This window comes from Durio zibethinus, chromosome 22 (assembly GCF_047325235.1).
Source record: "Durio zibethinus cultivar Kanyao isolate XHJ-2024 chromosome 22, ASM4732523v1, whole genome shotgun sequence".
In the NCBI taxonomy this organism is placed as follows: domain Eukaryota; kingdom Viridiplantae; phylum Streptophyta; class Magnoliopsida; order Malvales; family Malvaceae; genus Durio; species Durio zibethinus.
In genome coordinates this window covers 5704281-5773931 of record NC_143183.1, presented here as the reverse complement: position 1 = coordinate 5773931, position 69651 = coordinate 5704281, and the positions used below count along the sequence as shown (strand labels likewise).

The 69651-nt window shown below is 30.5% G+C and overlaps 7 protein-coding genes, 1 long non-coding RNA gene, 1 other non-coding gene and 1 pseudogene across 33 annotated transcripts in view; 7 read left to right on the top strand and 3 right to left on the bottom strand.

Moving 5' to 3' along the window:
• LOC111307861 (vacuolar protein sorting 38) overlaps positions 1-3737 on the bottom strand; it is a 7498-nt gene extending 3761 nt beyond the window's left edge. Inside the window, exons 1-3 of the mRNA XM_022906161.2 lie at positions 1712-3737; positions 410-616; positions 1-52 (exon numbers count right to left, since the gene is read on the bottom strand). The exon at positions 1-52 is cut by the window's left edge and continues 129 nt beyond it. Of these exons, the coding sequence (XP_022761896.2) occupies positions 1-52; positions 410-616; positions 1712-1915 (463 nt within the window). The 5' untranslated portion in view covers positions 1916-3737. The remainder of the gene's footprint in view (positions 53-409; positions 617-1711) is intronic.
• Positions 3738-9692: 5955 nt separating this feature from the next.
• On the top strand, positions 9693-18141 carry LOC111307857 (uncharacterized). Of its 16 annotated transcripts, none has more exons than XR_016332100.1 (7): positions 9730-10179; positions 10889-11036; positions 12014-13111; positions 13441-13519; positions 14689-14763; positions 16815-16910; positions 17384-17441. XR_016332100.1 is itself a non-coding variant. In XM_089751878.1 (5 exons), the coding sequence occupies exons 1-4, from the start codon at positions 10012-10014 to the stop codon at positions 16883-16885; spliced, it is 1485 nt and encodes a 494-aa protein (XP_089608004.1). In that variant the 5' UTR covers positions 9729-10011; the 3' UTR covers positions 16886-16910; positions 17308-17431. The 16 variants fall into 16 exon arrangements, 7 of the variants coding, with proteins under 7 accessions (XP_089608007.1, XP_089608009.1, XP_089608004.1 ...); XR_016332104.1 differs by having other exon boundaries at positions 12014-13093; positions 17384-17440; XR_016332097.1 differs by lacking the exons at positions 13441-13519; positions 14689-14763 and adding an exon at positions 18087-18141 and having other exon boundaries at positions 9729-10179; positions 17384-17460.
• A 4157-nt stretch (positions 18142-22298) lies between these two features.
• On the top strand, positions 22299-26090 carry LOC111307856 (pentatricopeptide repeat-containing protein At1g04840-like). Of its 5 annotated transcripts, none has more exons than XM_089751877.1 (4): positions 22299-23653; positions 23734-24570; positions 25283-25566; positions 25803-26090. In XM_089751877.1, exons 1-2 carry the CDS (start codon positions 22300-22302, stop codon positions 24564-24566), a joined length of 2187 nt encoding a protein of 728 aa, XP_089608003.1. In that variant the 5' UTR covers position 22299; the 3' UTR covers positions 24567-24570; positions 25283-25566; positions 25803-26090. The 5 variants fall into 5 exon arrangements, with proteins under 5 accessions (XP_089608003.1, XP_089608000.1, XP_089607999.1 ...); XM_089751874.1 differs by having other exon boundaries at positions 22300-23653; positions 25237-25566; XM_089751873.1 differs by having other exon boundaries at positions 22300-23653; positions 25215-25566.
• Positions 26091-27150: 1060 nt separating this feature from the next.
• LOC111307858 (uncharacterized) lies at positions 27151-32026 on the top strand. 3 transcript variants are annotated; one of them, XM_022906156.2, is made up of 9 exons: positions 27151-27727; positions 27801-27893; positions 28064-28168; positions 28636-28788; positions 29285-29383; positions 29502-29630; positions 30633-30740; positions 30956-31072; positions 31660-32026. In XM_022906156.2, exons 1-9 carry the CDS (start codon positions 27395-27397, stop codon positions 31822-31824), a joined length of 1302 nt encoding a protein of 433 aa, XP_022761891.1. In that variant the 5' UTR covers positions 27151-27394; the 3' UTR covers positions 31825-32026. The 3 variants fall into 3 exon arrangements, with proteins under 3 accessions (XP_022761891.1, XP_022761890.1, XP_022761893.1); XM_022906155.2 differs by having other exon boundaries at positions 27154-27727; positions 30561-30740; XM_022906158.2 differs by lacking the exon at positions 28636-28788 and having other exon boundaries at positions 27154-27727; positions 30561-30740.
• Positions 32027-32945: 919 nt separating this feature from the next.
• Positions 32946-39042, bottom strand: LOC111307855 (O-fucosyltransferase 1-like). 4 transcript variants are annotated; one of them, XR_002692214.2, is made up of 10 exons: positions 38733-39041; positions 38497-38653; positions 37515-37593; positions 37344-37414; positions 37010-37098; positions 35702-35825; positions 35301-35584; positions 34537-34666; positions 33706-34410; positions 32946-33607 (listed from the first exon to the last, which is right to left on the bottom strand). XR_002692214.2 is itself a non-coding variant. In XM_022906149.2 (9 exons), the coding sequence occupies exons 1-9, from the start codon at positions 38738-38740 to the stop codon at positions 33793-33795; spliced, it is 1560 nt and encodes a 519-aa protein (XP_022761884.2). In that variant the 5' UTR covers positions 38741-39042; the 3' UTR covers positions 32946-33792. The 4 variants fall into 4 exon arrangements, 1 of the variants encoding a protein (XP_022761884.2); XR_002692215.2 differs by having other exon boundaries at positions 32946-33596; XR_002692216.2 differs by having other exon boundaries at positions 32946-33449.
• A 366-nt stretch (positions 39043-39408) lies between these two features.
• On the top strand, positions 39409-39501 carry TRNAY-GUA (transfer RNA tyrosine (anticodon GUA)). The gene is made up of 2 exons: positions 39409-39445; positions 39466-39501. It is a non-coding gene; the product is annotated as a tRNA-Tyr (tRNA).
• Positions 39502-41497: 1996 nt separating this feature from the next.
• Positions 41498-44507, top strand: LOC149512511 (uncharacterized). The gene is made up of 4 exons (XR_016331913.1): positions 41498-41573; positions 42104-42131; positions 43010-43084; positions 44136-44507. It is a non-coding gene; the product is annotated as an uncharacterized LOC149512511 (long non-coding RNA).
• Positions 44508-44696: 189 nt separating this feature from the next.
• EMB1687 (ribonuclease P family protein / Rpp14 family protein) lies at positions 44697-46403 on the bottom strand. The gene is made up of 4 exons (XM_022906147.2): positions 46295-46403; positions 45851-46040; positions 45596-45733; positions 44697-45177 (listed from the first exon to the last, which is right to left on the bottom strand). Exons 2-4 carry the CDS (start codon positions 46026-46028, stop codon positions 45029-45031), a joined length of 465 nt encoding a protein of 154 aa, XP_022761882.2. The 5' UTR covers positions 46029-46040; positions 46295-46403; the 3' UTR covers positions 44697-45028.
• A 1845-nt stretch (positions 46404-48248) lies between these two features.
• LOC111307287 (pathogenesis-related thaumatin-like protein 3.5) lies at positions 48249-50220 on the top strand. Its single transcript, XM_089751390.1, has 3 exons — positions 48249-48895; positions 49203-49469; positions 49654-50220. The coding sequence occupies exons 1-3, from the start codon at positions 48271-48273 to the stop codon at positions 49806-49808; spliced, it is 1047 nt and encodes a 348-aa protein (XP_089607516.1). The 5' UTR covers positions 48249-48270; the 3' UTR covers positions 49809-50220.
• Positions 50221-55254: 5034 nt separating this feature from the next.
• On the top strand, positions 55255-56952 carry LOC149512510 (uncharacterized; annotated as a pseudogene).
• Positions 56953-69651: the final 12699 nt, after the last annotated feature.

The following is a 69651-nucleotide window of genomic DNA, read 5'->3' as shown; positions in this document are numbered from 1 at the left end:
CGTTTTTGAGTTTAATATAACCCCTTTCTTCAGTGAGTAATCTATTTGATACCTGTAATAAAAACATCAGATCATCAATCATGTCATGTATGAAATACTACTGAACAATTACATGAAAAAGGAGGGAAAGAAATGGGAAAGCAAGAAGGGGATAATCCATGACTACTCAAAGGAATTTATAGAATGACAATCCTTTCCTTCTAATCCCCTCATCCACCTACACCTGGGGGTTGAGGGGGGAGAGGGAGAGAGAGAGAGAGAGACTTCTTGCATACGAGGCAAGAATATCTAACATCTAAAGCTGAATAAGCAGAAACCTTCTAGAAAATTATAAATTCAACCTTCCTCAAACCATCAAATGAAATTCCAAAGATAATTGACATTTTAAGTAAAAATGAAAATAATTTACCTGCAACCGTTTCCTTGCTACAGAAAGAGAGGTACCAGCAACCAACAATGATCTAACTTCAGTACTAAGCATTTCCTCCTGTTTTTTAGCATCCTCTGTTGCAACATTGCAACGAGTTGACATGTTTTCCATCACCACTTTTTTAGCCTCTAGTCTGTCACGTATTTCCTCAAGCTCATTTAGTTGATTCAATGACTCAGTTTTGACCTGCGCAGCATGTTCCCACCCAATAATCAGCGGGCCAATTACTTAGGCTGAAGATATCCCAATGAGAGAGAGGGAGGAAGGATGGAGGGAGGGAGAAAGAGAGAGAACAAGAAGAAGGTAAAGAAGGCGTTGCACACTAAACAATATCAAATTATAAACTCCATCCGGTCCTTCAAGAGTGATATTGCTTTATCAATTCAACTCTACATATCTCCTAAACTTAAAATGAAAAGAGAAAAATGCAAACGCAATTCTTGAACCGCTTTTCAATGGCATGTTTAAATTACAATACAAAACAATTTAAGGGACCTAAAAAAACAGAAAAGTGAAAAGAAAAAAGAACTTGAAAGGGGAGACATGAAACAATTATCTTCTCTTTTTCCTAGTAAAGCTTAACTGACAATTCTTTCTAATAGTCTTGCTGAAGCATTTGAGCAATGACTGGATTTACCAATTTCACCACCTATACTTCCTAACCTATTTAATAATTTACGTGCAGACACCAGAATTATATTTTCTTTCTGCTCTAGGACTAAGAGGCGATCAGTATCAAACATAGCTAATAAAAGTTCATTGGCAAACATTATATACTGAAAAACTATAACTTTATCCTACTATCTTTCAAAATAACAACATAGAGCATAAACCTAAATTTATTGCATATTATGGTTCGTCTCCTACAAATCCCAAGAAAATTTACTCGAAATTACTACAGTTAGAATCCACAAAAACTCTAAACTTTTCTTTTAATAGTTTTCATCCAATTATCCCAATTATTTTAGGAACTTCACACGTCCTATGCTATATCCCTTTTCCTTATTTCTAAATTAGGACAAAATCAACATAAAAACAGGATTACTACTCCAAATTTCTAAAAATTTAGTAATGCCCTTTTATCTTTTCACTCAAGCCACTACCAGCCAACCAACAAACAAAATCCCAAATTTCCTTTCCCATCAAAACCATTTTTTCTCTTTAAATTTGGGTTATAAACAAAAAGCTAAAACCAAATTTATAAAAGCAACATACTTTAAATAATAATAATAATAATAATAATAATAATAATAACCAAATTTTAATCAGAAAAAGCCTTACCTGAACAAAAGACTGAAGCTTTTCTTGAAGACTTTGCTTCTTCTCATTAGCTTCTTTTAGGGCAGAAGTTAGACTACACAATCTAGCAAGCTCATGCTCGAAATCTTCCCATTCAATTACTTTCACATGTTCTTGTGCTGCATTAATTTGCTTCGGGTCGGTAATTAGGGCTTTGTCTCGGTCCTGTTGTTCTCGATTTTCCATAGAAGAATTGAAGAGGAAAGCTTTTGACTTTGTAAGTTTAAGAAGAGGTCATAGGTCGACCTCATCGTACTGGGCGTCGCCCGGTTAGAGTGTTTTCTGTTTTTTCACGACGATCGAATCATTTTCTCGGAAAATTTGATAGAAAGGGGTAATTTTCTCGGGAAAATGCTGGCGGGTTACCGAAAATTTTTGGGTGGTTTTATTGGGCGAAGGTCAACGGTTTGACGGAAGAATGACAGGTGGCGGTAAACGAAAATTTTTCCTTATTAAATATCATTTTGGGATGGAGAAACTACACTATAAAAATTAATAAGATCTATACTACTCTATAAAAAGCATCCCAAAGAAGGATTATGGAGTTGTCATGTATCCGATCTCTTTAGATTTGGTTTTTCACGATTTATTCCCCTCTGGAATAGGTTTGGTTTGTTTTGGTTTTTATGCTTTTCTTTTTTTTTTAATTTTTGTTTGGTGGTTTCTTCATTTTTTTTATCAAACATTGTTTTCCTTGTCTTATCATCCACCGTGGGAGGATGAATGGGGCAAAACTCCAAAATTGCTCAAGAATTTGGAAAAGCAAAAACTTGCTGCTAAAGGCATTCCAAAGTTTATCTTTTTTTTTTTTTATCTCTTATTTATCTTGATTTTTTTTTTGAAACTTCTCTTTTTATTAAATCTATTCTTAGAAGTTTTATTTTGTTTTATTTTTGTTTTGATAGAGTCTACAAGAAGTCATAACTATCCACGTAATATCTTTGCGTGCTCGGCTCTCATTTATTTGTTAAATTTAATATTATCTTTACTTTCTAAAATAGTTTCCTTTTTGTTTTTGAGTTTGGTTTTAAAAAAAGTTCATTTGCTCTCTTTGCATAGCTGCAAAGGATGATACCTCTTTGTTTTTTTTCTTATTTGAATAAACTATAGGATTCTATTTTGTAGCTACGGAGTGTTTCATGCCACGTTTTTTTTTTTTTTTACCCATGGTGCTCTATAAGGCTATGAGTTCTTTGTTTGTTTAAAAATTTCAAGTTTTTTTTTCAATGAATGTGTTTCTCTTTTGATAGGTGACACATTTTTTAGTTTTTTATTTTTGATGATTTTTCTTGGATCAAAGATTTGTTGTTTTTATTACTTTTTGTTGTATTTGTATATTTAGTATAAAATTGTTCGGGTGATTTTTTTTTTTTGTTATGTTATTGAACATAGTTTTGTTTTAATTTGGTGAGTATTTTTTTTATAAGAATTGTTAAAGGTTTAAGAAAGACAAAATAGAGTACGAATGGAAGTGGTAGTGCCATTGTTAGCATCCAAAACTCTTTTCTCTCTCTGTTTCTTATAATTTTCCCAAAAGTGAATGAAAAAAATCCACAAAAAATGACAAAAAAAAACAAAGGGAGATGCTCCAACAAAGCTCAAACGTTATGTTTTCAAGTTTTACAATGAAATCAGTCTTTGCTTTCATACCATTTCACTTTTATTCTCTGCCACCAACATCTTTCTCACTTGGTTATTCTCTATGGCCACAATCGTCGATGACCATCACTACCGCAAGCTTAACCTCTACCACACTTCTTTTCAGTTTCCAAGCTCTCTAACCCCATCCTTACTTCCCTTATCTCATGTGACTCTTATAAGACCACCTTCTTTCAGGTCTTTTTTTTTTCTTTTGTAATTTATTATTCAATTTTTAACTTATTTTTCTTACATTTGTGTTTCTAATTAAATGAATGAACATAAATTTTGGGTTTTTTTTTTGTTATTGTAAATTATTTATGTTCAAAAGGTTTTTTTTTCATTATGCAAGACTAAAGTTAACTTCTTTGACCAAGAACTTGCTTTTTTTTTTTTTTATGTAGAAAGGATGATGATTACCCAATTTATGGAATATTCGAAATGGATGTTGGTGTATTAATAGAAAGCCAATTAGATCATATGTTATGCCAAACAGTTTCCAAATTGGCCATTAAGGTCATGGTTTTAGACCCTTCAAAGAATTGCTCGGCTAGTGCCATTGCTTATGATCACATGGTTAGAAGCTTTGATGATGTGCTATTGTTCAAGAATTCGTAAAAAGGTCCAAATTTGATACTGAATTTATTGTCTTTGTTTGTTGGAAATGAAGTATTTACATTCATAATTTATTTCTCGGACATTAGTTTTAAGAGATTCAAAACAATGTTTAAAAAGCTTCCAATTTGGTCCATTTGCTCATGTAAACTTGATTAAGATTGGTAATTTTGAGAACAATGTGAAACGGTTCATGGTTGGAAGAGTCTTGCTTCCACGTTCCATCATCAATATCATAATCAAGGCAATGTATACTTTAATGCTTTATTATATGTATAAGTGGAATGGTAGAAGTACTTTTTGTTTAACTGCTAATACAATGAAAAATTGATTAGCCTCAATAGTAGTAATAACCAAATAAGTTACATATATAGATTTTAGTAGGAAAATGGTTTCTAGAAAAAATATTATAGTATATTGGGATGCTCATCTTATAAAAGTATAAAATAAAAGAATTATGAACTGAAAGATATTCATACATTTCTTGAATGACTTATTAGTTTTAAAAGAAAAAAAATAAAGCTTATTTAATTCCTTAAGTGCTATACTAATTATCTATTATAATTGGTGTGCCAAAAAACTGTCAAATGGACCAAGGATATCTTGCATGCTTGACTTAAAAGTAGTTATCATTTATTGATACATTTATTTCTTCTCTTATGTGAGAAAACATTATCTCACATTTATAAAGACATTTGCCTCTAAAACCATTATTCCTAAGTTTTATATATGTCCTCTAAAAGGAAATCTTTATACCCTTATGTTCTAATGGCTATGGTAATGTGAATGAACATCTTGCATGTTTGTCTTTGGGCCTGGAAACGATTTATTCCTTACCACTCTTCAAGGCTAACTTTAGTTACAAGAACCAATAGACTGGATATAACTAGAATAGATTGGACTGATCTTGTAGAGGAAATTGTGACTCTGCCACCTGGTATTAAGCCTTTGGTATTGTGGTTACCTGAACAATCTGAAGATGGACCCAATAACTTACTGCCCATAATGGTAGTTGTTCTGTTAATTCATGTAAAATTTTGGTCAATAAAAATTTAAAACCAACTGCTTGAGGTATAAATTTTATTTGGTCAATTACTTTTTACTTTTGGCCTGTTCAGTACTTTTCTTAGTTTCTATGGTATTAGCACCTTTGTGTGCTTTATCATCTATAAACCTGATGTGACATACATAATTGTTGGTAATAAGGTATGTTTTATTATCTTGTGTCACTTGGAGCACTATAACACATCTGTGATCTGAAAAATTTTACGTGTGCTAGACTCTAAGTCATTATTACAGTAATTTCTGTTACATTTTTCATCATGTTAATAAATTATTTTTTTCATTGATCTTATTTTGTTTTATTTTATCATAGGATGATAAATTAAAAGTATTGCATGTTTGAAAATTTAATCTTATTCATATATGCAAATCCAATTACGAGGTATTGTTAAGTTCATACCAATTTGCTCTCTTCTCCTTTGTTAGTTTCAATCACCCTTCAAAACGAAGGGTTTGAAAAACATATTGATATTTGTATCAGTCCTTTGATAATAGTAAAATATGTTTTAGTAATCTTTTTAACTACAAGTATATATAAATCTACTTATTTTATTTCTTTAACATCAATTTACTATAAAATTATTTTGTCCCAAAACGAAGTGAAGTTAGCTTCCTGGTACATATTAATTGAAACTTATATAAACATTTTATAATTTGTTTAACTTCAAAAAAAAAACATTTATAATTTGTTTCTATGTACAAATTAGTATAAAATTTTTTATTTTTTAAAGTTAATGAAAAATTAAAACTTTAAGATAAAGTAAATGTAGCTTTAAATTTTTTATTTATTATTAAATAAATTCATTTAGTAAAAGTAAAATTAAAAATTTTACTTATGAATTAAAAAATATTTATTACAAATAAAAAATATTTAAAATATAATCGAATAGCAACATTTATTTTAATCAATTTAAAATTTTTTTCATATCCATGTTTTTATACATATTAGATTAATGCCTTCACTTCATCGAGTTAAAAATATTTATAAATTTTTTTGTTTAATTAAATTTAAAATATGATTTTAAATTAAATTATATTAAAATTTTAATAATTTTATTATATATATTTAAATATATGTATTGATATTGGTATAATCATGTTTTATCAATTATGAAAATTAACTATATAAAAATTAATTATTTATAAATTACATAATAACAATGCATTTGAAAAATATTTTATATGCATTTTAAAAAATATATATTTATATTTTATTTTATATCTTAATATATATTTTTATTTATGGTATAAAAATATATTAATTTTTATGTTATTAAATTCTTTTAACAAAAAAGGGTTTTTCTAAATAGTTTTTTATCATTTAATTTATTTAATAAATTATTATATTTAGTTTTTATTCTTACCCTTTTATTTAAAAAGTAATTGATAAATATAATTCATGTAAAAGAATTAAATAACAAAAAAAGGGCTTGTAATTATTTAATTAGCTTTTGGATTTAGTCTAAATTTTTTAAATATAAATAATAAATATAAAAAAGTTTAAAGCATTACTCATAAATAGATGAATCCATTTTTTTTTAAAGTTTGGTCTTAAATCCCAAGTCCATTAATTTTCTTCAAATGGATTAGTTTTATAAAATTTTTCAAAACTTTAATTCAAAAATCATACTCAAAATTTTTTTTTTGAAATTCTTTATGACAAAATGATTATTTTAAATATTAAACAATTATTAATTATTTATATTTTTGAAGTTGATTGGTCACTTCCTAGCTTTATTTTGACGTTTAAGAGTTGGTGGTTTCTCTAATGTCTTACATTGTAGTTTATTGCAGTAGTTAATTTACTCTTTTAGCCTTCATCAATTAGTGACGTGGAAAAGGAGTATTCGATTACAGACAAAGATATCGATGCAATTCATTATGCAAAGTTATAAATACAAAGTAAATGAGTTACCTATTTCATCGATCTTTTCCTCATTCTAATTTTGGAGCTAACTCCAATAATTTCTTTCATAATGTCTATATATTCCCATTTTATCAATAACATAGCCCAAAGTTGAAACTTAATTTGAAGAGTTAAAAAACCCTAAAGCCTTAACTATCCAACAATAATAAATTTAATGGAATTTGAGATTCAACAAAAATAAAAGAAAAAATATAAATTTCATCTAAATGAATAAAAAATTAATGATTTAACAGTAGATTGAAGCAAATTGAAATTTAAGGATAGCTTTTATATATTGTTATTGATTTTACCAAAATAATTATAGATTATAAACTTCAAGAATAAAGAAAGAAATGTTGAGAAATTATTTTTGAATTAATGAAACAAAAATAATTTTTTTATTCATAGATAAGAGATAAGACAGGTGTAGGATCATAAATTATAGAAGATAATTTAAAAGATGTTTCAGAATTAAAAGGGTTAACCTTTTTATAGTTAAATATAATAGCATTTAATAAAATTGATGTGGCATTTGAAATGAATAGTAAAATTGATGAGTTGGCATGAAATTGAAGAAAAATTGAAGAAATGATAACTTTTATATATTGTATAGATTATAGACTGAAAATATATAAATTAATGTTTAAAAATTTTTATTATTTTGAAAAATTAAATGAAATAATCTGAATTTTGGGTTATATTTTCATTTTTAAAATTAATTAATTTAATTAAAATTCTAAATAAATTATTATATACATCATACATGTTAGCTTTTTTTTTTTTTCATATTTGAATTTATTTTCTTATTTGTTTTTAGAAATTACATAAATTGAACAATATAATTCAATTAGTTGTAGACAAATTCATCAATTCCAATTAAACAGATTATTTTGTCTTGGGAGAGACTAAATACATCTTACTTTTTTTTTTTACATATATATTTTAATTTTTTAAGTGAATTTATTTAAATATTTTCTCATAAGTATTTAGATATTCATATCTAATAAATTTTATGATTTTTTAGATATACATTTCTAAAAAGTGTTTTGACTTTTCAAAAATTAATAATAAATTTATGTTTATTATTTTGATTTTAGAGAAAAAAATCAAGATCTTATGAGAGCTTAATTAAATTTAGACTTAATAATTTTAGACACAATAGGATAATACGATATGAAAATAATATGAAAAAATTGTATATATATTTTAAAAAAAGTTGTTTTGTGTTTATTTATATCGATATAAATTTTAACACGATATAATTTGTATCTTATATGTGTTGACACGTCTAAACACGTGACACGACATAAATAATACATTTAATTTAATCTTACTATACGAGTATACGTTTAATATGTTTAATACATTTAACACATTTTTATATTTATTTTAATTTAATATAAACAAATAAAAATTATTTTAATTTTTAATTTTTTTTAATTATGGTGCCTAATTAGCTATTTGATATAGTATAAAAATTATTTTAAACATTTAATTATGATACTCATTTAATAATTATTATAAATTATTTTTTTATATTAATAACATGAATACAATATAAATATTAACATCAGTCCTATACATTATTATTTTATATTTTAATCTTTAATAGTTTATCATTTTGAATTTGATATTAAAAATTAATATAATTATGTAATATATATAAATTAAATACATATTAAATGGGTATTAAAATTTTTATTTTTTTAATTTATAAATATTTTTTTATATTATTAATATGCAAAGTTTATGAAATTATAAATGATTGATAATTTATAATTATTTATTATATTAATCGTGTTTTCGTGTTATTTATATTAATCATGTTTATTTGTATATATCCATATTAGTCATGTTTATTTGTGTATGTTTGTATTATTTGTGTTATATTTAAATTGATTAATTGTATACATGTTAATTACATCGTGTCATATGTAACACTTATGATAAACGTGTTGTATTATGTGTAACACATATAATAAATATGTCGTATTCATATTTAAAATTTAAACATATTTTATAATTTGTGTCGTATTCATATTTCAATAATTCGTATCATTACATATGTCAAATATGAATGAGATACGATACAAAAATATGAATTATCAGATTTAATTAAATTAAAAATAAAATAATAAATATAATTTTTTTATAAATTTCAATTTTATCATTTTTAATAAATATTTTTTTATATTGATTATTAAAATTTTATAATAGTTTTAACTAAACTAAATTTTTTGGAGAACTCTCTTTATTTACTTATAACTATGGGTTTCTCTAATTAACATTTCAAATTTTAAAAAAATTATGTAATATTTAATAATATTACTAATAAGTAGTTTTCAGCTTTTATATTAGGATCAAATTTAATAGTTGTTTTCATCATTTTTCACAACATCAATAAATGAAATATTTAATTAAGATTTCATAAAATTTTATTCTTTCTTTAACTATCAAAATAATAAAAATAATTTTTTTATTAATTTTAAAATTTATAATTTTTTAATAATAATTTTTTTCATTACATTAAGTTATAAAAATTTTAATAAAATTTATTTTTTATAATCAAAAAATTTTTAAATCATAAAATTTAGTGGAAATGAATATCCATACATTTGTAAAAAAGATAATAATTTTACTTATAAAAAATTAAAAAAAAAATGCAAAGAAAAAGAAACGGTTGCATTTAGATTTTTCCTTTTGGCTTTATCTCATATAATCTGTTTAATAAATAAATAAATAAATTTTTTGAGTTTGTTTCTTTTTCGTCTTTTTTTTTTTTTTTTTTTTTCCTTTCTGAATCAAATCCAATACCTTTAGTCGCTACCCAGGCTAAAAATTTTCTCAGTCGGTGCATAAATAATTTTATCTGGACTAGGATCTAGATACTCTGCCTTGCCAAACACGTCCTTAGATAACATTTTCACCTTTCCTCACCAACAGGCAACAAACAGACCCCAAAGCGTATGCTTTTTTTTTTTTTTCTTTTTCATGTATCTATAGATTCATAGATTCAGAGAAGAGTCAAGAATCTGAAGAGCTTTGATCAATCAATCCATCGATGGCGGGGGTCTCTTTGAAGTGTGGGGACTGTGGGGCACTGTTGAAGTCAGTGGAGGAAGCCCGAGAACATGCCGAGCTCACCTCCCATTCCAACTTCTCTGAATCAACTGAAGCTGTTCTCAATCTTGTTTGCTCCGCTTGTGGCAAACCATGCCGATCCAAAGCAGTATAACATTACTTTCAGTTACTCTTATAGGGGTTTTATTTCAAAGATTGTTATTAGTATAATTTTTACTGATTTGGGTTTAAATTGGAGTGTTGATATTGTATTGAATTGGGTTTGCTTTGAAAGATTTTACTTTTTTGTTGAATTGGGTTTAATTTGAATCTGTTGCTTTTCTATTGAATTGAGTTGAAATTGAAAGTATTGCTTTTGCATTGAATTGGGTTTAACTTGAAAGTTTTACTTTTTAGTTGAAGTGGGTTTAACTTGAAAGTCGTGCTTTTGTGCTAGATTGATTTTAATGTAAAATTTTTTCTTTTGTGCTGAATTGGGTTTAGTCTGAAAACTTTGCTTTTGCATTGAATTGGGTCTTTAAGGACTTGGCATTTGTTGGATTAAGGGAAAGTTGAAAGTTTTGTTGTTAGAATGTGGATTTTTGTGCTAAAGACTTTGGTAAATCTTTGGGGCTCTAGTAGTGTGGAAGTTGCCATCATTATATAGTGTTAACTTGAAAGGTTTTTGAATGAACTGGATTTCACAGGATTTGAGGTTAAATCTACATGTTGATCTTTTAAGGTAAATTTTTTTTGTTTTGAAAACAAAATCTCAAATGGCTTACAACTCTATGATACCTTTTTTCTTGAAAATAAAATAGTGCAACTGAATTTGCATTTTGTCATTAGTGAGGCTTTGCTTCTGTTTCATCTTGAAGGAAAGTGATTTGCATACAAAAAGAACAGGGCATACTGAGTTTGTGGATAGGACTCTGGAGGCAGCAAAACCTATCAGTTTGGAGGTTCCTAATGTAGCTAAAGGCACAGAGGAAGTTGTTGGTGAAGGCAGCACCTGCCAGTCTGAAGGTACATTTGCAATTGGAGCTTATTTAGAATGTTAAGGAGCAGTTGTTTTTGTCAATTTTCTCATTTTATGAAGATTCATTTAGAATTAAGTTTACTTTAGAGCGTAAAGAGTGGTTGTTTTGAATGATTCTATTCTTGTACAAAATAATTTTTGGGTTTAATTCTTTGGTGGGGATCCTTGTTTTGTTACATGGTCTCATAGCTTTTGGCCTTTGGGATGTGTTCTCTCCATTTCATGCGTTTTGTTGATTTTTTATTATAATTTGATATGCCTTTGTAATGGCTATGATACCTAGAGCATTATTTGCCAAGCTCTGTATTGATGACATAATTGCTTTTTCTTTTCTTTTTTTTTTTTCTTCGGATATTTGATGAAGATGTTATTCTTGATTCTACTTGGGGGGGAGGGGATTTTACTGTAACTTTTGCTGCCAAATGCTGCTGGGTGTTAGCATCTGGAATAAGTTAATGGTTCTAGATGATTCTATGTTTTCCCCATGAAGGTTTTACCTTCTAAGAACCCAGTAAAGTTGACTGGACAGTAGCTACTGTGGGAAAACATTTAGTTACAAGTGGTTGTATTTTGTAATCTGTTGATTGTAATCTGTATATATCTGTATCCCTAAAATTGAGAATTTGTATCTCTAGAATTAAGGACAGAATATCAGGATAGACAATTCCTTGATTATAGGGATTAGATTTAGGAATATTTAGTTTCCTAGTTTACTCTCTAGTTAGTTGTATTTAAATCTATGGTGTTTGTATGATTCGTAACACAAGTTTTCAATATACTCTCATTTTTTCCACAACTCTCATTTTTTCCACATGTTATCAGAGCTTTAGATTCTTCTGGGGAAGAAAATTTCTCAGCCTTCATTGCTGAATTTTTTTTTTAGGCCTTCATAGCCAAATTCTGTTAAGTTCGTTATACTTTTATTTTGTTCCTTTTTGGCCTTCATTGCCTATACTTGTTTCAGTCCTGAGAAAGGTAATCATGTCAGAAATAGCAGATTCTGCCGCTACTACTCGATTTGGAGAAGTAACAACTGGTCAAACCACAGCGGAACTACAGAATATCCAAGCTGCATACAGGTTGAATGGAAAGAACTACTTGAAGTGGTCTCAGTTGGTTCAAACCTTTCTAAAAGGGAAAGGAAAATTGAGCCATCTTCTTGGCACTGGTCCTGAGAAAGGAGATCCAAAATTTGAGGCTTGGGATGAAGAGGATTCTATGGTTATGTCATGGCTGTGGAATTCTATGACGCCAGATATTAGTGACACTTGTATGTTTTTGTCCACGGCCAAAGACATTTGGGAATCAATTCGTCAAACCTATTCCAAAGTTAAAGATGCTGCTCAAGTCTATGAGGTCAAGATCAAGACTGCAGCTCTCAAACAAGGGAATAAGTCAGTCACAGAGTATGCTATTCTTCTTAAAAATCTTTGGCAAGAGATGGATCACTATCGGTGCATAGAAATGAAGTGCAGTGAAGATGCAACAACTTTGAAGAAATTTATTGAAAAAGATCGAGTCTATGATTTTCTTGCTGGACTGAATGTTGAGTTTGATCAAGTCAGAGTCCAAATTCTGGGAAAACAGGATCTGCCTTCTTTAAATGAAGTGATATCCATGGTTAGAGCAGAAGAGAGCAGAAGAGGAGTGATGCTTGACAGTGTGCATGTAGAAGGATCTGCTATGGTCTCTAAAGGTGGGAAAAACCAAAGCTTAGAACAATTACCAGTCAGTGAGAATGGGAAAGGTGATTCGGCTAAAACTTCAAATCGCGACAATCTTTGGTGCACCTATTGCAAGAAGCCAAGGCACACCAGAGATCGTTGCTGGAAACTACATGGAAAACCTTCAACTTCAAGCAAAGAATGGGGTTATAAAGGAGGACAGCCAAGAAATCAAGGACAAGCTCACATGACTGCAATGGAGTTAAACCAGGAGAAGTCTCAGGAACAAGGAGAGTTGGATAAAAAAGAGATTGAGAAACTGAGAAGCCTATTGGGAACTCTTGAAAAGGCTACTGGTGTATGCTCCTTGGCACACTCAGGTAAGGACTCTGGTGCAGGTAAAGTCTCTAATTCTGATGGATTAAATGTCTTAGATAAGTGCATTAAGAGTTCTTGGGTCATTGACTCTGGAGCTACAGACCACATGAGACATTCTTCACAAAAGTTTAGTACATATGCCCTATGTCCTGGTACTAAGAAAATTACTGTTGCAGATGGTTCACTTACTACAGTGGCAGGATTAGGAGATGTTCAAATTAATCCCTCATTCATTTTTAAAAATGTTTTTCATGTTCCTAGATTGTCTACTAATCTGATATCTATACAAAGACTTACTAGAGACATGAACTGCAATGTGACTTTTTATCCCTCTTACTGTGAATTTCAGGATCAGGGTTCGGGGAAGAGGATTGGACTTGCTAAGGAGAAGGATGGACTATACTATCTTGAGACATCCAACAACATAAGTAATATCAAGAATAGTTTACCTTTGTCATTTCTTTCTGAACAATCTTTCAATAAAGACAAAATTTGGCTTTATCATTTTCGTCTTGGACACTTTTTTTTTGGAACTTTGAAAAACATGTTTCCTTCTTTGTTCAAAGGATTAAATGTTGAAGAGTTTCATTGTGATATTTGTGAACTTGCAAAACACAGACGTGTATCTTTTCCAATTAGTAACAAAAGAACTTCTACTCCCTTTTACTTGATTCATAGTGACATTTGGGTTCCCTTTACAGTTCCTAATATTTCTGGGGCAAGATGGTTTGTGTCATTCATAGATGATTGTATCAAGGTTTCTTGGGTTTTTTACTTAAATCCAAATCAGATGTGAATAGTGTGTTTTTTAGCTTCCAAAACATGATCCAAAATCAATTTGGAGTGAGAATCAAGAGATTTAGGTCTGATAATGCAAGAGACTATTTCAACCAGAGTCTATCCACCTATTTCCAAAATGAGGAGATTATCCATGAGTCATCTTGTGTTAATACTCCACAGCAAAATGGAGTGGCAGAGAGAAAAAACAGCCATTTACTAGCCACAACCCGAGCCTTCTTTTTTCAAGCAAATGTGCCCATCTTACTGGGGGGAAGTTGTGCTCACTGCTACACAAATTATAAATAGGTTACCTTCAAGGGTTTTGGGATTTAAAACTCCTATGGAACTACTCTCACAATTCTATCCCAACCTTAATATCACAAACAACCTCACACCTAGGATATTCGGTTGTACATCATTTGTTCATGTTCACAGTCATAATAGGGGAAAGTTGGATCCGAGAGCAATTAGGTGTATCTTTGTGGGGTATTCATCAACTCAGAAAGGGTATAAGTGCTATCATCCTCCTACCAAAAAGTTTTATGTGTCTGCAGATGTCACTTTTGAAGAAAGTAAATCATTTTTTACTCAACTTTATCTTTAGGGAGAGACATCATTTATAGAAGATAAGGATAAAGACTTCTTTTTGCTTGACTTGTCATTCTCCTCCAAAACAGTTTCACCCATTAATTCTTTTGAGCCTAAACCCATTTCTTCAGAGTCCAAGTCAAACACTGATTCTAAATCTGAACCCATTCCAAACATAGAAGTTGTGACTAAGGATAATACTATTCTTGATTCTGTGAAAGAATTACAGGTGTACTCAAGAAAGAAAGTTTCAGTTCTTGAACCAGTGCAAATCCAAGAACCTGATCCTAACTCTGGAAATGAGGTAATTACAGTCTCTGATTCTATTTTTCAAAATGAGCATGACTCTCCTAAAATTAGTGATTATGATCTACCTATTGCCATTAGGAAAGGAACTAGAGAATGTACTAAACATCCATTATACCCAATCTCTAATTTTGTGTCATTTGAAAAGTTTTCACCATCCTATAAGAATTTTCTTGTGAGCCTAAATACTATTTCTATTAGGCATTATCTAATGAGAAATGGAGGTAGGCGATGAAAATAGAAATGGAGGCCTTAGAGAAAAATAAGACATGGGAACTGGTAGAGTTGCCTGCAGGAAAACATCCAGTTGGGTGTAAATGGGTTTTCACTGTAAAGTATAGGCATATGGTACTATTGAAAGATACAATGCCAGGCTGGTGGCTAAGGGCTACACTCAAACTTATGGAGTGGATTGTCAGGAAACTTTTGCTCCAGTTGTCAAGATGAATACAGTTAGGATTTTATTATCCTTGGCAGCAAATTACAATTGACAGCTTCAACAATTTGATGTAAAGAATGCCTTTTTACATGGTGATTTGGAAGAAGAAATATATATGAAAGTTCCACCGGGATTTGGGAGTCATCTAGAAGTAAAAAAGGTATGCAAGCTGAAAAAGGCTTTATATGGCCTTAAACAGTCTCCTAGGGCCTGGTTCGGGAGATTTGCCAAAGTGATGCTAGGAATGGAATATAAACAGAGTCAAGGGGATCACACACTGTTTATCAAGCACTCAGATTCAGGGAAGGTCGCAGTTTTATTAGTATATGTTGATGATATAATTGTAACTGAAGATGATGAAAAAGAAAGAGAGTCTCTAAAACAGTGTTTGGCCAGAGAATTCGAGATAAAAGAGTTAGGGAGATTGAAGTACTTCTTAAGAATTGAAGTAGCCCACTCACGTCATGGTATTTTTATCTCACAACAGAAATATGTGATGGATCTTTTGAAGGAAACTGGGAAGCTCGCATGTAAACCTGCAAGTACCCCTATAGATCCCAATCATAAGCTTGGAGAAGCTAATGAAGATGCTGCTGTAGATAGGGAGATGTACCAGAGATTAGTTGGAAGACTTATTTATCTCTCACATACTAGACCTGACATAGCATATGCTGTGAGTGTGATAAGTCAATTTATGCATAGTCCTAAAGAAGTACACCTACAGGCTGTCTACCGTGTACTACACTATTTGAAGGCTAATCCTGAGAGAGGTATCTTGTTTAAAAGAAATTCAGGGTTGGTACTAGAGGCATATACAGATGCTGATTATGCAGGTTCAGTAACCGACAGAAGATCTACCTCAGGCTACTGTACTTTTTTAGGTGGTAATCTTGTAACTTGGAGGAGTAAAAAACAGAATGTGGTGGCTAGATCAAGTGCTGAAGCAGAGTTTAGGGCAATGGCTCAAGGAATTTGTGAACTACTATGGTTAAAGATTATTCTAGAAGACTTGAAGATCAAATGGGATGGACCAATGAGACTTTACTGTGATAACAAATCTGTAATAAGCATTGCACACAATCCTGTGCAACATGACTGAACAAAACACATTGAAGTAGACCGGCACTTCATAAAGGAAAAATTAGACAGTGGATTGATTTGCACCCCATATGTATCAACTAAGGGTCAACTTGCAGATGTGTTGACTAAAGATCTCAACAGTGCAACATTTCAGGAAATTATTTTCAAGCTGGGAATGAAAAACACCTATTCACCAGCTTGAGGGGGAGTGTGGGAGTGGTTGTATTTTGTAATCTGTTGATTGTAATCTGTATATATCTGTATCCCTAAAATTGAGAATTTATATCTCTAGAATTAAGGACAGAATATCAGGATAGACAATTCCTTGATTATAGGGATTAGATTTAGGAATATTTAGTTTCCTAGTTTACTATCTAGTTAGTTGTATTTAAATCTATGGTGTTTGTATGATTCGTAACACAAGTTTTCAATATACTCTCATTTTTTCCACAGCTACTTTCTTTGCTCATATATATATATATATATATATCATTATGACTAATTGTTTTGTTTTTCTTTTATCTTGATAGAGATGGTTGTGCCAGAGGTTGACAAAAAACTACTTGAAGAACTGGAAGCAATGGGTTTCCCTACTGCATGAGCAACTCGTGCACTCCATTTTTCTGGTAAGGCCACTTAACATTCTTCTTGAAGTGCTATAGCTTACTTTGTTTTTCTTTTCTCACTTTCCTGCCAGGTTGTAAATCTTAATACTTTTTGTGTTGGAATGTAAATGTCAGGTTTTGAATTTTGCCATCTAATATTGTGTTTGCTGAATGTTCAGCGCCATGTTAAAATGCTTTACCAGTTTAACGCCATAATCTACCAATCTTTTCTTTACGTAAAGATTAGTCTTAAAAAAGTGAATTGTTTTCAATTTCAAAAAGTGAAATTGACTTGTTTCAGTATTCTGTTATAAAATTTCTTGTACCAATAAGGTCAACTAACAACTTTTTGCAATTAACATTCTTGATTTTGATACTACATACCCAAATATGGAAAAAATAATGTGTTTATCTAAAGTTTCAGACGGCGCAGATAAAGGTGCGAGCTGATGGAATCTTTGTTGTTGTGTAAATGTTGAATTTCTCTTCTTCAGGTAATACGAGCCTCGAGGCTGCTGTGAACTGGGTAGTTGAACATGAGGCTGTCCCAGACATAGATCAGATGCCCATGGTATGATATCTTTGTACCCTATAGGATAGTGTTGGGTTTGTATCTAAAACCCGTACCCATCCCAAATCCCATAAGTATTGATAAGCAGGCCCTATTAGGGTAGGGTGGGTTGGATATCACCCTAAGACCTACCTATAGTCACCCCTTTTTGGATAAGACATTCCCTTGCACTTCTGTGGATTTTTCACCTGCAATTGTCTTTTCAGCTACCCGTCAACAAAATTGTTGAGGCACCTAAACCTTCTCTTACACTAGAAGAGATGAAGCTCAAAGCACAAGAGCTAAGGTATGATTTATGAAGTTGCATTCTTCGGTATCATAAAATAGCATGCATGGTTCAGTCACTGGTGAAGAAAGCTTTTGTCAGTGCTTTTTCCACCCTTCATATAAACCTTGAGCATTCTCCAAACTCCAGATTTTAGGCCTGTCCGGCCTGTCTTATGTTGTAAAAAGTTTATTCCGATCTCTTTTTTCTTTTTTATGTTGTTAAAGTTTGAAAGTTCTGGTCTGTCTTTCCTTGGGGGACTGTGAGATATTTCAGATATATTTCTAGATGCAATTGAAGACTTGTATGTATGTGGAATATTATTCTCCTGTTTTACAGTTATCATTCTTGTAAATAATAGGGAGCGGGCTTGGAAAAAGAAAGAAGAAGAGGAGAAGAGAATGGAAAGAGAAAGGGAAAAGGTGCTTCTTCATCTCATGTTATATCAATCTGCAGTCTAATAATTTGTGATTAATGTATTTATAGTTCTATACGTCATTCTTAAAGCTGTTTCCTATACCAACAAATACTCATAATGTTTGTGCATCTCTTGAACAATTGATTTAGTCCATTTTTATAAGCACACAACTAATTGTGACCAGAAGCAGCAATAATTTCGGTAATACCCTTAAAATGTATCTGAAAGCCATAGACATACGTAAATAATTCCTTTGACCAAATTTCTATTGAGAAATACATTAATGCTTATTGGGATAATTTGGTGCCATAGTTGCAGTTATAATAATTTTTCTCATAATTTTCTACTGGTTCTCATTTTGGAAAAATACTATCACTCTAATGTCTACTAACTTTGTATATCATGATTCTGGATTTGGTCAAATATTGTATTTTTGTGATTGTTCTGTTGATGGAAATGTTCACTCAGCTAACTTAAGCAGCATTTATTCTTCTGAACTAGAACATGTCCAGCAACTACACTATGATGGTAAACTAAGCCTTTCCCACCACATAGCATTTCTGAGTAAAAAAAACCCACGTAGGATTAGTTATATGGATCACATTGCACTATCCTGCTCTATATAATACCATTTCCCCATTAAACTCATGTAAAACATGAGGTCTTTTTTATAGTTTTCATTCATGTCTTTTTTGGTCTTCCTTTCACTCTGTTGATGAAGGTAATCTCCTTCAAATCACATTTTTGTCATGTAGGCATTTATAGGTCTCTTTTTTGTGTCTATACATGCCTAAGCATGTTTCTGTGATTTGTCTTCAATGGTGCAACCTTTACATTTTCTCTTATGCAATCATTCATAATTTTATCTATTATGTACATCTGCATATATATATATATATATATATATATATATATATATTCATAGCATTCTATCTGTCATGCGCTCTTTTATGTGCTTACCTGTTGATACTTGGTTGTCCAACATTTGGTCCCATAAAATGTTACTGGTCTTATTTATCCTGTAAAATTTTCCTTAAGTATCAGATAATATCTTTGAGAATAAAAGTAAAACAATTGTTTAAAAAGATTCCCTCTCTGTCTCTCTTATTAATGCATTAGTAGTTTCCAGCATAATCCATTTTTTCTTTGTTTGAAAGAATTCAATTGTTTATGCTTTAAGTAGAGTGGTACTTGTGGGATGAAGCTTTGGCTTTTGTCCTGTACAATTATTTTCTACAGAAGTATGTTTCCCGAAATTGCATTGACTGATTGTAGAGTTTTCTTGGTTATCATTTTTGAAGCACCCTTGTTTCTATTACATTTATTTTATTGCTTGCCTGTATCTTCCTTCATAACTGTCTTTTTGGTCTTTTGTGTGCTAGATTGTCATTTTCTCTCTCTCTCAGCTTTTTGTGAACCATGCTTTATCATGATTCTAGTGTCATAAATCATTTTCCATATGTCAGTGACAAAATTCTCTATTTTTTCAGGAGAGGATTCGAGTGGGCAAGGAGTTGTTGGAAGCAAAACGTATTGAAGAAGAAAATGAGAGAAAACGGTTTGTCTTCTAGTCTATATATATATATATATTTATTTATATTTTGTGTTTGCAATGATTTAATCTAACTTTGATTGGATGATTATTATTCTTTGTTCACATTTTGCTTTATCAGTTTGTTGGCCCTGCAAAAAGCAGAGAAAGAGGAAGAGAAAAGAGCTAGGGAAAAGATTCGTCAGAAATTGGAAGAAGACAAGGTTCTAATTCTTTCTTTCCTAGTTTCCTTTTTGTCCAACACTGTTAATCAAGCATGCAACAGTTTTAACAACTCAATCTAAATTTAGCAGCTAACAGAAACAATGTCTTTGTTGCCATCTTTACTTGACTGGTGATAATTACTACATGTATTTAAAGAGGCCATTAATCATCACTTGATTCCCCTATTGGTGTTTGGTAAACAATTTACATATGTCTCTCAGGCAGAGAGAAGGCGGAGGCTTGGGCTGCCACCAGAGGAGCCTGCCACTGTGAAACCTTCTGCACCTGTTGTGGAGGAGAAAAAGGTAATGGCCTTTCTGAATAATTATGTATCTGTTGCTTTAATTCAAGATTTTGTTGAAAGTATTCTTCAGAATGCGTTATTTAAACGATATTCAATTGTACAACTCCTTGTTTCTGTATTGCAGAGCTCATTGCCAATTAGGCCTGCCACAAAGGCAGAGCAAATGCGAGAGTATTTGCGATCTCTCAAGCAAAATCACAAGGTAAATAAAATTTTTAAGCTTGATCATTGTTTATTGAGATCTTACAATATCATGTTATCGTTTAGATTGATGACTTTCAAGCACTTTTCCCTTGTGTCATTCATTGTTGGTACATATATTGCTTAATGTTGTTTAGGCTAGTAGTAGAATAACATGGTGGCTCCCAAACTAGACAAAATTCCAAGTAGAAGTGCCTAGGGGTTTAGCTGATGTCGAACATCTGATTGAAAGCTATATCAAGAAAGACAGGACAACTTTCAATTCATACTGTTCTAGATTGTAAATGATTTCGACTCAATGAAGCCTTCATATTGAAACAAGTATAAGTGCATAGGTCACCTTCTGTCAAAGAGTACAGTCAAAAGATGGATAATAATGTTCATTTGGTCAACTGTTCCAGCTTAACTTAGCTTTGGGTAGTAATAAAAGACGGAAGGAAAGACAATTTTTGATTGAATAGTTTGGCTGCATCATCTTCTTTTCTACATTGCAGGCTAGCCATTGGATAAGACAATCTTCGATTCTTACACTTATCCATCCCATTGAAAAAAAAGCCTTCTTTATTTTTCTTGTTGGAGCTTTTCTTTTTCGGTTCATAGGAGGGCAAAGCCCTTACAAGTGGGGAAAGGGGGATGACGGGGTTAGAACCCACGCCCACAGGTCTTCCTTAATGCCTCTTAACCACTAGGCCAAGACGTGGAAGACTTCTTGATGGAGCTTTGAATGCAGCATAATGTACTTTGTACATCAACTCAAGATCAACCTATACTGTTGTCATCTTATGTAGATCTAAATTGATATAGATGATATTGGGTTGTAAATAATACATAAAATGCTTCTGATACAACTATGTGGAAGTATCATTTGCCTCCTTTTTCATACATCTGCTCCAGGTTTGTTTGTTTTTTTTTTTTTTTTTTCATGCCATAAGATCATGTCACTTAAAAAGTTATAGCACCTTTGAGCAGCAGGTCATTGTCTTGGCCTAACATTTTCTTTCTTTCTGTTTGGACTAGGACGATGATGCCAAAGTGAAGAGAGCATTCCAGACTCTGCTTACATATATAGGAAATGTGGCCAGGAATCCGGATGAGGAGAAATTTAGAAAAATTAGACTGAATAATCAAACTTTCCAGGTAACAAATTGAACCTATAATCATATCACATATTAATTTCAACACTGAAATCAAAAGCATATGCATGATTTTTCATCTATAGATTTAAACTTCGTTGAAACCAAGTATGTGCATGACTGCTTTCTCTCTCTCTCTGTTATGTTTCTGGTTATTTTGGAAGGAAACCCTTCTGTTAGTCTAATGAGGCTGTCCTGCTCATATAGGCATTTATTTTCTGAATCAGTTGCAATAAACTTCTGTACAGTTTATATTTATATGCTCACATCTCATGATTAAATTTGTCAGACTAATTGTGATTCTGGTCTATGTTTGTCACTCTGCTGTATTAACAGGATAGAGTTGGTTCTTTAAAAGGAGGTATCGAGTTCTTCGAGATCTGTGGGTTTGAGAAAGTTTGAGAAAGTTGAAGGGGATCAGTTCCTATATCTATCAAGGAACAAGGTTGACATGCAAGTGCTGAACTCAGCTGGATCTGAGCTGAACTCTGCAACAAACAATCCTTTTTTTGGGGTACTTTAAGTTGAAAACAGATTCATAAACTGTAGAGTGTTCTTTAATTTCTTTTTTATATTTAAAGTTGTCAGGATTTAAATTGTAACTAGAACTAAAAGTGTAGTACTCTAATCAACAGTCAACGCGACTGTTAGCAAATGTTCTTTAATTTCAATCTTAAAAAAAGGTATACGTTTATATATTTTTGGCTTGTTTTCCTTTAATCCTTTGGTTTGTTACCTATGAATTCAACTATAAGACTACAAATGAAAGGGTCACACCTTGCCACCAACTATAAAGAAAAATACTGGCATGACATATTAAAAAAAAAGGGGTTCATTCTTACTAGAGGTGTTACAAAAGCTACAACATGGAATAGACTAAGCCTATTGCCAACACTTGAAATGAAAAGGCTTCGTCTTCTCTTTGAACGAAACTCTTCTCCCGCCAAAACCGACTCTTCCTCCTCCTCTGCCGCTTTCAACAAACCAAAACCTCCCATCTCTCATGGCTCATCATCATCCCAAGATCCTCTCAAAACCCATTTCGCCTCTCTCATCCAATCCTCCAAAACCACCTTCCAACTCCGCCAAATCCACGCCCAAATCCTCCGCCGCAACCTTTCTTCCAGCACCAACCTTACCACCCTCTTAATCTCCACCTCGTCTTCCCTCTATTCCATCCCATATGCCCTCTCCGTTTTCAACCATTTCCACCACAAAAGCATATTCCTTTTCAACGCCCTGATCCGTGGCTTAACGGATAATTCTCATTTCCAATCCTCAATTTCCCATTTTCTTCTCATGTTGAGCCATAGAGTTCGCCCTGATAAGTTGACATACCCTTTTGTGCTCAAATCCGTCGCAGCTTTGGGTCATCGTTGCCTTGGTTTGATCCTTCATGGAAGAATAATCAGATCTGGGGTTGAGTTTGATTCATTCATTCGGGTTTCATTGGTGGAAATGTATGTAAAACTCGAGGAATTGGGTTTTGCGTCGCAAGTGTTTGATGAAAGTCCTGAGAGAAACAAGAGTGGGAGTATATTGTTGTGGAATGTGTTGATTAATGGGTGTTGTAAAATGGGAAATTTGGGGAAAGCTATGGAGCTTTTCGAGGATATGCCTGAGAAGAATAGTGGGTCTTGGAATTGTTTGATAAATGGGTTTATGAGAAATGGGGATTTGGATAAAGCAATGCAGCTTTTTGATGAAATGAAGGAGAAGGATGTGGTTTCTTGGACTACAGTTGTTAATGGGTTTTCTCATAATGGAGATCATCAGAAGGCCTTATCAATGTTTTTTGAGATGCTGCAGGTCGGTTTGAGGCCGAATGATCTTACTCTTGTTTCTGCTCTTTCTGCATGTGCTAAAATTGGCGCACTTGAAGCTGGAGTGCTTATCCATGATTATGTCTCGGGAAATGGTTTTCAGTTGAATAAAGCAATTGGTGCTGCTTTGGTTGATATGTATGCGAAGTGTGGGAATATCCTGTCTGCTAGTAAGGTTTTTGACGAGACAAAAGAGAAGGACATTCTTACCTGGAGTGTCATGATATGGGGTTGGGCAATCCATGGATATTATGAGCAAGCTATCCAATGCTTCAAAAAGATGATGTTTTCAGGTATGGACTTAGTAGCGTTTATTGAGCTTAATTTTCTATTCTAATCTTTCTGAATAAACTCAAACTTGTCATGTTTGCAGGAATAAAACCTGATGGGGTTGTCTTTCTTGCCCTCTTAACTGCATGCTCACATTCTGGGCTAGTAAATCTAGGGCTTAACTTCTTTGACAGCATGAGGCTTGATTACTCCATTGAGCCAACCATGAAGCATTATACATTGGTTGTTGATTTGTTAGGCAGGGCAGGCCGGCTGGATGAAGCAATGAAGTTCATTGAAAGAATGCCTAAAAGTCCTGATTTTGTGACATGGGGAGCACTTTTTTGTGCTTGCAGGGCTCACAAAAATATTAAAATGGCAGAACTAGTGTCACAGAAGCTCCTTCAGCTTGAACCTAAACATCCAGGGAGCTATGTTTTCTTGTCAAATGTTTATGCTGCAGTTGGGAGATGGGAAGATGTGGAGAGAGTAAGAATGTTGATGCAGAACCGAGCTGTTGAAAAGGATCCAGGGTGGAGTTATATTGAAGTTGGTGGACAAGTGCATAGTTTTGTAGCCGGTGATTACGCTCATAAGCATGCAAGAGAAATATACATGAAATTAGAGGAAATAGTGGCTGATGCAAGAGAACAAGGATATATGCCCGAAACTGGGTGGGTACTTCATAACATTGAGGAAGAAGAGAAGGAAGATGCATTGGGAAGTCACAGTGAGAAACTGGCTCTTGCTTTTGCCTTAATCCATTTTTCTCCTGGGACAACCATCAGGATAGTGAAGAACTTAAGAGTATGTGGGGATTGCCATTCTCTGATGAAATATGCTAGTAAGGTGATCCAAAGAGAGATAGTATTGAGAGATATAAAGCGATTCCATCATTTCAAGGATGGGGCCTGCTCATGTGGAGATTATTGGTGAAATGGTAAGTAACAGCAGCATGAATACTCTTTGCTGTCAATAACACTTTATTTTTTTTGCTTGGTATATTTAAATAAGCTAAAACAACACAAAAAAGAAACTTGTTTAGTAGCATGTGTTATGCTTGATCCGATACCAACTTAGTAATTTATGGACTTTTTTCTGCACTACATGATATTTTTCCCGTCTGTTGTGGAAAGAATTGAAGAAATTGGTGCTTACTGGATTGTCATGACACATAGCCATAGGTGATAGGTTAATGGCTCTCTTGGTTGGTATCTTCCATTTGTCAAGGCCCAGCCAAAGTTATACCTTCTACTTGTCTAAAGTCCAAACCTAAAAGCAACATTAATGGACCTTTAGAACTTTGCACATTTCATTACATGAATGATTTCATGTTTCATGCTCAACTTATAAAGTGCATCTTCTCCAAATCCTGTTACTCTTTCAGTTTTCGCAGTCTTTCTCTTTACTGGCTTCTTCAGGTGTTTAGGTGGCTGCATCTCTCAATATCTCATTGATTGCAGAACTTTTGTTTTTCATTTTACCTAAATGGTTGCAATTAAAGTCCCTCTATATTACCATTGATGCCTTTTCTTCTATATGGTAGCTATTCTTTGATGTATGTATTTATTTATTTTGTTCCAGTTTCTTTTATGATCTATACTAGATAGCAGACAGTTTGAAATCTTCAGCCTCTCCTCCATGACATATAGCACTGCAGATGAAGGTGTAATCCTACTTCTAGCTTGGGGTTTACCTTCTATAATGCAGGTACTTCAGGATGACTCAAATTGTATGTGAGCAAGATTCAAGAAATAAATTTAATGCTTGGATTGGGAAAGACAGGCCCTGAATCATGTAATAAACGTTCATCCAAAAAGTCAAAAACATTGAGGAGAAGGTTCAACCATGAGTGGCCCCGCCAAAACGTGTTCGGCCAAACACATTCCAATTATCAAGTACATGTCAAATTCCACAACTGTGAATTTGAACTGGGGTAAATCCTATATCTAACTCTAGTTATCATCTATCTTGATTGGTTTTCTAATATTTCAAGTGAATACTAGGGGGAAATCTTGGGTTAAATTCTCTACTTAATCTGTTCTTGAGAATAGATGACATCAATTCATAAAGATAACAGGGTCCATCTAAGAGGTAGTAATGGATGTTTGGTGCATATTTAAGTCTGATTATGTAATGGCTAAATAAATTGTGTCATTCTCTTGTTTGCAGGTGACCATATCCTCTAGTATGCCTTGTGGAAAGAAGTATTCTTGCAACTAAATCAACTGTAACTGACCCTAACCAATGAGCCTTGGAGCATTTCATATCTTGCCATGGTGAAATTGAGGCTCAACTCTTCGGTGGTACTATTATTATAATCCTCTTACTCACTTTCCAATTGGTTAAAGCACAAAGATAAAGCATAAACAACATTTTTAGGATTTGATATTTAAGGTTCAATTATCTTTGTGGTAGCTTAAAAGTTGAAACATAATAAAAATACTTGGATTTGATCTCTGTTCAGCTTTTCAATTTTTGTATAGTATCCATATTCTAAGCATATTTAACCGATATGGGTACGAAAGTAAACTTAAAAAAAATTGATCATACCCATGTCGGATATATACTCTTGTATCCAGCACTTCCTCTGAGTTCAAGTAACGTAGGATTTGATGATCCCAAGCCTGTCAATTTACCATAGCATTACAGCATGAAAATTGGAGTTTTTTCAATTATGTTACAGACCAAACAAGATTGTAGGAATCTCACTGAAGCTCATGGCAATCATTGATATGAAGCTAGAGCAGAACCAAAGTCCAAACCAATGAATGCAATCTTTTACATCATCAAAGGACCCAAAACTCAACCAAAAGAACATAGATTCACTTTCTTTTGAAAAAAAATTGATACATACCCAATCAGTGTCCCACTTCTCCTTTAAGAAATGTAATAATATAAAACATGATGAATAAAAAGGTTGTATTGTCAAAAACTACATAAAACCGAAGAATCATGGGGCCATGATTTCTGTGTCTGTGCGGCTGCAAACATAAAACAACCTGATAATTTCAAAAGCAACAGCTAATGTGAGGATCGGATGTCTTACTTTTTGCTTGTTATGAAACTCTTTGGTTTCTGGATTTTTCATATGGCTTAGACATTAAAGTGTCTGTCTAGCTGTCTGCATATTGTGGGAACCAAGGGATTTCTCTAGGTGCTTAGTAATCAGTCGAGGTAAATTCTGTTGATATAATTTTTAATGTAACTTGGCTCAATAATAAATTTTAAACTTCAAAGCGTAATTTGAATCTTTTTTAAGTGTTAATTTTAGGTTAGATTGAAAATAATATAAAAAATATTTTAATTCAATTGAATTTAATTTGATTATCATTTATTTGTTCGAGTCAGGGATTTAAGGTTTTAGTTTGAAATTTAAAACAATCATTGTAAATACTACTATACTTTAATTTTGCACAAGTAGGATACATTTATAATACATAATGAATTAGGTTTGTATTTTAAATATGTTAAAAAATTTTTAAGAAAATTATAACATATAGGTCAGAAATTCGTCATTTTCTCGTTGGCCCTTGACCTTCTCTCTCTCACCGCGCTGTCACTCCATCTTTTGTTTCACCTCTCTACGAAGGAGAAGGGAAAGAGAAGAAACGAGAGAAAAAAAATTTCAAGTTTTCGACTCCGAAATCAGTCCCCCAAACATTGTTCAACTTCACACACCCAATTTTCAAAACCTATTTTTACAAATTTCTCAAATTTATTTTTAATTTATAGAAGGAGAAAATCTCGATACCAATCTTGAAATGGTGAGGAAGAAAGTACCTGATTGGCTCAACAGTTCGCTCTGGTCCACACCTCCCAGCGACGATCGCCTCCACCGCTACTCCCCTTCTCCCACCTCCACCACAACAACCTCCTCCGCTGCCGTTTCCCAGCCGACTGTTCAGCCTCCGGTTCCAGTGCCTTCTCCCCCAGTAGTCTCAAAACCTCAGTCCACTCCCACTCCTCCGAAATCCGAAATCAGAGATCCAGTTAATAGAAATAGTAACAACAATAGCAATGATAATGATCAAAACGGTGGTTCTTCTCCCGTTTCTCCCGATGATATCTCTCGCCAGGCTCAGCTCTTGGCCGAGGTTTTTAACTGATTCTCCTTTTTTAATTGATTTTCTTGTTCTTTTTTTAAAATTTTTAGATTTTTTTTGTCAGTTATCAAAGAAAGTAGTAAATATGCGGGAGTTGCGAAGGATTGCCTCGCAGGGGATTCCTGATGGTGCAGGAATCAGGTCTACTGTGTGGAAGGTTGTTGCCTTTTTTCCTTTTTGCGGTTTGGTTGATGAGAAATTTGAAAAATATGGAAATTCCGTATTTCTAGTCTTTGGATCGAATGAATTGTTTTGTTTGATGTATTTCAAATTTGTCTTTTTGTTTTTAATTATACTGAGATAGTGGTTGTTTGGTTGTTGTGGCAGTTGTTATTAGGGTATTTACCGCCTGATCGTGGGCAGTGGTTGTGTGAATTACCTAAGAAAAGGTCTCAGTACAGGCATTTTAAGGAAGAGCTCTTAATGAATCCTGTAAGTCTTTTTCTTTATCTTTTGCTTGTTAAAATAGTGGATGACTGAGTGCATTTCTATGACTTTGTACATTAAGTTCAAGTAAGTATGATGAGATTGGTTTCTTTAGTTAATGCTAATGTAAAATTTTAGCAGTATTTTTAAAGCATGAAGTGGATAAGATTTGAAACAAAACTGATATTGGTAGATAGCTAGAACATGGAACTGACTATGTTAATAAGGGGAAAAGTGTAGTTTAGCCCTCTCTTGATGGCTGTAAAGTACTGCAATTACTTTCACTCCTCTAGTTCATTGTGTTTCTCCTAACAACAAAATGACTTAGCTTGAGCATTATGCTTATTTTATTTAATTTTTTTCATTTTTTGCATTATCAGCCAGAAAAGTAGTGTTATCTTGTGTGGTTGCTGTCTTTATCTTCCTTTTGCTGCAAGAGTTTTGGATTTCTGAATGTTTCTGTGGCTAGTCAGTCAGAAATCACAAGGAGGCTGGAGAAGTCCATGGGTTGTGACAAAGATGAGTCAAAACCTGAAAGCAGGGGTATGCTGTCAAGATCACAAATAACTCATGGAGAGCATCCTTTGAGCCTTGGGAAAAGTAGCATCTGGAATCAATTCTTTCAGGTATCTTGTTAGGCTCATTTGAAAATCAGCATCATAGAAGGAAAAACAACAGCATCTAAACTTCTTATTGATAACATGTCCTAACCAAAGTCAAATGAGAAAAAAATACCAGGCTGCTCAACCAACTCGTTTTCGGTCAATGCTTAGTTGAGAGTACATGAGCTGAGTATTATTTGTGTTTTTATAGTAATGTATACATGACAGCAATGTAGGGGAGTTCTGATTGTCAATTATTAATAGAATCTGTCATTGACTTTTGTAATCTCTAGTACTTACAGTTTTCCTGATTTTACTAGCATTCAGAAAACAGGCTTTTCCCCTTTGTTTGCTTGGCCTTCTTAGTCATGTTGTTGATGAGCCCAATTATTTGAAATTTCTTCTTTTGAAGTTCTAGATAGAAGGGCTTAAGTGAGTGGATTTTAATAAGCATTTTACTTATAACTTATAAGCATAGTTTTTATTGATCTCAAAACTTTTTTGTGGGGTATATTCATAGGACTCAGAAATCATAGAACAGATTGACCGAGATGTGAAGCGCACTCATCCTGACATGCACTTCTTCTCTGGGGATTCGCAGCTTGCAAAATCTAATCAGGCATATATCTTCTTCATTCTTTTATTCTGTCATGCAATTTTATTGTTGCACTCTTTTTGAATTGAGTTTTCATATGAATTGGATTCATTTCTGACTTATATATACCTTGCTTATTCAGGATGCACTGAGAAACATATTAATTGTATTTGCCAAGTTAAATCCAGGTATAAGATATGTTCAAGGGATGAATGAAATCTTGGCACCTCTATTTTATGTATTCAGAAATGACCCTGATGAGGAAATGGCGGTGAGATCTCATTATCTTCCCAATACGGTTTTTTTGTATTAAAATCTCTAACATGCTTATATTTTGTTTTTAACAATATCTCACACTTTTGGCAACATTATCTAAATAGAATAATTTATTAAGGTATAAAGAACATGATTCAGTGTCTGTTTGGTATCATTGCCATTTGTACCTTTGTGTTTGTGTTGTTCTTGTGGGTGCCACTTTTTTTTTTTTTTGCAAAAAAAGAAACACAACATACAAAGCTGCAGTGATTGTTTTGAATTTTACGTATTGAATATGGAAGCAAGTTTTAGAGAAAGTTATAAACAAGAAAATATTCTCAAAAATGAAGGACTGAGAAAATGAACGTTTAGATGTGCGATGAGGAGTCTTTACAGCTCAGGATGTCCAAGCTTCCTGGTTTGAATCATTAAAGTAAATATCCTTGGCTCTATTATTTGGATTAATTTTTTCTCAGTGTAAAGTTGTTGCTGGAACCAAAAAAGGGTGTTTTGCATCTGGAACCTCCCTCTTTGCTCAGCTTTGAGACATACATTTCTTTCATCCATTTAAGTTCTCGGCAAGCTAGCTTGCCAGTTTCTTTCTTGTTATTTCTGTCTGCAACTCCATTGCCACCATTTTCTTGTCCCCAAAAACTCATGGAGAGAACTTTCAAATAGATATGTTGCTTGTGGAAAACAAAATATGTTGATGTTCTTTTATCATTTTTGACTTAGTTGACACATGTAAGTCAGAAATTTGTATGTGCACAAAACCATCTGGAGTATATATGTCAACAGATAGCCATAGACCAATTACATGGCCAATAACCATTGCAAAAATAACTTAGATGAATTCCTTTGTTATTATGATCAAAGTATGGTTAAGAGTAATGTTTTGCTATGCTTTATTATTTTTTTCATCATTTTCCATATTTAAGTCTTGCAGGCTGCTGCTGAAGCCGACACATTCTTTTGTTTCGTTGAGTTACTGAGTGGATTCCGTGATCATTTCTGCCAGCAACTTGACAACAGCAATGTGGGTATTCGTTCCACAATTACGAGGTTGTCACAGCTTCTGAAGGAGCATGATGAAGAGCTTTGGCGTCATTTAGAGGTCACAACTAAAGTAAGATATCATTGCAAAATTTAAACTTCTTGTAGTAAATAGGTCCCATCTTTCCATATGTTTCTTGTCATATTTTGTTTCCTGACTCATGCTTGCCTCTTATCACTAACCCCACCTCCTGTACAATTCCATCCCCCTTTCCCCCGTCCTTTCTTCCCTTCTTGCCACGGAAATTAGTTCACTTAAATGCTAACTTCTGTGTGTAAATATCACAGGTTAACCCCCAGTTTTACGCATTTAGGTGGATTACTCTACTCTTGACACAGGAATTCAATTTTGCAGACAGCCTTCACATCTGGGACACGCTTCTAAGTGACCCTGAAGGTCCTCTGGTATGATTGCAATTTTAACCTCTCCCTCTCTAGATCTTTACTTGAAGTTTGTTAGCAGCTTATTGGACAAAGTATTCCAATTATTATTGTTTTTATTTAAGTCATTGGGGAAATTAGAGGGAGAAGATGAGTGATGCCTGGGTGTGTGCGATAAGTTGCTGGCTACTGCCATGTCAAGGGGTGGTTAGCCATATATCTAGATTTACTTCCGGGATAGTGCAGCTAGGACATGAACTTTCATCATGTGATTTATTTCATGATCCAACTTATGCAATGGTATTATGCATTTGTATGATTATTTTGATATATTTAAATTAGTATATGTTTTTGGCTATATATTTATGATGACAATCCTGTGACGATATTTGAAGTGTTGGCTCTAAGGAATGGTTAGTCTTTTGAAATTGGTTTGAATGTTGTTGGGCTGATGGCTTCCAAATGTACCTAATTTGGTAATTAGACTCTTGACTGTTTACATGGTACCTCAGGTTTACATTGATTTAAAGTTACATTGGTCAAATACACTTGATTACAGAAGCTTGGGATGTTTACTAGTTATTCTAAAGCAAACATACATGTACTTGCAGGAGACATTGCTTCGAGTGTGCTGTGCGATGCTGATTCTCGTTCGAAGGCGCCTGCTAGCCGGGGATTTTACTTCCAATCTTAAGCTACTCCAAAGCTATCCCTCAACAAATATCAGCCATTTGCTCTATGTTGCAAACAAGTTGCGCACACAAGCCTCGGGCTAAAGCTTATTAACCACGCAATTGTCTCTTTTCATCTTTTGTCCCCCTTTGACCCTTTTCCTTTGGTTTCAGAAAAAATAGTGATTGTAAATTGGTGGGTGTAAATTGGTTGGGAGTTACAGCTAACATGCGGGGAGAACATTTCTCTCTATTTCTGTTTCATTACATTGTTTTCTGGAAGTAAAGTTATGTCGTATTTGTTTTATTCAGGATTTGATTTTGCGGTGAAAGATTTTGTTTTTGAAACGTTACATTTACTTCTTATTTTGAGACAGTGGTGGTTTTATGAAAATCTTATTTAGTATAAATTTAATGTATAAAAATAATTTGTCAACTGTTAGAACTTGAATCATAAATTCAGAGGTTTCATGTTCAATTCTTGAATGATGGAGATAGAACCATAAAATGTGAGTTGACTGACTCTTTCGTTTAGTTTACATAACATTAGAGTTAACATGTTGTGGATTCATACAAGTTTTATATATATATATATATATATATATATATATGATGTTTTTTTCAGTCAAGTAAGTGTAAGCCAAATGTTTTTACTTTTAGTTCTTTAATTCATGGATTTTGCGGCATTAGCCAGTGGGACGAAGCCTAAAGCTTATTAGCTGACATGGTTAATAGAGGAGTTCTCCAAACGTGTAAACCTTCAATTTTCTAATGGCTCCTCTTTGCAATGATGGGATGATCCAAGAAGCCAATTCTTTATTCAATTTAATGCCTCAACGCATAAAGCATTATCTTTATTCAATTTAAGGCCTAAAGCCATAAAGCCTAATGCTGTAATCAATGGATGGTTGATACGAACGGTAAGAAGAGTGTACTCTTCCATTTGTTGTTTAAATTCAAATCCGTTGGATGTGAGAAGTAATTTTCATGAATATCCTAAATCTATTGTAAATAAACCTATGAATTGAGCAAAGTTCAAAAGCCCCCTTTTCGCTTAATAAAAGAAAAAATCCCTAGAGATGTGGCTTATACCATGCTAATTTACACCTATTGCAAGTCTGGTGAACGAAGGCAGGCCACAAAGTTCTTGGAGAGCATGATTGCTTCTGGAGTTTTACCAGACGTTGTCACTTTTAACTCCATGATAGATATTTTATGCAAGGAAAGATGGTAAAGGCATTTGACTTTATTGAATTGGCGTTGAAACCAAGAATTGTCACCTACAACACTTTAATTCAAGGATTTTTCCATTCAAGCCAACGGAAAGAAACTAACTTTCAGCTCTTTAGTATATGCTCTTTGTAAAGAAAGGAGAAGTGCAGAAGCCATAGAAGTATAGCTAGTAGCAGAGAGGTCTAAAACCTGTTGTCAAGACTTACAACTCTTTAATAAATGTATTATGCCTTTCAGGAGGACAATGGACTGAAGCATCCTCTTTCCCCTCAAGATCTTTCAGGTCAATCAGTTGTCACAAAATAACAGAGGTTTTTTTTTTTTTTTCTTTGGCAGAAAAATTGAGTGCTAGAGTTCAGTAGTAAAACATGATATCATTTGTAGTAAATACCTTCTCAACTTGGTTCATGTGCTCCTATGACATGTCAGTGTAGTCCTTTGACATGTCAATTTGTTCCTATGACATGTCAGTGTAGTCCAAATTGCAAGAATAAAACCTGCACAACCAAACGATCTTTTAGCATCTCCTGGAAAGTCTTCAGAAATTAATTAGCTGTTCTATCTATTCAAAGTGGTTTAAGTAGAACAACTTTCCTTTTTAGCTTCTGTGCTCACTTTAATTTTCCCTGGATGTATTGTCAAAACTGATAAAATACTATAAGACACACATTGAAAACTCTAGGAATTATTTATGGACCAACTAAAATTACTTCAATGCTGCATTAAGAAACAGATATCAGTTATGAAGATTACCTGAACAGCTGAACAAGGCCAGACAAGCCAATTCCTTTCTCTGGTTTCTAGAAAGATATATACCATTGCAAAAGTCAAACAAAATTCTCATCTTTCTGTCCTACTTGTCAAATTTTTTTCCACCAAGGCTTCAAGGTCACTAGTCACTTCATTCTCCAACCGACTGTCTAACATTTCCAAAACATTATCTGGTGGGCATTTGTCAGCAGGATTTTTAGGTGACACTTGACAGAAGCATTCTGGCCAAGAATTTGTATAAAAAGATTCAGGTGGCACCCGCTTGTGAGGTCTACCAAAGTTTGTTTTAAGCATGACACGCCTAACAGCTTGCTCAAAACCAGCAGTCCTTCCATTCTCTCGATCAATGAATATTGGAGCAAGACCTTTTCTGTCAGGTCTAATTGTAGTGCGAAAACCATAATAGAGCCGGTGACCTAGTAGGTTGTTGGCAAAGTTGCTTGGTCCATCATATGTTGGCATAAAAATGTCAGAAAGAAGACAGACCATGTAATCAACAGCAGAACCCAACAAACCCTGGGAGTTTGTGGCTAGTTCCTCCAAAGAGTCTACAGAACTGTGATTCTCAAGGCGAGGGAAAAGAGCTCGAAATGGTTTCATGAAACGCTCACCACCAAATAATTCACCAGCAGCTAGGTATATCCGGGTAGAATTGTCAAATCCCATAGCATGCAAGACAAGACCAACCTGCAGTTCAAACAGTAATATAAATAAATATATATATAAGCACCATCTCTCTCTTGCCACTCTCTGTGTAAGTAGAGAGAGAAAGAGAGAGAAACCATTGGAGGAATGATTAACAAGATATGCTACCTCCTCTGGAGTTAGTGGGCATTTCCCAATGGCCCTTCTTTCTTCGTAGACAAGTCTTTTCTCTGCAAAATTTTCCTTTCTATACTTCTTCAATATACTTTGCTCTTCTGGGTTAAATATATCAAAGCACCTGCAAACCATTCAAGCCAATCAAACAATTAATGTCTTCATGCATATCAAAACATATATTACATCAACCTATGTGTTTTTTGTCAATATAATATGGATTCATGAAGTAGATAAGATAGGTCACAATGGATCCAAAAATACTGAAAAATGGATGTATTACTCTAAATTGTCAGTAAAAGCACTGAACAAGATACTGGATATTTCTTCTTGCGTCAAGCAAAATGCATCAGCCTGAAAAAGGAAGGGGGTAGGGGGGAGGGAATGGATACACAGCATTTAAAACAGAAAATATTACTTTGCAGAACTATTGACCAGAATTTCTTCATCCTTAGCATAAAACTTAACAGATTGTACATGGTTATAGAACAAAATTCCTAAATTTGTCTATTTTTAAAGCAATAATAATCATTTCAACCAACAGTATCCAAATGTTTGAACAACAGATGAAATTTATGTGCGCACTGTCCTAGCAGTCTCATGTGTTTTAGAAAAAAACCCATATCTTACATTTCTTAAACTTACAGCTAAAGCTATTCACACACAAAACCCAAGCAAAAGTGATTTGCATACCCCACAACCTATGGCAGCTGACAATGAAGTAAGTTAGATATAATTAGATAAGAAAAAGAATATACCCAGCGAATGCCAGCATATCCATCTCAAAACGAAGATGTATCGACATGAAATGACCTTGTGCACGGAGTTTATCAACTATTGACTCACTTAACTTCATAATATTTGGCTTGAACCTTAAAGCATGATAATTAACTCTACACCTCAACCGTTGATACTCAGGATTGTCTATTTCTTCAGCAAGACGATGTGAAAATGGAGTTAAATAAATAGCACCATGTTCCTGCATTTTCTCAAGAGCAACTGTTGTATACCAACTGATAGGAGCATCCCTAGGGGGGCGCAGCTAAATGAATAGAGAAAGAAGCAAAAACATAGAAAACACATAAGCTTCAACAACTTCTAAAGAACTTAAAATTATTTGCATAATTAATAATTATAATTATTGTCACCAATATTTCACCTGATACGCTTTTATCTTCTTGGTTTTACCATTCTTACGAATTGCAGGTATGCTTTCCACAATTCGTACATCATACTTCAGTGTCTGGATAAAATTCTCAACGTCATAGATACCTTGGAAACCACTGGAGAAATAAAGATGGTATCAGTACATTTAATTGCAAAAGATCCACCAGAAACATAGACAACTGGCCTCAATGAAGTGGGAAACACATTCCATATAATACACGTGTATCTTTCTAGTTCTTTGTTAGGCAGCTGAACAATTAATGCTCTGTAACGAAAGCAAAAAAAACATAAAATATGCTTGCAGCAAATTGATCTCTAAAGAGCTTTGTCCTACTGGTGGTTCAAGTTTAGGGAGAAGCAACAGTGAAAAACATTCTACTAGAAATGATATTAATTAAAGAACTAATTCAAAAACATCAGTTAGTGAAAATTTCTAATATGCAAAAGAAAAAAAAAATGATTGCTTGAGTAAATCATACATTAATTATCACTAAAGAATGGAGAATTCAATCAGATATCAGTGAGAAAGCTCCTCAAAGATAAAACACATATTCTTAACCACAAAATACATAAAAAAATTTTAGAACTTAATGATTCAAGTCATCCAAGAAATTTGTAGTTTTATGGGCAAGCACATATTCTTGCTGGATCTTCCAAACTGCTAGTGATTCTCTTCCTAATAATGATCAGAATTCTTAGTCTAGTAGCCATTTCACCCAATAAACTAAGAGATGATAAATACAAAAAATTCTGAGTAACTTCCATTCAACTACAGCCAGGAGCCAACTTTAACTCTAATAAATTGAAATGAAGATGACTCAACTTAGGTTGACCAACCAAATAAACACAAGCTTGCTGAAACCATAGCAAGTTCATTTGGAAGAGTACCAAAGGGAGGAAGTCACCCATGCCCCAGAAAACAGATTAGAAAAGCTAAATCCATGCAGCATACAAAAATCTTCACAACCATGCAGAGGAAAATATCACAATCAGTCACAAACTTTAATAATCTTCTATTAGCCTTTCTGAGCTACCAAATGCAAGAAATCAGAATTTCCCTCACTAAAGTATGGCTTCAAACTGTGGAAGGAAAAACGCATATGACAAATTAATATCCTAAAATTCTACTCTAGAATTGCCAACCCAATTAAGTGTTTGTACTAATTATTATAAAAGTTTTAAACTTCTATCTGAAAATTTTCCATTTAAAATCTGTTTTAATAATAATGAAATTACTCTGCTTCTGTTATAGAAGAGTAACCAGTTAATTTCAAATAAATTGACAAAAAGACAAGACTACCTGTCATCATGCCAAAAGGAGTTGGCATCCAACTCAGGCAGTACGAGAGTTGCATTCATAATTCGTGCAGCAAGAACCGCATTACAGATCTAGAACACCAAAAAAGGTCAACTTACTATTTTATTTCAAATACACCATTGAAGCATTATCACCACAATCTAACTCTAGTTTAAACTTAGGTAATGATTCATAAGCCTTTTTAGGTACACTAAAAATATAAAATAAAACATAAACATAAAAACTCAAGCTGGCTTGCACCCATTTAATTTTCATGGAAGAAGCCAATTAACAGAATATTTCAGACTAGAGTTTATGGAAAAAGTTCAAGACAAACTGCACTGCGTTGCTGATTCAGACCACCGTTGCAACGAACTCGAAGATAACCATTAGTTTCCCTTGGAGGAGCTGCCAGAATATGACAATCAGAGTTCTAAGAAACTTCCATCTTTAGCAAAAATCAACTTGAACAGATTTGTTTTTCTTTGAGAAAGTTATGAGTAGTTACGGGGCCAATCAGATCGTGGAGCAGATGATGGCCTCCATCCACCAGAGTTGGCACTTTCCCAAAGTTCTTCTGCATTGATCTGAATAAACATATCAGAAGAAAGGATGGTCAAAGGTTAGACTGATCAATAATGTTGACCAACCACTAAAACTAGAAAAGGGTGAGTAAACCTAATCACTAGCTCAGCCTCAGCTTACACATGCCTGCAGTTCAAATTAATATAACAACCAGTCTCATGCACAAATATCTGAGTACAGAGCACCTCATATATTATGCTTATTTCAAAACATTCCCTATGAAGGTAAAAAAGGCCTATCAATAAATCTGGATAGAGGAACCATGCATAAAAACACATAAAGTCTTTGAAAACTGACAAATGAGCCTCTTGGAGTTAACCCACATGATCCTTTCACCATACAAATTAGCATAAGGCCAGATTAAAGCAATAGATAAAGCATTTCTACTTTGATGCATTTTCATGCAATTAATAGGTCAATGCATAGATTACAAAAACCAAATAAGAGATTATCGAATACCGACCAAATGAAATGGTTTTCACATGAATCAAACAAGAGATTGTCCTATAGGATCTATTGAGCATTAGCATTATTAAATACTCGTTCATCCAATAAACTTAGCTACCAATTACAACAAACAAGTCATCTTAATCGCATTTCTACCTTTTAAGTCTTAACAATCAGATAACAAAAGCAATCCGCATATTGTAATTAAACTGCAGAGTTAAAGCTCAAAACACGCAAATTTAATCACTAAGCCACAGGTCAAATTAAAACGACGAAGCTCCAATTTACTACAATTTAACTCATTAGATTTCTAACTAATAACAAAACTAATGAATCACAATCATTATTACATTTAAAATTCTCTTTTCCTTTTCCTAGCATTTTCTCAGAAAACAAACAAACACCAAAATCCACAATCCAGAAATCGGGACGATCAGATTCTAGCTATTACTACTAACCACAGAAGGCTCAAGAGATCCGCGATTTCCGCTAATTGTAGCCGAAAACAAAAGCGAAAGCGTGCAGATCAAAAGTACTACAACGGCAATCATTAGCTTGGCGTAAATCCCCGTTGCTCCTCCTCCTTGCTTCCCATGCTGCCTATGCTGCCCCGACCTGCAAAACAAAGGCTTCAAGAAAATGGCTGTTTGGTTCAATGGAAAAGGAAAGAAAATAAATCGACTAGTTTGTTTACCTCCGCATAATTAGGAGAGGAAAAGGAAAAGTGTTACTAGATCTGAAGATTTTAGAGATTATGGTGTTTTGGGTTGGGTTTTAGTTGCTCTGCATTTGAGAGTGCGAAATTAGTAAAAAAAAAGAAAATTTTAAATTTAAAAAATAAAATAACAACAAGAGTGTTGTAAACTGCAGTGTAGTTTTCGAAAAGGGCAAGATGTGATGGGCGGTTGTTGGGTTGCGATCATTTCTTCGGCTGGGCTTCAGCTTCGTTTAATGGCCGGGTATGGTTTTTTCCCATGCTCAATTTTTTTTATAAAAAGAAGATAAAATCAGTGAAGAAATTACATACGATAAATTTAAATTTATTAAATTTTATTTGAAATTATTATATTAATTAATTAAATTAAATATTTAATTTAATTCAATTTTTTTAACCATATCCAAGTTCTAAAAATGTAAAGTTGAAGGTTTTTTTTTTTTCTTCCATCTTTTTTGGAAGCCATCCAATCAAAGGAAGACTTGAAAGCATAGATGAATAAAAAGGGAAAAAAAATTTTAAATTTATACTTCATTGCCATAAATTTTTGGAATTTATATACTCCTTTTTTTTATGTATAGAAAAAATGAAACAACTTGAAATTAACATGCATCTTTGAACAATAAATAAAATATGTAAGCCCCTCTTCAACAAGCCGACCTTAGCTCAGTTGGTAGAGCGGAGGACTGTAGTTGGTTAAAACCCACAGCTAATCCTTAGGTCGCTGGTTCGAATCCGGCAGGTCGGATTTTTTAATCCTATCTATATATATATATATATATATATATATATATTTTGCAATTTTGGTTATATTGTTTTCTCAAAGGAGAGGAAGATTTCATTGGCAAAACAAAATTTTCTTCGTTAATGCATTCAGCAAAACAAACATTCAGTCAAAGACTCAAAGCAACGCCAAATTCAACTACAAACAACCAGTTAAAAAGTCGTTTCGTTTTATCATCAGCTGCTTAAATCCACGAAAAAGAAAAAAAAATGGTAAGAACACCGAATTTTACCTTTCTTTACTTCAACTCTGTTTGGTTGCCTAGAAAGTAAACAAAAATCAATAACTAAGCTCCGGATCTCAGTAAGTAGTAGCTCAATTACATTACGTTTTACTTTTCTTATAGAAGAAGAAAAAGATCAGTTTCTTTTTTTTTTTTTTGTCTGTGTTTTCCTTGAATTTTTTTTATTGTCTTGGATCCAATTGCTTGATTTTTGTCTTTTTTAGGCTTTTTTTTAAATGTAATTAACTGTATATTGGAATAGATTATGTATTTTATTCCATAGGCTTAATGAATCTTTTTAGTAATTCTTCTTACTGAATGTATACAAAAAAATATAGGCAAACACATTGAGGCTGTATTTGACTTGCATAGGGAACGCTCCTGAGGCTGCCATGTGTCTCCAGTTATGCAAACTCAAAAGCTTTAATCTGAATTTAATTAATTCCTACTGAGTATCCATAGAAAAATAGTAATGGTTGAAATTTAAGTTTTGATTCTTCTGAATTTGTTTGAATAGATTTTGTGATTGTTATCTGATTGAATTTGAAGGGTCATATGATTTTCGTGTTAGATTTCGTATTTGTGGCTGTTGGAATGGCTTGGAAAAGGAGATATAGTCATTGGATTTTTGTTTGGCATCATGCTGTGATTAAGAGCTGAGGATTTAATGTAATCACTAAACAGAATTGGGAATGGTTAGAGATGTATAAGATGTTTGTCATGTTTCCAAATATTAGTTTAGAAAATGATGGATAAATTTGTTGCTGCCAACGACTAATATGGTTCGTTGGGAGCTCTTTGATTCACAACTGTCGGATCTTCGTAGTCTTTCTGAGGGAGGATAATGGCTGCCAATGACTAATATGGTTCATTGGGAGCTCTTTTGATTCACAACTATCGGATCTTCAAAGTCTTTCTGAGGGTGGATAATGGATAGAGGAGGAGGTTTGTCCTAAGATTTTCAATGCATGCGTGCAGTTTCTACATCTTCACAAATTTCAAAGCTATGCCAACCTATATTTGTGTTCTAGATTATTTTTGGTTAATAATTTGAAAATCTTTTAGTTGTTCTAATGCTTTTGGATGTCTTTTTCGCCTATTCTGATAATTTATCTTGACTTTAGTTACTTGGTGTTATTAATCTTTACAAACTGTGGTTTTCCTTTGAATAACTATATCCGTAATGAAAGACGTATTTCAATTAAATGTGTTGGCCTGGGAAAGACTTTCGTTTGTCAAAATTCTTTTTACGTGATATATATGCTCATTAAATCTTACTCTCTTATTCGCAGGCTGTTTGCAGAATTTTCCTAGTTGAGAGGCATAATAAGCCAGAAGTTAACTAAAGTATGTATATTCATTTCAGTTTCATCTCTAATTTCTTATTTTAGAATTTGACATATTCTGATTGGATAAGTAAATGAAAAGAAAGTGATCAAAGAACTAACAAGGTGTGGAAAAATTAATAAGAAACGCAAATAATTGTTGCTTCTTGCATTGTCTTGTTGGTGTGGAATTGTGTTATCATTCTATAATTATCATAGACCAGTCTTAACTGATTTGGCTTGTTAGTTATGCTTTTAGATTTAATTGGCAAGTTCTTCCTCGAATTGACAAGGTCTTGGTTGAATTTGCCATTCATAGATTTTATTTTTTTTTTTTACTTTTTTTAAAAAAAACTAGTACTACTATCATGGTGTAGGAGCTCCAGTTATTTTTTATTCATGCTAGCTAAATAAGCTCTCTGGTCCTTTTGGGATGATTTTCAAATTCTGAGATGCAGGCATTGCATCAAGTCTTTGAGGCCATTCATGTATACAAGCCTTTTATCATGTTGTTCTGTTCTTGCAACTCTCTTATCTCATCTTTTTCTTTAGACTGCAGTGTTCCCTCGCCTCCCCAAGACACTGGCCTCTTTGGAAAATTCTAGTTTCTTCTTTTCTGCAACAAAATTTTCAGCAAGGGGACTGCATGGACATTTGCCAAGCATATTAATGGTTTCCACTCCTCATCTTTGTTTCTTTATTTATTTTACAAGATATTTTAAGCATTTGAAGCTTTTGATCTGCTCATTTATGCATGACTTGATAGTAATTCATATGATACTATCTCCATTTTGATAACCAGTTCGCAAGTGTACTGAATGATACCTCAAAAGAAATTTAGTGAAAAACTTTATAATTTGATTGAAATATTTTAAGCTCAGGTAATATTATATATGCTAACAATCAAAGTGGAAAAATTACCTCTCTGATCTAACTGTGAAAACTTTCATGTCCTGCAGCACTGCATTCTACGCTTCTGGACAAACTTTTCAATATTTTTCTTTTTCATATTTTGCAGGACAAGCCCTGAACTTCTGCTAAATCCTGTATGAGTCATCTTCTTGACTTAAAGAGACATCAGAATATTATTCCTTCTTTTTTTAACCTAAAATTGTTATGTCTTATATATATATATATATATATATTATTGAAGAATGGAGAAATTAAAAATTTTTAATCTTTGGATAAAAATGCATGCCTTTACTTTGATATGAAAAGTATACCCTATTTGGTGTTTCATTTTAATTCTTTGCTCATCTTTACTCCAGGATGATCCTCTTTTTTACCATTTGCTTTCGCTTTATAACAAATGAAAATTGCAAGGAAGCAAAAGGAAACACTACTAGTAAAGAAGCAAAAACAAACAATATAAAGCAGGTAGCAAAAGCAACAATGAAATGGAGCCTTATTATGTGTTTTCTGCATTTTGTCACTGTTAAATTTTTAGGCTACTTTGGGCTCTGCATGCAGAAGGTATGAGACATGAATCCACCTAGCATGGAATTTGTGTTTTTTTCTGTCAATCACTTAATTTCTTTAGGTACTTCTAACAAGTTGTTTTTGAGCTTGGAGGATTGAAAAATGTAACTTGGACAAACTAAGCCTGGATTTTGCATTTTTTTAAAAATTATGAACCCATAGGAGTTTTACATTACTAAATCAAGGGTTACGTCTCAAGTAAGCCTCCGCACTTGACATTTGCCACAGACACCTTTCATCATGCAATCCAGTGATGGGGTGTAACGTCAAGATACATGCATATGTGCCAGTAAATGTGTGATTTTATGGTTTCCGGTAGACATGATTTTATGTGATTTAATTGGTAAAATTAGAAAATGGCTAGTTAGTTGTTCAGTTCTCCCCTTTTAAACTTTTTTATGTTACTGGTCATGGATCTTTTCAATATGACAATTTGCCATTGCAGCTTTTGATATGTCGAAATGAGGCTGAAAAATGCTTAATAGAAACATCTATCAATTCAGTCCAGATAAGCCTCAAGGTGAATATAAATAACCTTTCCCTGGATGTTTCTTTTGTCTGGCAGAGGTAATTGCTGCAAAGAGGATCTGTTTTGTTTGAATGTTTTTCTTGCTTTTAGATTAAATAAACAGCATCACATGCATGATGCTGATGGGTATCTTCTATTTAAGATAAACCATTTGGCCCCTTTTTCTTTTTTTTCCCCCCAAATTAATTGGTATGTTCTATTGCCCTGGGTTGTCAGTCCACATTTGTGGATGATTTCAGTTTCTACTTGGTTCAACCATCGAAATCTATGTGTTGTGTTACCAGAGAGAAATTTTCTTCCAGGTTGAGACAAACTATTTGGGAGGAAATATCTCCTATTTTTCTTCTCCTAGTCATTTAATATAAAAACAGGAATCTGTTGTTCAACAATCTGAACTGCTCATGTCATAGGATTATGTCTTCTCTTCTCTACTCAATTTGTACCTAGAATTCAAGCTCAATATGTTTTTGTATCATCCTTACCTATTCCTCAACTTTTCTTCCTCTATATTACCAACTGATTTAAATATATGATAATTAGATTTGATACCACATCCCTCAATTCTAAAACTCATTTTTAGCAAAACCGTATTAGTGCTAAGCCCTCTATAAACCCCCTTACATCTTCCCTTAAGAAACAAACCTAAATCTTTACTCTTAGCTGCCATTGAACTCCGGTACATATCTTCTGATTTATGGACACTGTTTTGCCATCCAAAACTGAATTTAACTATAATTTCTGGCTTTTCTTCTATTAGAACTGACCTTAGAACCAAAATGCTTGTCAACGTTTTCATCATGGATGAATCTTCTATTTCCATACAGCTCCATGCAGGGCCTGATTTGCTGGATGGGTTTTAAATAAATTGATTCCTGGCCTAGCACTATTCTACTTATTACTGTATAAACACATTTAGAGTTTAGGGTTTAGGTTCAACTTTATAAGTTCTAACTCCTATCTTTTGTCTGTTGCATATCCTTGTCATTCCATGTAGCATGTTTATATTGATTACCCTTGAAACAATTTCTTGGCTAAATCTCAGGATATAGATGAAGAGATAAGTGAATTGAAAATGTTCGTGAATACACGGGAGAGGCAGGTGGCTACAGAGTTTTTGAAGCAATTTATCTAACATTTTGAAGATTTATTACATCTGAATGAATTTGGCTCCGGCAAATCCTTTAGAACAACACATAGATGTGAGAGTCCATGATTTGGCCATAAGCTGCATTTGCCAAGATTGTAATCCTTCTTCAATCAGTAGTCATTGTCAAGCATATAGATCAAACAAGACGAATTCCTTCATTACATGCTTTATGTTCATATATGTACCATGTTAATGTACAACATCTGTAGAATTTTTGAAAGTATGGAACCGACAGACTGGAATTTGGTAAGTTGAGCGTTCTTATTTCTGGGAAAATTTAGCAAAATGTGTGTTACTATCATTATGATATATTTCAACCATTCGAATCTAAGATTTTAATATAAAGGTTTCATATATATATATATATATATATTTATGGAATGCAAGGGGGTTATCTTTCACTCCTATCATTTAATCGAAAGAAAAAAAATGGGAGCCCTTGAAAATGCAGCTATAACATAATAAAGAAGGATTTGCTTAGACGATAACATTGTTTACATTTTTTCTATTTGGACAGACATAAAATTCCATAAGATAAAGAAGTGTCACTAAGATGCATGAGGTCCAAATCAGGGACGGGGATGGAGAATGCTCTACCCGCTCTATACCCTAGTCATTGACATCCTAATCAAAACCAACTAGAGATAGGAGAAAGATGATACTCCAAATATTGAAAAAAAAAATATATATATATATATATATATATCTCACTCAAAATGCAAACAATTTGAGCTCAGGTGAAGCATACCAGCATCACAGAGCAGTCAGCCACTGCAGGTGGAGCACTTTTAGTGTTCCAAAATTTTGATCTTCTCAAAATAGTTTTGCATTTGCTGGGTAACATCAGCTGAGAGGCGTGCTCCAACAAAAAGCTTGTACTGCTCAAATTTTAGCTCATCACACTTCAGGGCAGCATTTTTACAGGCCTTAATACTTCCTGGAACAAAGAAAGAAACTAGAAATTAAGAGTTTGATCTGTTTTAGAAATTTCAAGAATTTCACACCAAATTATGCACATGGTTCAAGTCTTAGCTTCGCTTCGAATCATACAAAATATTTCAACATATACATCATCTAATAAAGAGGACAGGTAAAACAAGAATGTGGCAGGCTAAGAAGCAGAATCGTATGCTTAATCACTATTCACATTAGACAACAAATACTCATAAAAATCTTTTCATACTAAAAATTTTTCTGTAACAATTGTTAACTACCTTCCCTTATAGAGTTATAATTCAGCAAAAACGAACTTCAAGCTTGGAAGAAATAAATAAACTATGTTCTTTCTAATATCGAGTAGTCGAACTAAAATATTACTAACATACCAACTTTGGTTTTGTATTTACAGTACTAACCACTAAGATCCAGTAAGTTAAACAGCACCGGGCAATTTCCAATACTCCTAACCATGCTTATTGCAGACCAAATTTTTTGGTACTCCTCTCTTGAAGCTCTGATAACACACAACTTTGTAATGGGATTGACATATTTAACTATAAATAAAACAAAAATAAAAGGAGTCAAAGATCATGAGAAGCAAGAAATTCAATTCAACAATCAAAGGGAAAAACAAGCTAACAAAAGAACAGGCACCATAGTTCAAACTATACCTTGGAAGGATCCAAGTGAAGAAGCTAAACCACATTCACCAAAGTTGACAAGAATGCTATCCTTGATTGCTTTTGAGATGTTAAATTGGGTAATTACAATGGGATCATCCCCCAAATTTTCTTTATTTGGGTCCAAAAATACCTCCATTACCATGTACCTATTCTTAAATCCCACCATTATCTTTTTTCCCTGCTTTATAACAAACATTCTCATCAAATAACTTCATTCAGCTTAAAACAAAAGGCTAATATACTATCAAAAGAAAAGAAAAAGAAAAGCCAGTCTTTAATCTCATGTAAACCTGCTAAACAAAAGAAATTTATGGGCCCATTCACAATATTTGAACAAAGCTCAAGAATTTATGCGAATTATTGAAGCCAACTCAAAACCCATAATTAAAATAGTAAAATATTCAGCAAAAGAAAAAAAATCGAACGACTCACCCGTGGCTGATCTCTGACGGTGATGAGGGTAGCAGCCGTCAAGTAAACTATCGTTTGGGACTTTTGAAAGGGTTTCTATTTATTGTCAGTTTGCGTGTCTCAAAACGCAAAGTTACATGCCCGTTTATCAATTTTTTTTTTTTTACCCGCAAGTGCAATTTGCGATTATGATTTGTGATATAATTAATAAAATGCGAATTATATAATTTTTTTTACAAAGTGTTGTAAGTAAGGTTAAGAAAAAAAATAAAGAAAATTTAAAATTAATTTAAAATTATAATATTTAATTTGATTTAAATTGATTTTATTATTTAGTTTGAATTAAATTTGGATGTCAAATATATATTAAAATAATATGTAAAATAAAAAATTAAATTTTAAAAATAAAAAAATCAAATCGAATTGAACTTGTAAAGTTTAGCTTGAATTGAATCGATTTAAAAAAAAATTTTAATTTGAATTTCAATTAAATTTAAAAAATTTATAATATTATATATTATTCAAAAATTTTAATTAAATTTGATTTGACTCAAATTATTATTATTCATAATCGTAAAAGATAAAAAAAAATTATAAATATTAATATTTGAATTTGAAATTTATTTGAATACTAACTTTTAAGATGATTGTATAAACAAATTAAGTTAAATTCTAACTTCATATAATTTATTTTTTAAAGCTATAAATTAATGAATTCCAAAATTTACTAGACTGAAAAAATAGATTTAAAAACTGCTTGTAGCAAGTGATTTTAAAGTAGGTAGAAAATCAATACTCCAAAGGATTTACATAGTTGACAGTTGCCACAAATACATTAGATTTTTAAATTGGAATTTAAAAACTTCATAATCAAATTTATAAAATAATTCAAATAGTTCTAAATTATTAACAACTTTGCTAGTGATTTTATATTATATATACTTTTTCTTTCTTCCTCTTTGCTCTTAAAAATCTCATATTTTAATAATTAAAGACCGATATGGTAATCATTTTTACATTTTGATTTTTGTATTAAAAAATAAAAGAAAAAAAAGGAAAAATATACAATTTGAATAAAAAAAAACTAAAGATAAATAATAAAATGCAAAATGAAAAACATCTACCAAATGAAACCTAAATTATCCATTGTCAATATTTTTTTTTCTTTACTTATTTAAATTGGTAGCACAAAATACCCTATGCATATATATTTTAGAAGCTATGATTATAATCAAATATTAACAAACAGATCAACCAATAAATTAAAAATTAATTAGACAAATTTTAACATAAAATTGAACTAAATCTTCATACAACGAGACTTAAATTTTAAATCTCCTGATTTCATAATCTTCTTGCCACTGAACTAATATCTCGTTAGCCATTCAATGTTATGTTAATTAATAATATATATATATATATATATCAACAATAACCATCATAAAGGTGATGGATTTTTCAAAATTTTATTCACGTTGAGTACTTAATTCGGCATTTTAATATTCAATTCAAGAGAATTACAAATTTAATTGAATTTTTATTTTTTAATACATTTTAATGTACTTAATATATATACATAGGTATTTAAAAAATATGTTTATATTCATAAATAATGAAAATATTATGCTTTATATTTATAATTTTATCAAATTTAATCAAATTTATCAAATCAAATTTAAATTATTTAAATAAATTATGAATCGAGTATTAGTATACAACATTAAATTTGATTGATATTAAATCAAATTTTGAACATTAAATTTTCAAATCAAATCAATATGGTCATAGTGGATTTACTCCATGCGACGGCTCGGTACGAATGATATCTAACTTATTTTTTGCCAGAAAGATATTTAACTATTTAAGTACTAATAATCTAATTCTATCCATTGGTTTGTCAAGGTAATTGGTATGTCCTGCTCAAGTACTAAAGCAAGGAATTGCTTCCTAAAAAGGGCAGGCTACCCCCTTAACAAAAAAGAAATCCTAAACCCAAAATGGCAATCTTTCGGCTAATGACAACCTCAGCAAAGCAACGTAGTCGTAGCCCTTTAGACTTCAGTCTTTCTTGTATATCCCCCCAAGCCCTACACCAAAAAATATTTAATGCCTTAATTTCTCTTCAATACAGAAACCCAAAGTCATTGCCCATGTTTCCTGGCCATGTCTTCCTTATTTTCATTGCATTGTTCTTTTACAGCTCTCATTCTTGCACTTTCACAATAACAAACAACTGCCCTTACACAATATGGCCTGGAACACTTGCTGGTTCGGGGACTCCACAGCTTCCAACTACAGGGTTCCAGTTGGATTCAGGCCGAAGTGTTAGAATCCAGTCAGTTCCAGGGTGGTCAGGTCGGATTTGGGGCAGGACAGGTTGCTCATTTGATGCCACTGGTGTTGGGGCTTGTCAGACTGGTGATTGTGGGGGAAGGCTTGAATGTGATGGCAATGGTGCTACTCCACCTGCATCTCTTTTTGAAATAACTCTTGGTGCAGGAAATGACCAAGATTTCTACGATGTTAGCTTTGTTGATGGCTATAATTTGCCTCTTGTTGCCGCACCTCGCGGAGTTTATGGTGCATGTAATGCCACAGGCTGTGCTTATGATCTGAATAAGGGTAACAACTAAAAGTCACTGTCATAAGCCAAAAAACAAAAAAACAAAAGCAAATATGTAGCCAATGAAATCTTGATCTACTAACATGACATACTAAGATTTTAAGAATAAGTTGAAATTAATCTCACGTTGATGGTATATAACTTATGCTGCATTATTTAAAGTTCAAATTTTAGCATTCAAATTTTTTTTTTTTGAATTCTCATATTGTGATTTTTTTTATAAAAAATTATTATTATTCATTTTTAAACCTTTAAGCGGGTTTAATTTTATCATTATACTTTTTAATTTGATATATTAAAAAACAGGTTGCCCTAAAGAACTTCAAGTGTTGGGAGGAGATGGGAGAGGAGCAGAGAGAGCAGTTGCATGCAAAAGTGCATGTGAAGCATTTGGGCTAGACCAATATTGCTGCAGTGGGGAATTTGCTAACCCAACAACATGCAGGCCTTCATTTTATTCAACTATTTTCAAGCGGGCTTGCCCCAGGGCTTACAGCTATGCTTATGATGATGGTACCAGCACTTTCACTTGCAAGGCCTATGATTATCTGCTCATTTTCTGCCCAATTACGCACGGGTATTTATTTCTCTTTGTTATCATTAAGCATGAAGGCAGAAGAATTTTGATAATAAATATTAAACCTAAAAAAAAAAACCATAAAAAAGCCATAAATGTGATGTTTCTAACATTATGCTGAATGCATTTTCATTTTGTATGTATGGCACAGCTAATTATTATCAAAATTTTAATCAAATTGGAAATGCAGGGCAAATAGATCAAATGGCGGGTTTACACCTCCATACCATGAACATGGGGCCAAGGGGAAGGTTGTGCAGTCAGTTTCCTCATCAAATCTACTCTTACCCCTTCCAGTTCCCATCCTTCTTGTTGCTGTCAATATGTTATTTTGAAAATATCTATTGGCTTCATTGCCATTTGCTGCTATGAGATGATCCTTGGACATAACCCCACTCATACCTTGATGATTTAAAAGACGAAGGAAAAAATAGCTCAAGTAATAATTTGCAAAGCATTGAACCTTGAGAATTTAGCCAATGCCACCAAGAGCATATATTGTAGCTGATCAATGAGAATTTTATCCTCAATATGATCTGCTTTTTATTTTTTTTGTTGGCCACCACAATATGATCTTCCTCAGGTTACCTTGGAATTGGTTTATTTGTCTAGTTTGGAATATTACAATATATTGAGATGTAAAGGAAATAATGCAATAAAACAACACTTGCAATCAATGAGAACCCTGATTGACTCACAAGACAAATAACAACTTTGCTTGAATTGCTGTGAATGTGAGGGAATTACTAACTGGAATGCAGAAAACAATTAGGAACTGCAGAATATATGCAGAACATCATATATTCTGTTTATCATTTGATGGCAAATCACAATCAGGAATCATTAAAGAAACCAAGAGCATCATGAACAAGAAAAAAGAAAAAAGACCAACAAATTTGCTGCAGCTTGAACCTGAACTGAAATACTCCAAAGGTTTGAGTTACTTCCTTACCTAAGTCATATGTGCATTTTGAGCATGTCTGCCATACCATTTAAAAACATACCATTTTACCAAAGATCACAACTACTTTCAATCTTGATTAGCAACTTTTTATCCCTTCCATTTATGGGTTATGTTTTTAGCACAGATATTAGAGTCATCTTGCTCACAGGAGGATTCATTTAGTTGGATCGATAGTGAGATCAATTCCGATGAGTTTAGTTACTGTAATAATAATATTGAATATTATAGTGATGAGATTAAAATCAATGGTAAAATATGTATTTGAATATAAATGCAGCAGTTGAATTCAAATGAAGCCAGAGACCATTCTTAAACCTTATTCAACCAAAAGATAACTTTAAATCCTTTCCAAAGTCTCTTAAGGGAGCATTTGATTTGCAAAATCTTTGATTGTGAGAGAAAGTGTGATCTTCGAGAAAGTGCGATACGTAGAGTTTTTTTACTCAAGGCATTCCATATTTAGATTCACTTGTTTGATTAGAAGAATCTACGTATATTAATTCTTATATACTTATCATAATCTCATTGACATATATGATGGCAACTTCTTATTTTGTTTTATTGATAATAAATACCCAAATGATAAATGATGCCTTTAGCAACAAATGAAGACAAATATTTTGTTTGATTGTTGTTTTTATTTATAAAATATTATTAATTAAGGCATTTAGTACTTTTTTTAATAACAAAAATTGATAGGAAAACTGTTAGAAAAAAGATCAATTAATGCATTTACTACTTTTTTTATATTATGGAAAAAATTAAAAATTATTGATAATAAATACCAAATGATAAATGATGCCTTTAGCAATAAATGAAGACAAATATTTTATTTGATTGCTTTTTTTATTTATAAAATATTATTAATTGAGGCATTTAGTATTTTTTTTAATAACAAAAATTGATAGGAAAACTGTTAGAAAAAAGATCAATTAATACGTTTGCTACTTTTTTTATATTATGAAAAAAAATTAAAAATGTTTCTTTAATTTATTTATAAAAGAATCATTTAAGTTGTTTCTGTACCAAAAAAAATATCTTAAATAATCCTTTTATACATATTAAATAATCTTTTTATTTATAAAAAAATTGTTTAAAGTGTTTTCTATATAAAAATGCCTTAAGTGATCCTTTTATTTTTGTTATATTATGAATTATTTAATAATTACCCTTTAATTTATAAAAGGATTATTTAAAACATATCAAAAAATGCCTTAAATAATCATTTTATAAAAATATTAAATCTAAATCATAAAATATAAAAAGATTATTTAAGACGTTTTTTTGTATAAAAAAGACCTTAAATAATTCATTTATTAAAAATATTATTTAAGGCATTTTCTCAACAAAAACTCCTTAAATAATTCATTTATAAAAATATAAAAAGATTATTTAAGGCATTTTCTATACAAAAAAGTTTTAAATAGTCTTTTTATAAAAATATTAACTCTAAACCCTAAACTTTAAAATATAAAAAAATTATTTAAGATGTTTTCTGTACAGAAACACATTAAATAATTCTTTTATAAAACATAAATGAATTATTTAAGTCGTTTCTATACAGAAAACGTCTTAAATAATATTTTTATAAAAACTCATTAAATAATCCTTTTGTAAAATATAAAAAATTATTTAAGACTTTTTATGTACAAAAACACCTTAAATAATCCTTTTATATTTTTATAAATAGATTATTTAAGGCATTTCTTCACGTCAAATGCCTTAATTGCAATATAAAAAAAAAATTTATACAATGCTTTTCAAAATGGTAATAACTATTTCATCATTTTTTTTTCAGGTCAAATTTGAAAATAAGATAACTTTCCTCATAAAACTATATAATATCACAGAAAGAGATAGGTTTTTTATTATGGGATATTTGGTATTGATGGGAATTTACCATTTTTTTCTAGTAATCAGATTATCCCAAACTAAATGTGAGAATTAAATATCCCCCGTTAAGATTCTAGAGGAAAATTTGTAGATTCTTTCAAACCAAACACATTCTAAGTTGTTCAAATTTTACGGTCATTAATCTTAGATGGGTTTTGCTGTGGACAAAATTACAAATAAATAAGTAAATTAATATCCTTAACAAGAATATAGTTTGAGAAATGGATAATTAAAGATATCCTTTATCCACTTTCCTAACAAATATTTAAATTAAATTGACTTAAATGATAATGGTATAAAATAATATATATAATTAATTTTTATTTAATTTTGATTAAAAAATATAAATAAAAATATCAAAACATTATTATAAGAATATTTTTCTAATATTTTAATGGTAACAATAAATTTAAATTAAATTAACCTAAACAAGTTTTAACGGTCATGCCAGAGCTTAAGCAAATATTTTGAATTAATGTCAACCAAACTCAATCGGATCCATAAACACTTCAATAAGAATTTGAATATATATATATATATATATAAAGATCTACATTTATCTATATTAGTGTAATTTTTTTTATCAAAATTAAATTTATAACTAATTTGAATCAAAATAATATTTTTAATTTTAGTTATTTTGATCTAAAAATTTAAAAAGATATAAGAATTACATTAACATAAGTGGATTCTTACTCTCATTTATACATATATATATATATATCTATATATACAAGAGAATATAGATAGGTAGGGTAAGGGCTAGGGGTGTAAATAAGATATATGTACTTGCAAGCTATTCAGGCTCAATTTGAAAAAAATTTGAATTCGATTTGATTGTTGTCAAGCCAAGCTCGAGCTCAAGTTCGAGTAGCTCAAGTTATCGAACAAGCTGAATTTTAATATTTTAATACCCTACTCGAGTGGCTCACAAGCCTAATCAAATTTTTTATTTTTAGTATATATTTTTATTAATTTATAACTAATTTACTCTTTTACCCTTAAATATATATACATAATTAAATTTCTAATCTTCTAACACAACACTCATTTGTTTCCTCCCTTTCCCCATCCCAGCGGTGCCTCTTGCACCACTCTCATAATCTCATCCCAACACCAACAGCCACCGTTTCCTACCATCTACCTTCATCAACAAAGTTTTCTAACCTTCTTGTCGACTATCTATTGTATATCCCTAGTCTCAATAACGACACCCCTTTTTTTTCCTACAACATTAAAAAGTTATCTGAAACTCAAGTAGTAATGAAACTCTTTCAAGTCAAGACTGAGCACACCAACATTATAGCTAATAGCGATAAGGGGTTGAAGCCACAAGCAATAGCAACAAATAAGTTTGGCAACAACCAAAGTTCATGAACCAAAATTTCATGGTTGACACAAGCACGTTCGTTGAGGAAAGATTCCATTATTTGTTATTTGTTTATTATAATTATTTCAATATGTGAAGTATGAATTGATTTTAAAGCTGCCTACACATTATATCTATGAAATGTGAGAATTTTTTTTGTTCGTTCTTATCAAAAACAGGGTTTTATTTTAAATTTAATTACTATTTTTTAGAAAGTGAATTTTTTTTATTTTAAGTTCAACCAAGATTTTTAGTTTTTTTTTTTTTTTGAAATAAGGCTTGTAGTTCTTATTATTGGGAATAGTGACTCAAATCCCATAATAGATTTATTTGAAATTAACTAGATATTACTTGATGAACAAAAAAACTTGTATAAGAAAAATTTTAAGAAGAAAGAGATTCTTAATAGGTAAGTTTGTATGGTTATAAATAAATAAAGTCTTTACAAGGTTAGGTATGAGAAACATATGTAAGAGAATTGTAGAGTTTTATGGGATGACACTCATAAGACTATTAGAGATTTAATATCTTTATATGTGTGTGTATGCTTGAATGGATTAGAGAAAACTGAGAGGATCTACATAAGTACAGTGCATATGAGTGGACTAGAGAAAATTAAGAGGATCCACATAGGTATGGTGCATAGGTGTACAAGAGTATGTATTTGTTTATGTTAAGAATACTCCATAAAACTAAAAGAGATTGAGAGGATTTTATGAGTATTGATTGTTGAGTGAGGTTGATATGATTTGTATGTTTATAATTCTCTACAACTAATGGATCTTGTTTCTTATTCGTATCCCCAATAAATGGTATCAAAGCTGAAAATTCAAGACGTGAGAATAGTTGAAAGTTTAAAATATGAAAAGAAGAAAGCCTAGAGAAGTTCAACTCAATGAAGAAGTTCAAGTTAATATTTTAAAGATCAATTTGCATAAGTGTGAAGCCACACAAAAGAAAATGATGGTGAGACTTTCACTATAGGTAAAGCTAAGCATGTTTAACATAAAGATAGATAATTTAATAAAATTTGAGTCAAAGTGAAGATTGTTGAGAATAGTGACTCAAATCTTATAACATATTTATTTGAGATTGGCTAAATATTACTTAATGGATAAGAAGACTTGTAAAATAAGAATCTAAAAGAAAAAAGATTTTTAATAGGCAAGTTTGACTTGTAGAAGAAAAATTCTAAGAGAAAAAGGATTGTTAATAGGCAAGTTTGTATGGTTATAAATAGGTGAAGTCTTTACAAGATTAGGTATAAGAAAAAAATGTAAGAGAGTTATAAAATTTTATAAGATAAACATCCCATAAGACTACTAGAGATTTAACATCTTTATGGGTATGTATGTTTGAATAAACTAGAAAAGATTGAGAATGTGCACATAGGTACGGTGCATATTCAATTATTATTATTATTATTATTATTATTATTATTATGATGTTGATAAATAAAAAATAAATTAAAAAAATAGGCTTAGCCTTTAATATAGACTCGAACAAAAACCCTCATCCTCTTTAGGCTCTCACCATCAGCATTCTAAAAATAGTAATGGCAAACTCTAAAACTTTCTCTTTCAAAACCTTCTTCAAAACCCTACTCTGCTCATTCTTCTCACATCACAACAATCACTAAAAAACCCATAAATTTTACTATCAAACTCTTTCTTGGGTAGTTGGAAGAGCCCCAATCATCCCAAAGAAGCTAAGAAGAAACTTGTCCAATTACAACAAGACTATGACAAGCAACTTAAACATGTGCGTAAAGAATACATCCACAAGATAGAGCTCTTATGTCTTGAGAAGCTAAGAAAATAAGAGGCTTAGAAATAGGCTATTAGAGTTACTAATAAGGAGCGAAAAAAGGCTTAAGGCTGAGGCTGCTAAAATTAGAGCCTAAGAACGTATGGTTGCTAAATAAGAGTCACGACAAACCCTAGTACTTTTTTTTTTAATTTTATGATGAATTTTAATCATAAAATAAGAATGGGTAAATCGTAATAGTTGCAAACTTTAGCTATTTGACAAATTAAGTTTACTTTGGAATTAGAGATTGGGATTGGTAACTTTGTTTAAGCAATGGAATTGGGTTGTATCAATGCACAATATTATAATACTTATTCCATTAAATACCATAGAAAGACTAAGTTAATTCTTGGTTTACCAAGGCTAGGTGAATAACAGTGGTGACCATGATGGTAAATACATAAAGTTTGAGCCTTTGAGGACAATACTTTTGCTTACTACTAAGTCAAGTTTATATTCAATGGAAGGGTGTTAACATGGAAACAAAAAACCATGAGCTGCTTCGAAATTAACCATTGAGATCTAGAAATATAACTTCTAAATTCAAACTTTTTGAATTATAATTGACTTGTTAAAGCTGCATTTGTAGATTCATGCAAGGCAACACGTAGTTTTGAATAATAAGTTTCAGCTTCTGAATTTATTATGTCTGAACAATTTCCCTATAGATATAGAGTTATAGTTCATAGATTCTGCCCTTTTCTAGAATTTTTTTCTTTATTCAATCTGTAGCCAACTGAATGCATTCATGTGATCCAAAGGATTTACATAATTTATTTGAGGTAAGATGACATTTCAACTTAAGGAAACTTGCTGGCATAAAGGAAACAAATAGGGAGAAGAATTGTAAACATATGGTACAAATAGCAAAACTCTTTTCAAAATGAAATCCTTGTTATTTAGGACTTTCTAAAAATTGAAATATGGTTATTTTTGTGCAGAGTTGGATATGAGCTAGCTTTTTAAGCATTTCTCATTGTCAATCTTGTAATACTGAAGTTTGTTTTATGACTTATCTAATTAGTTGTGTGATTTGTAAAGCATAAGTTATGTTTTTTTGTTGTTTTCCCTTATACCGTGGGTTGTAAATCTCTTTTACAGTAGTTGCTGCTATTCTAATGACTTACGGATCATTTAAATGCATGTAAGTGAAGTTTGTTTTCATGTTAAAGACACATTGTTAGGTGAACTTTGTTATGCTTGTGGACTTATTACTAGTTTTTAATTTGAATATGTTACATATCCTGTATTTTTTTCATTTTTACGAATGCAATTGAAAGAAAGAGCAAAAAAACTTGAAAATTGGATAATGAAACAAAAAATACATAAGGGTAAGAAAAAAAAGGCAAATGAGCTACTATGTAGACAAAGTTCCTTATGGATTGAAGAAAATGATTTAGAGCGAAAAATCTTAGAAGCCATGATTGATACCACACCCCTGTGACTTTCCATCACTACCAAATTTGTAACTAATTTTGTCCTTTTGTTTTCAAAGAACATAAAATAAGCCAAATTTTATCCATTTTACACAAATCTAGTAACTGGCTAATGGAAATACTTGTGTACTCTGTTTTTTTACGTTAAAACTTGTTTTATTTTTTGTTTGTAATTGCATAATTGAAGTAATGTATCTCATTTTTTAGTTTTTCTTGTAAAACTTTCTCTTTTTTAGAGAGATTTTTAATGAATTGCCTTTCATAATAAGAAACCTAAAAAACTTTAAAGTTTTTTTTTTTTTTTTATCTTTCAATTGTTCTAAAAATTCTTTGAATTTTACTATAATATGACCTTGTACAATAAGACATTCTGAAGATAAATTTAAGCCTAAGAATTTTATATTAGTTTTTTCAAGCTCTATCTTTTTAGGGCTTAATATTATACGATGTTTTATAAATTCTTAAGCTATAACATTTAGGTGTTTTTTATGCTCATTTAATGTTTCAAAAAATATAAGTATATCATCAATATATATTACACAAAAATCCTTATATTTTTCAAAAATGATTTCATTCATCTTTGAAAAATTTGTGGAGCATTACAAAGTCCAAAGGACATGACTTTCCACTAATAATGGCCTTTTGGTGCACTAAAGAATATAATGGTTTCGACTATTCGTTTAGCATTATTTGTCAAAATCCTAATTTATAATCAAATTTACTAAAATATTTAACATTTTTTTCTAAGTTTATTAACACATCTTTTCTAAGAATAACGTATCCATTAAATATTAAATTTTGATTAAGCTTTTTATAGTTTATTACTATTATGGCTTTTTCTCTTTTTTGTTCACAATGATTTTTTTATCATAAATGTTGGGTTTCAATGTGGACTAGTAATGGGTTTTATAAGTCTTTTTTATAAAAGTTTATTAATTTGTATATCGAATTCATCTATATCTTATTTGTTATAAATCGCTGGTTTTACTCTAATTATTTTCTTTGAATCAAGAATTTTTAAACTACACAATCTAGAACTTTTAGACCATAATTTTAATGGTTCCTCATTAAAATTTTCTTTTAAAATTTTATATAACCAATGTGTTTCACTAATTAATTTAATTTTCATTTTTTTTATTGCAGGTCAAAAATTAGAATCACATATATGTTTATGATTTTTTACTAATGGTATTTCTATAGATCTTTATCTACAGTCAAAACAATATTATTAATATTCAAACAAAGGGTTAAATAATTGTATTAAAAGTTATTTCTTAGTAACATATCACCATGCATAAAAGGAAAACATAAAATTTTTGGGATTACAAATTTTTTATTCATTAAATAAATAGAAACATTTTTAGATTTATATCTTATCATGGTTTCTTTCCCATCAATTCCTATTATTGCAATAAGGTGTTTCATTATCTCTCACTTTTCCAATGGTAAAGCATTATTTATACAACTACATATAGTTGCTCATGTGTCTATTAAAACATTTAAAAAGTATGGTTTATACTGTTTAAATCTAAATTCTACTTCAACATAATTGTAATACCTTTTTGGTTGATTTCTTGAAAATGTAATTACTTCATCATTACCAATTTTATATTGGTTGATTATAGTCAAACTTCAAATATCATCTTTTCTAGTATTTCCAGAAAAAATTGAATTGAAAATCCAGCTACTGAGTTATAAACTGAATTTTCTTTATTTTAAATACTTGTATCTCCTGAAAAAATAGGAATATTTATATTTTTTGTTCCCATTGATTGAGGTTGAGAAATAAAATATTGTCTTTGTGAAACAAATGATTGTTCACTAATAATACTTTTAGTGTCTTCACCATCTTTATTTGAGAATGAAGGCATAGAAGAAGATAGAGGTAGAACTAGATTATTTAGAACTACTTTCTCCATGATTTTTAAAATACATGTTATTTCCTGATGCCAAAATTTTCATAAGTTTTATTTTTTTATTAGAAGGAACAGGTTCCGTAATACCTTTTACTAACCATCCAATGGGTATTGACAGATCTCTAAAATTCATTAGTCTTGGTTTAAATTATGAATAAAAAGCTCTAGATTCAAATATTTCTATAATATTATAATCTATTTCTTCAATAGATGTAAAAGTATGATTAGTAAATTCATTGATAGCTGTCCAGTTTATAAGTAGATCATGAGCCACATTTCTAATTTTTAACTTTTTTGTCATCATTCTAAGTCTAAGGCAATCTTCTATTAATGAGTCATTAATAAAAATAAAATAATTTGATTTTACTTTAAACCAAACAGCTCCTGATATTAGATTTGATTGTATTCCTCCTATTAATGCTTTAATAGGATTTTCAAATCTTTTGTCTACTAATACTGCTATTATTGGTATATCATTACCAACTTTGAATAAAGCTTTTATAGTTATCATAATTATTCCTAAATGTATATATCTAACTTTAGGATTTTTTGTTTAATTCTCCTAATTTTTTGTTTTGTAAATAAACAAATATCTACAAATCCTTGATTAGAATCAGTAGCTATAGTATTGCCACTAAATTTTTTTTATGTCTTTATGTCCATGGTTTGAATTTTGAAAAAACTGACAATTTATATATTTCATCTTTCTTTAATGATAGTAGTTTTTCTAACAAATCATCTGACATCACTTAATTTTGTCATTTACTATTATTTAACAGGTATATCTTTAGTTTTAGATTTGATTATTAACTTTTGATAGAGTATTATTATTAAAATTATTGCTTGTATTAAGCATAAAAATAAATCCATCAGAATCAGAATCAAAATCAAAATATGTTTCAAAAATTAATTCATAAATAATTTCTTTTTCAGAAACTTTTTCTCCAAAGCAAATTTCTAAATCTCATTCTTTGAAAGTTTTAATAACTTTTTAGTATTTTTTCCTTTATTAGGACACGCGGTGCTATATGACCTTCTTCATCACAAATGAAATATTTGCATTTGGATTTCTTTTTAAAAATTTTTCTTCTAACAAATTTTTTTCTTTTTGTCAAATTTTTGCTTTTTTGGCTTCCATTTGATCAATTTATATCCTTTTGTTTTTGTATTTCTTTGAATAGGTTTTAGATTGAGATTTACATCCAAATTCTCATTCATTTTCTAATATTTTTATGCATTGTTTATCACTTAATTTACTTTTTACTTGTTTAGAAGCCTTTGTTTTAAGGCAATGTTCTCTAATTTGTTTAAAAGCAAAATAGATTCTATTTCTTATAGAATCTAAATAATTTTTTTTGTAGGATTATGAAATTCTAAATATTTGGGATATTGTTGATTACAAAGTTCATCCTAAGGTGATGATAATTTATGAAAATATTATTCTTCCCAAAATTTAGAATGCGATTCATCCAATTTTTGGTATTCATGAATATATTTTTTAGAAATTTATTCTAAATGTCTTATATCACATAATTTTATTTTAGTTAATACCTAACTAGTTTAACTATTTTTATCAGTTGGTTTCATTCTTCCACAAAATTCATTTTTTAGTAGATTTGTAAGATTTTTTAACAAATCTAGTATAGTAGTAATTTGATTTAAAAGTGTTCCTTTTTGAACTTTGCCTACTTTAGAGTTTTTTCATTTACACAAAAATTGCAAAACATCTCCTTAAAATGTTCCACATAAATAATTTAAAATTTTTTCTTTAAACTAAGTGTCTTTGTAATTGTTTACTACAATAGTCATAGATTGTACCCAATCTTCTATAGTTTTTCCATAGTCATTTATAGAGATTTTTGAAAGATCTAAATATGTTCCTCCTTAAGCAACAGTTCTTTTGTTTAAAGATTCTATAAAACTAGATTGTGATATAGGTTCTTTAACAATTCCGAAAGATGTTTCTGTTTATTTAATTTCATCTTTATAAATATCATCTTTGATTATATTATCAAACCTATTTTATCATCAATTTCTTGGTTAGAAATTTCTCATGTTTTTCTTTTTCTCCTATCAACTTTTTATTGATCAAGATCCATAGGTGTAAGCTTAGTATCGATATCTTCATCTACTTCTTTAAAAGATAAAGATTCTATACCACTAGTTTCATCTTTTGCTACTAGATTAGTAGTTAAAATTTTATCTTTTTCTTTATTTTTTTTCAGCTAAACTACTTTCATCAGTAGTATCATAATTAAATATATAATGATAATTAAACTTTTTAAAAAGTTTTATATGTGTTTCATATAGTTCTTCTATCATATTCAAATAATCAATCCTTTTTTTAGGAACAATGGTTTTTTCCATTTTATATTTAAGATATTATATAAAACTTTTATAGGATTTAAAATATAAATTTTCAAGTTTAGAAAACTTAATTGGTTGAGAAGATAATGGTTTATCATTATTAAGAGAAAAAATAGTATTACTAAAGTATAAAAGTCCAAAGTCATTTGTTTAACTTTTATCAACTTCTAACAATTTTAATTTTTTATTAATATTTACTAATAATTGTTTAGAATCTTGGTTTAAATCTAAACAAGTAACGTGTCCTAAACTACCTATTTGTTATTCTAGTATACCAATTTTATTAAACAATTTTTTAAAGAGAGTAGTAAATAAATTAACTAAACTATTAATACTATGACTGATTGCTGGTATATGATTTTCTAATTGAGGATCCATATGCAGACTATGATTATGAGGTTTTCTGAGCAAACATAATTTTTAACTTCTTGCTCCATATTCTTGGTACCTAAAACCGTTTATATACCTTACTAACTTTAAGGATAGATTAAAGGCCACAACACCAGCACAAAGATAGTAAACGGATATATGAGCTTTAGAACATAAAGCTAAAAGTTTAAAAATTGAGAAAGTAAAGAAATACTTACAATAATAGTTGAAAGCTAGAGACTTCAAATAGAATATATATATATATATCAACATTGATTTTTATAGACTATGATATCTATATAAGGTTCTTTATATAGCTCTTATATCAATTATAAGTAAAAGTATGAGAAGATAAAAATTTATAAGAGTGAAGGAAAAGAAAAAAAGACCAAGGGAATTGAGGGAGAGAGTCTACTCTCTATTGTCCTCCATATCCCCTTTTATTCTTACATTTAATAATTAATTTCTATTAATTAGGTTAGGTAGCATTTGAAAGAGCTTATCTAACTTTGACAAATTGACAATTAATAAAAGTAAAATTGTACAAAAAAAATGACAATTACTTTTGTTGTACTGATACATATCCACTTTTTTAGTAGCAACTGTTGACTTATTGTCTACTTTATTCATCTTATTAATTTTTCAAGTTTGTAGCCTCTTCATCTTTGGATTAAAAGATGTTGGTGAAGCTATTCTTGACTTGTTCCATTATTTTCGTCATTCTTGATATTGAAGTAGTAAAGAAAGAAGGTAATCTTGATCTTCCATTCTAGATATTCTTTATAGAAGTTCGATCGTTTCAGACTTTAACCTAGATTATTTCTATCATAAAATTTTTTTACAAAAAACATTCTACCATTTGTTGTAACAGTGATATAAGGAATTTATGAATTTGGTGGGATTTTATTTAGTAACTCTTTTGCTTTTTCTATCATGGTGATTCCAAGTTGAAAACTATATAAAATTATTTTATTAAATTGTGAAAAAACAAATTTTATATTTTCTTCATTTTTATTAGGTGTTAATAAATCTGGTCTATAAAGCACTTTTTTTTACTTCCTAGATTTGATAGGGTTGAAAAAATCTTTCTCTGTGAAAAAGTCATATTAAACTAGTTATTTTAATATGCACATAAGAAAAATATTTATTGTTTTTAACAAAATAAAAAAAAAATATTTAATAAGGCAGGAAAATGTTTTATTAAATGAAAAGATAAATTTTAATAAGTAATTATACCTACAAAACTCATTTTGATACTTTATATCATAAGGGTCATAAACTAATCTGAATTTAATTTTAAGAAATCCTCCTAAAATTCCCAGATTTTCTAAATATATAAAAAGGAAATGTTCAAAAAAAATTTCATAAAGTAGATGATCTACTTCATCTCTTATTGAATTTTTTATTCTATTAAAAAGTTCATTGGATAAAACTTTGTTAGCTTTTTTATACAAAAGAATTTTTTGAATTTTTAAAAGAGAAGAATAAATGGTTTTTTTTTCTATGAGAAAATCACAAATATTTAAGAAATTGTTTAGGGCTTAAAGAGAGTATTTTCATCAAGTTCAAAAATTTATGGTTCCTCCCAATCTCTTTAAGTTAAACTATTTAAAACAAATTTTAAAAATTTTGAAATTTATTAACCTATTTGGTTAATCCTTTCGTAAGCTTAGTCATGTTTTTTCTAAAAGCTGAATTACTATCTCAAAGTTAGGCTTTCTAAACTTCATATATGAGATTATATAACTTAAAGGGTAATTCTAGGTTATAAAAATCTTTTATTTTTGAAAAATTTTGTTGCAGTTTCAATAAATTTTCTTTTTTTTAAAGAATTTTAGAATATAAAATTAGAGTCCATTAGTTTAGATCCTAAGAAAATTGAGATAATCTATAGGGTTTCATTACTTGTTGTAATAGAATTTTTGACATTTTCATGTATGGTTGGGGATAAAAAATATATCATGGATTAGGAGATAGAACTAATGGTTGGTTAAAAATTGAAATCTTAATCTTTGGTTAGGATTAACATGCGTAAAAGAAGAACCTTGTTTGGGTTGCTTCTTTTTTACTGTAGTTCATTCACTAATTTATTCTAAAGGTTTTTTACTTCGATCAATTAGGCCTACTTAAAAAAATCAACAAAAAAATTTGTTAGATCCTTTAAGAAATTCAATAAAAAAAATTATATTGACATAAAAAAATTATACTATCTAATTTTTTAGGATTAGTTTCTAATTTTTTATTTTTTAAAAAAATCTTTAATTGCCTGATTATCAGTTTTAATAATAAAATTTTCAAGTGCTAGGTAAATATAAAATCTAGTTATAGTATTTTTTATAACAAGTACCTCCTTTTCAAATATAATGTATTTTAATTCATTTGGTTTAAATTTTCTTAAATTTCACATCCTTAATGTTAGTCTAATGCAGCTGTTTCAAAAATAAATAGTTTTCTTGATTTTAAAATATATATTTTAGATATAAATTTAACATCTGATTTTAATTTGGTTGAACTGCAATGCAGTTCAACTGCTCAAGGGAATCTACTTGTCTTTTTCATCCTTGACAAGTAAATCGGCCTTCTTACCCATGCGCTCGGTTTCCATTTGGGTTTGGACTAAGAAGCACAAAAAAAAAGGCTTAAGCTGAGCCCATTTTAGGTGGACTCTATTTCTTGAAGTGGACATAGACGAGTCTGTTCTATTCTAAACAACAATATATCAAAAATTAGAAAGTAAATAAAATGAGCCTCTTCTGCCCTGACAATGTTTCATCGAACTCTTCATTTTAAACACATTAGGCAAACAAGTTAAATTCCTTAACATGAAAATTAATGACAATGTCCAAAGTTGTAGCATGAATATAATTGTTTTTTTTTTACAGTTATTTTAGCTTGACGACAAAAAAATTTATTAATATTTGGTAAAATACTAAATTTTTAATTTTAGTAATAGGATAAAAATTTGATAACTTTAAAAATTAAACAAACTTAAATTGAAATTTTATTAATCCTTTAAATTTGTGTAATTTAATTAAAGGTGTAAACAAACAAAATATGAATAAACATTGTTATGTTTGTAATCTATTCATTTAATAAACGAAATTTTGAAATGTTATTTGAAATTATATATTAAGTTTAATAAATAATCATAAATAAATAAAAATTGAATGTATTCACAAATTATTTGTCAAACACCTCTATTGTTTATACTTTCAAATGCAAAAAACAAAAAAAAATGAATGAATTTATTATATTATGATATGTTAATTTAATTAACGACTATTAAAATAATATTAATAATTATTTATTAAATTTAATAAATAAAAATGAATAAAAATCGAATCTCTTAATAAATTATTTATCAAATATATAACATTAATTTACACACCTATCTTCAATTCTTACACATTGGTGTTGAAAGTGCATGGTGGGATCTTTAAAGTAAGTGCTTTTCTAACCACTCTCCAACGTACACGTGCTGCTTAAGCATTGAATTATGACAAATCATCATGGTCATCTAAGAAATAAAAAGCAACTGAAATAATGCAAAAGGTTTGGGCATGGCCAATTGTTGGATCGTCCTTTTTCAACCATCAATAAAGTTTTGGTCTGATTTCAAAGGGGCTGTCCACAAGGTTAATCCTGATTAGATAGATGTCTTAGTGAAGGGTTTTTCTTCAATATTTTTCTCTTCTTCTTCCAACAATGATTAGATTGGCAGAAATTAATTGTTTGCTAATTGCACAATCCCTTTGTTTATTCTTCTAACCAGATAGCTATCTTGTCTTATAAGGAGGATCAGGACATGCCACGAACTCTGTCTTTTTTTGCTCAATGATGTTGATGCCTTGATAAACATCTATCAAAGTACTTAAACAAACTATTTATGTTGAAATGTCGTAAATTTATGAAATGATCCGACTCCAAATTCACTATAATTACGAGTTTCCCAAGTAATAAATTTCGCATTTAATCCTACTTTTCCATGATTGAACAACAAAGTTGGCTTGTGCCATGGTAGCTAGCCCACCTACAAGACCCCCACCACATCAACCTCTAGATGATTTTATGTTGATAATTTGATATGTTGAAACCAAAACAAACATTTATTTCGATTGATTTATATAATTATTTTTAAAATATAATATTAACTAAATTTAAATTTTAAATTTAATATTATATTTATTAATTTATAGCTTTTCGTTATATTTGTTTGATATTAAATATATGTAAAATATAAAAATTATTATATCATAATTTATATTAATATGTTAAATATAAAATATTTTTAAAATTTTTATTACTAAATCATATTTACAATTCAGGATACCATCTCTTTCATTATTATCAAAATCCAGATATCATCTCTTTTGTTAATATATATATATATATATATATATATATATATATTGTGGGCTTTTAAACATGTGTCGATAATTGGGAAAATAGCTCAAGGAAAAGGCGATTGTGGCATCAAATTTCAATGAGTCAGGGTTCCATTTATCTCTCTGTACCATTAGCCAACTCATAATCATTCATGCATAATAATAATAATAATAGTATATTTTCAACATCATTAAATTCCATTATTTTATTAGTTGAGTGCAATGCAACTTAATTGGAGATTTTCCTTTCTTTGTCTTAGATTTAGGGTACGAGTTAGGAGTCCTTTCAAAGCACTTTGGGTGCTCAAAAGAGGGAGCATCCAATGCTTAAAGGGAATGGTGGAATGGGAATATCCAAAATTCTTTAACCTTTACAATTAGTTACACATTATCAAAGGTTAAAAAGTAATTTTTTTTTTTTTAATTTCGTCCTTTGCTTTATTTCTTTAAAATTTTGAATTCAAAAACAAAATTTTACTTATGCATATTTAATTTAACAATTATTTCTTATTTAATCTAAGAAGTGTTTATAGATCAAATCGAGTCCGCTCATTAAAATTCATTTAATTTAATTTCATTTAAGTTTATTATTATATTAATATTTAAATATTTTAAATTAAAATTAAATGAAAATAATAAAAATTTACATTTCGAAAATTCTTGTCTAATGTCCAACATAGATTGGACAAATTTTATAAATCTAAAAAGTGGTTCGAATTATAAACAAATCGACTTTTAAAAAAAAATTAATATTCGAATTCTCTCTCTTCCTTATTTAATTATACTAAACAAATCTTATAGACATCAAAAACAAAATTTATATACTCTTTGTTGTATATAAGAACTTAGACTGTTAAGTCAAACATCCACATTAAAAATTTTTAGGTGATAAATTTGATAATTATCTCCAAAATGGTTATTAGAAGGACAAATGCTACATTATTTTCTTGAATTTAGATAGATATTGCATAACCTCCTTATGCTAAAATCCAAAGCAAAAGTGGGTTAGCTATATATATTTCTTCTATAAAAAGAATTTATTGAATAAAGAAAAGGGGAGGGGTGTTTAGACAAATAAGCTTTAGCAAGCTGAAACCACTTCTTACATGACAACCACCAACCCAATGAACTGTCTTGACATAAAATTTGTTTAGTTCTATATTGAATTTTGTAATGTATTGACCTAATTTGAAAATCTAAATCTCAACCAACTTTATGCTGGATTTTTGGGTTACAATCCATTTTTTTTATAAAAAAAAAAAAAAATAATTGCAATCTAAAGATAAAAAAAAAAAATTGTACGTATTTAAATTTAAATTTCGAATATATTAAATATCAACTTTTAAAAAGTAATTACATAAATAATTAAATTAAATTTTCGATTATATCTCATATTTTTTTTATAATAATAATATATCAACATCTAAAAGGAAATAATTATTCGGTGAACTTAATTCAACCAAAAACTAATCCAAATTGTGAAATCTAATAAATATAATGATGCTGAATCAAACTTGGGCAGGCATTTTCCAATCAAGTTATATGCATGATTTTTCTTTGAAATTGGAACGTAATTTAGATGAAAATTTGGTGTAAAAATGATTGAAAATTGGAACACATGCTTTTTTTTTTTTTTAATGTGGTCATCTATTTTATGTGAATCTTATTCCACCCAACAACATCCTTTTACTTTAATCATCTTGAATATCTTTGAAACCAAGCAAGAAAAAAGCTGTCACAATTCTAGTATGCAAAAAAAAAAAAATCTGTACCCATGTCACCTCTTCAAATAATAAAAAAAAAAAAACGATTTCGATGAGGCCAATAGATTACCAAGGCTCGGAGTTGGAGAGAAATATGAGTACATAATAATAATAATTCACGCTAGTGATTAGCTTATCATTAAGATCAACGTTATAACTATACTATCACCAACTACCTGTATATTTAATTTTGCTCATGTACAGATGAGCTCTATTATGTCATGTGGCAATGCTAGCTGTTCTTTTTTTTTTTTTTCCTCTCTTTTTAATATTTAATAAATAATTTTCAAATTATCAATTTTTTTAAGATTTATTTTTATATGAAATCCATTTATACTAAATTTTATTTTTTTTCTTTTCTTTTTTACTTTTTTACTTTTTCTTTTTAAAAAATTAATAAATATTTTTTTAGATTTTGATTTTTTTGTGTGAGGTCCATTTGATTTCAACAGTATGTCACTTTTTTTTTTACTTTTTATTTATTTATATATTAATAAATAATTTTTTAGATTTTAATTTTTATGAATTGCACTTGATATTAAAAATATACCATGTGTCAAAATATGTGGATGTCCACATAATATCTAAATGAATTCTCTTTTAATTTTCTTTCTTCCTTTTTTTTTATGTTTTTTTATGCCTTTTTTATTAAATTAATTTTGTTAAAAATTTAAGATCCACATAGATGTCCAAGTAGTACTCACATTTGGTTTTTTTTTTCTTTCACTTTTTTTTTTATATTTTTTTAATTAGATAGATTTTGTAACAAAAAATACTAATTAATAGAGATTCTAAAATAATCCATATATGATAGGTTTTGATTTATTTAAATTTGATAAAAAAGGTTTTTTTTTTGGTTAAATTAGGATTGAGTTGGGACAAATTTTTTTTTTTTTTGTAAGATATGAGATTAAAGCGAAAGCATATTTAAGGTATTTTATCTTGATTTATTTTGAGGTATATATAAAAGTTTACATTTTATTATTTAATTAATTTTATATTTATATATATCATATTAATAAAATTATTATTTGATACTTTAATTTAAAAAATTAATATTTTAAACTAAATAAGATATTCATATGACAGCTTTTATGAACTTTTTTTTTCATTTTGTTCTTTTTATTTTTTATGATTTCTTTTGTTTTAAATATTTATGTTTTCATTAAATATATTTTGTTAGAATAGGGGATCAATTTTAATATCTACGTGTTACTCTTATATTTTTTTACCTTTCACTTTTTTTAATTAGGTAAATTTTACAAAAAATGATGAATACTGATTATGACAAAACAAAAAATTTTAACCGGCATAACGCAAAGATATCCACTTAGTAGTCATAAATTTAACATATCTTTTTCTTTTTATTTCCCTTTTAAGTAGTACTTGATTCTTGTTAGTATTTGCTAAATTAGATGGTTGAATATCTTAAAATTTAGATTGATAAAAATTAAAATATTCAATTATTATATCAAAATTCTAGCACATCTATTCATCTATAAATCTATCGAAAGAGTAAAGCTATTTGTTTGATTTAGTTAGATTGATGATTTATATATTCATATCATATAAAATATAAAATTAATATATTTATATTTTATTTTACATAAAAATTATGAATTACAATACGTGTTAACACAAAAATAAAAAAATATATTTTTATGTTATATGAAATTCATATATGATTATTATTAAAATTTTAAATCATATTATTTTTATGTATATTTTTTATATTTTTTTTGTTACATCAAGAGACCAAAGTCTTAATACAAGTAAGGAGAAGCCTTGCTTAAAATCAGGTTCTTGATGTCTTCTCAAATGTCTTTAGCCACTAGACCAAAGGTTTAGAGACTATATTTTTTATATTATATTTATGTTATATCATCGTTTCGTGATTATCAAATTAT

What these genes read in the sequence shown, in the direction of transcription:
- LOC111307858 (XM_022906155.2), top strand. Translation starts at nt 27,395, where the DNA reads ATGGTGAGGAAGAAAGTACCTGATTGGCTCAACAGTTCGCTCTGGTCC. An exon ending in AGGCTCAGCTCTTGGCCGAG is followed by an intron (nt 27,728 to 27,800) that starts GTTTTTAACTGA and finishes TTTTTTTGTCAG; the next exon opens with TTATCAAAGAAAGTAGTAAA. An exon ending in ACCCTGATGAGGAAATGGCG is followed by an intron (nt 29,631 to 30,560) that starts GTGAGATCTCAT and finishes TAAGTCTTGCAG; the next exon opens with GCTGCTGCTGAAGCCGACAC.
- EMB1687 (XM_022906147.2), bottom strand. Translation starts at nt 46,028, where the DNA reads ATGGTGGGATTTAAGAATAGGTACATGGTAATGGAGGTATTTTTGGAC. An exon ending in TTCACTTGGATCCTTCCAAG is followed by an intron (nt 45,734 to 45,850) that starts GTATAGTTTGAA and finishes TTTTATTTATAG; the next exon opens with TTAAATATGTCAATCCCATT. An exon ending in TAACTTACTGGATCTTAGTG is followed by an intron (nt 45,178 to 45,595) that starts GTTAGTACTGTA and finishes TCTTTGTTCCAG; the next exon opens with GAAGTATTAAGGCCTGTAAA.
- LOC111307855 (XM_022906149.2), bottom strand. An exon ending in AGAAGATAAAAGCGTATCAG is followed by an intron (nt 35,585 to 35,701) that starts GTGAAATATTGG and finishes CTATTCATTTAG; the next exon opens with CTGCGCCCCCCTAGGGATGC. An exon ending in GATATGCTGGCATTCGCTGG is followed by an intron (nt 34,667 to 35,300) that starts GTATATTCTTTT and finishes AATGGTTTGCAG; the next exon opens with GTGCTTTGATATATTTAACC.
- LOC111307857 (XM_089751878.1), top strand. Translation starts at nt 10,012, where the DNA reads ATGGCGGGGGTCTCTTTGAAGTGTGGGGACTGTGGGGCACTGTTGAAG. An exon ending in AACCATGCCGATCCAAAGCA is followed by an intron (nt 10,180 to 10,888) that starts GTATAACATTAC and finishes TTCATCTTGAAG; the next exon opens with GAAAGTGATTTGCATACAAA. An exon ending in CAGCACCTGCCAGTCTGAAG is followed by an intron (nt 11,037 to 12,013) that starts GTACATTTGCAA and finishes TACTTGTTTCAG; the next exon opens with TCCTGAGAAAGGTAATCATG.
- LOC111307856 (XM_089751877.1), top strand. Translation starts at nt 22,300, where the DNA reads ATGAAAGGGTCACACCTTGCCACCAACTATAAAGAAAAATACTGGCAT. An exon ending in CAAAAAGATGATGTTTTCAG is followed by an intron (nt 23,654 to 23,733) that starts GTATGGACTTAG and finishes TCATGTTTGCAG; the next exon opens with GAATAAAACCTGATGGGGTT.
- LOC111307287 (XM_089751390.1), top strand. Translation starts at nt 48,271, where the DNA reads ATGGCAATCTTTCGGCTAATGACAACCTCAGCAAAGCAACGTAGTCGT. An exon ending in TGCTTATGATCTGAATAAGG is followed by an intron (nt 48,896 to 49,202) that starts GTAACAACTAAA and finishes ATTAAAAAACAG; the next exon opens with GTTGCCCTAAAGAACTTCAA. An exon ending in CATTTTCTGCCCAATTACGC is followed by an intron (nt 49,470 to 49,653) that starts ACGGGTATTTAT and finishes TTTAATCAAATT; the next exon opens with GGAAATGCAGGGCAAATAGA.